Source organism: Apium graveolens, chromosome 10, assembly GCF_009905375.1.
Source record: "Apium graveolens cultivar Ventura chromosome 10, ASM990537v1, whole genome shotgun sequence".
In the NCBI taxonomy this organism is placed as follows: Eukaryota; Viridiplantae; Streptophyta; class Magnoliopsida; order Apiales; family Apiaceae; genus Apium; species Apium graveolens.
This window is the reverse complement of record NC_133656.1, coordinates 106,359,287-106,431,375: the sequence shown is the minus strand read 5'-3', so window position 1 is coordinate 106,431,375 and position 72,089 is coordinate 106,359,287. Positions and strand designations below refer to the sequence as shown.

The following is a 72,089-nucleotide window of genomic DNA, read 5'->3' as shown; positions in this document are numbered from 1 at the left end:
AGCATCAGAAAATGAAGTTGAAGACAGCATGAATCATGGGGGAGCATCCAGTTCTAGAGAAGACCTTCCATCTGCAAGGAAGTGGACTAAATCACATACACCTGATTTGATAATTGGAAATCTTGATGCAGGTGTCAGAACTAGAACAGGTACTTCAAACGAATGTCTTTACAATTCTTTTCTTTCTCAGACTGAGCCAAAGAAAGTGGAAGAAGCTCTTCAAGATGCTGATTGGGTGCAAGCAATGCAGGAAGAGTTAAATGAATTTGAAAGAAACAAAGTCTGGACCCTAGTGGCAAGACCAAAGAATAGATCTGTTGTTGGTACAAAGTGGGTGTTCAGAAACAAAACTGACAGTGATGGCATAATTACAAGGAATCCATATCTACAAAGAGATACAAGAAACAGAGGGCAAAAAGGCCAGTTTTAGATGATGAATAAACAGCAGCTAAGGAAGGGGATCAGGAAACTCTGCTCTCACAAGAAAAGGAATTTGCTCCAGTCACTACTTCTCCATCAACTCCAACTCAGGAAGCTGTTACTGAAAAGGCCAATACACAATCTGTGTCTCCTGTTCAAAAATCTGTATCTCCTGTTACTACAGGCACAAGTGCTGATATTGATTTCCAGACCTTGGTTGTGCTTGAAGTAATTCTCTTAGAAGCTCCAACAACAACTAATCCATCAACAACACCTGCTGCTCAAACTCCAGAATTATCTACTACACCTTCTCTGCATCTAGATGCTAATGATCAGAATATAGGTGAGCATCAGGATATGGATGTTGATCAGAACTTAGAACCAGATCAGAAATTAGAGGATGCTGAAGCCTCCATTGCTACTCACACTGTTGTTTTATCAGAAGATACTAATTCTGTAAGTTCTGATGCTGCAAATGCTGGAGATACTGGTGATGCTGCTCCAAATGCAGATGCTGATGAAGCAGGTCCTTCAGGACGTGCCCCTTTCCAAACTGTTCTTAAATCTGAACTTGTTAAGAAGTTTGTTACCGGAGAAGCACCAGTGCCTTGGAGTGAAACTCCTGCAGGATATGAGTGGACTAAGGAATGGAACTCAGTTTCTTGTGTTCCAACTGCAAAGCATCTTGCTGAGCACTTGACTAAAGCTGATGAGATGTTAATTACTGATGATTTCAAAACACACCTTAGAGTCACTGCATTGAGTACTAAACATCTACAAGGTCTTCATTCAACTACTCATGCAGAGCTACACAAGATTCGGGAAGAATTTATCAAACAAGATCAAGTTCACAAGATTGATAAGAAACAGTTTTTCAAACCTACCTTTGACAGGATTGCTTATATTGAGAAGACTCAAGAGAAACAACAAGCTCAGATTGATGATATTCTGAAAAATCAAGCTTCTCAGCAATCTCAACTTACTGAAATCCAAGCCTCAGTGGAATTGCTTGTCTCTCTTCTACTACCTGCTGATACCAAAAAGGGGGAGAAAGTAATTAAGTCCAAATGCAAGACTGACAAGACACTGGAAGGGAAGGATGATGAGAAGGGTGATCAAGGAAACTCAGGAATGGGTAGAGGTCATAGTCAAGGTAGAGATTTCTCATCAAGAAAAGCTGAAATCACAAGTCACAGGACAAGTTCTGATACTGGGAAAAGAATTAGTTCTGCTACTGGTAAAAGGATAAGTTCTGATGAACTTTTAGATCTTGATGAAAAAATGTCAAGACAGTTATTTTTTCAGGAAAATCCAGGAATGGACTTGGAGAGTTTAATAGAAGAAGAAGCCAGACTTAAATCAGAGAAAGTCACATCTAAATCTGAAGCTTCTGGTAAAAAGATACTTCCAAAACTCAAAAGCATTATGATAAAAGAAAGGACAAATACTGAAGCAACATTGGCTAAATCACAACCGCAGATAGATCCAAGATCCAAGGGTAAAGAAAAGGTTGGTGAACCTATCAAGGTTTATGTGCCTCCTGTGAATGAAGAAATCACTGATGAAAAGGATGATCTTGCTCTGACTTCAAGAAAAGTTTTTAAGACAACCTCTGACATGGCTCAAGTTGTTCAGAGTCAAGAGACAGTAAGTTCTGATATTTCAAAGAAGCAAGTAACCTCTGACACAGCTCAAGTTAACTTGAAATCAGAAGATATATCAAAGAAACTCCTACCAGGATTCACTAAAGCAAAATAGACTCAACCTTTAAAGACTGCTGCAAGTGGTTTTGAAGCAAGAGTAGTTACTGGAAAGGAAGCAAGAGATAAAACTGGATTGGGAAGTGCTGATGAAAGAAGAATACAGAACACTACCAATGATCCAACTTCCTTGAGTGAACGGGTATTGGAGCAACTCCTGAGAGATTGAATCAACTGGAATCTGTACAAATGGTTTACCATACCTACTTGAAAGAACACATCTTGTTGTACTTCATGACAGATGGTAGGGTTTATCATATAAGGCAAAATGCCATTCCTTTGAAGTATTTTGAAGAATTGGAGCATGTACTATTCTTACTTCAAGTGGATGACAGATTGACAGAAAGTGCTGCAAACTAATTGAAGGATCAGATTCAGAGACATAAAAGGCTTTATTCTGTTAAGTCTGACAGCACATATATTCCAAAGTACAGAGATCACAATGATGATATAGTTGAAATGAAGCCCAATACTGCTAAAATTATAACTACCTTTCTGGGTTACAGGGCTGTGGAATTCAATCTTGAGTCTGATAAAGCTTATTTGATCAGACTGGATCAGGATATAAGAAAAGCAAAGATTAATGATCTCAGGGCTGCAATCTTTCAAATTGGTGAAGATAATGAAGAGCTTAAAGATGCTAAAAGGAGGATGAGTGATGAACTTAGATATGCTGAGAGATGTTTGTTGAAGAACTATTTCAGAACAACTCCTGACATCAGAGAGATCAGAAGATAAAGCCAAGTCAAGATCTACAACTGATTAAATTCTGATATTTGTACAGACTGAAGCTGTTATCAGAAGTTAAATATTGGTAAAGCTTTAAGGAATGTAAGTTGTAGTTATCTAGTCTAATTCTCATGCATTTATACTTAATGTTTTTGACATCATCAAATATCTGTTAAACTTTTATATTATGCTAATTTACAAGTTGGGGGAGATTGTTAGATATATTTGATAATGTCATGATTAATATGATTTATGTTTAGTTTTCAGATTTTACTTAAACAGGATAAATCAGTACTTACTGGAAGTCAGGACTTAAGGATATCAGTACTTATATTATCAAAAGATAATCATCAGAAGATGGATATCAGAACTTAAGTGCTGAAGGATGTTCAGATAAGGACAGTAGCTGATTGAAGGAAAGAAGATCGAGATAAACATAAGAAGAGATATGCATGAAGAAGGAATTCTATGAAGAATAGAATACTTGGAAGAAAAGATATCCGATTGATATATTTTAGGAAGCAGAATTATATTCCATAACAATTAGCGATTATCTTGTAACTGTGTAGTATATAAACACAGACATAGGGTTTACACTATAAGTGTTATCATATTCGAGAAGATTATTCATTGTAACCCTAGCAGCTCTCGTGATATTTGTTCATCACTGAGAGGTAACAGTTCCATACTGTAACAGAGTTTATTGTTTCAATAAAGTTTGTTTTCTGTTACTTGAGATATTAAAGTTCAGTTTGATTGTACTTTATACTGTATTCACCCCCTCTATAGTGTGTGTGACCTAACATAGACCATCAGTCAGTCCCGTGGTCCTTGACGGCGATGTTGTTTTGGATGTGAAAGGTCACTCTGAAAAAATGCATAAGGTTAATAAATTATCAAATATTGTTCATTAAGTACATTGGGTATTTCAATCTTCCAATTCTGTTTTATCTTTATTTCAGAACGGTTAAAAGGACCCGATGCACAAGAAAGTTCAACGAATAAAGAGTTCATCATTTTAAAATAGTAGAATAAAGTAGTCAATTAATACATTCTTCAAAGGATTTTCATTATGATTATTGTGTTTCGTTACATTGTATGTGTAGTTATGATTTGAGATATTGATTCAAGTTTTGCTTACTTTACTATTTCTACTTGCAATTTATATTAACTATCTTCGTCTAATACAAGGCCAAAATTGAAAAAGGATTTTTTTTACAGAAAAAACAATTTTTTTTTCATTTCTCTTTTACACTTCATTTCTTAACTATTTTTTTGTTGTTTAAGCAAATATATTTACGTGATGATAATGTAAATTAATACAAAATTAAAGCAAAAAGTTATTTGTGTGTTTTACACTTCAATCTAAACTATTTTTTTAAAAAAATTTAGTAATTAGTATCTTGGTGATTGCTACGTAATTTTTTTTGCTGAATAATTGCTATGTAAATTAACATAAATTGAAAGAAAAAGATTTCGTGTCTATTCTACACTTCATTCCTTGAATAATTTTAGAATAATTAATGCAGTTAGTATCTTGGTTATTAAGAATATAATAGTCTTATTTGTATTACTACGATTTTGACAATTTTATGAAATTAACAGAAAATTGACAATTACATCTCACATAATTTTAGAAATATACCCCAAATCAAGAGAAACATGATAATTACATCTCACCTAAAGCGTAAGGATATCTGTTAAGTAATATACAAAAGATTATGGTCTCGTTTGTTTCGATGTAACCCGACTATGTAACTTAGAGTTCCTTGGATTCGAAATGAGTTTCAGTGTTTAGTTTGATGTATATTTTTAAATTGGGTAAGGGAACTGTTAGGTTCAAAAGGTACATACAGAGGGGGTGAATGTATGTTCTTCGTTTTCTAAAATTAATTGTCGCGGAAAATAAAACTCGAAAATGAAATAAACAAACACAAGGAGATTCACAAAATAATTCTTGTTATTAAGAAATTAAACCGTAAAGGGTTGCTTACAACTCCGAATATAAATGATTCGAAGCAACAAGTATAAAAAGAACCAAATACAATAGCTATCAATCTAGGGTTCTTTTTATCACTTTAAAAATCCATAGCTTCCTTATCAAATGATAAACAATACACACCAAGAGGCTATAAATGATGAGTATAACAAAATGTAAGACTTTAATGAGGTGTGAATCAGATTGGATAGCACTTCTCTCCTTAATTTCAATAAATGAAATCGAACAATTCTCCGAGAAAATATTTCTGCAGAGCTTCGCTTTAAATGTGTTGAGAAGTGTTATTTTTCCATCTGTTACTAATTTTATTATAAAGAGTGGTAGGCTATTGGAGAGAGAAGATGGATATGTGGCTGCACCAGGACCAAGCATTTAAATTGATATAACTAGTATTTCCAAGTTACTTGCGACCACTGAACTTTACAACACTTACTTGCGACTTGTGCTTTTGTTTCTTGCGACCATACAACACGGTACATGCCTTGGTTTATTTTTGCTTTAGACTTAGTTGCGACTTGTGTTATACTGTGTCTCGAGTTAGTTGCAACCTATGCAGTTCTTTTATATCAGTTACTTGCGACTCATAACATACGGTTGTACAAAGACTTAGTTGACATCCTTGTTTTTCACTTGACTTACCTGCGACCAAGTGCTGTCAATTTCCTTTGATTCTTGTACTAGTATAATTGCATGCACTTCTTTCAGAATCAAACAATAAAGGAAGAGCCACCACGAGGATCATTACAATACACACGCCTTGAACAAGCAGGAATAAACATAGAAGGACTTCTAAGCGCGCGTTGCAGTACCCAACACACTGCCACTTTGATCTTTTGTTTCAATTTCTTTGAATATGGCTGTGGGTCCAGCGTGAATGAATAAAAAAAATGAAGACCATTTCCTTTGCTTTTGTTTATTTTAATTTCTATTAATTCTTTAACTTCCACATTAATCATGCATGCATATTCGTGAACTCATGGATGCCATTCCTTGAATTATCAACTCTGTCATGTGTTCCCCTTTTTTTTCTTGTTTAATAACCGAATGAACCAACTACATGTATTTTGAATTAAATAAATAAATGATTTTTATTTCATTTATTTATTTAAATACAAAATCAAGTTAATTTATTTATTCAAAATTTATTATTGATGTAAAATTAAATAAATAAATGAACTTGTTTTTATTTATTCACTTAATAAAAAATCAGCTATTGAACAAATAAATCCTATAACTTCTCGAGCTGTACTCCTCTGTATCTTCAACCCTTCTAATCTTCGGGTTTTCGTACTTTAAAATATTTCCAGTTTTCTCGAGTACAAAAACTACTTAACAGTATTCTAAAAATAATACTATGTTTCCTTTCACGGATCACTGACATCTAGTGCAAGGGTCTGGTTCACAGACAACTAGTTCCGCTCTCAGGCCTTCGTATTATACCCGTACAAACCATTGTTAAGTCTTCTACCAACTATAACCAACTTCACTAAGAATCCTTGAAGTCTTCACACTGATCCCGATAACTTCTTCGAATGACTCCAACCTTATTTCTCCGATGCCTAAACATATTAATGAACTTTATACGAATCACTGTTGACGTCTTCTTCACAATAGCTAACAGAACCTTTTGTGTTTATGCCCAATAAACAATCTGTACTGATTCTAGTGGAATATAGATTATTTCAAAGTCCTTGTTCTATGTTGAGTTATCCAAACCAATATTGTTGAGTTATACATACAACTTCAATCTTACTCAACAATCTCCCCCTATTTGACTGTTATACCTGACAGTCAAATAATAATAGAGAAGCAATAGTTTGGAGCATAACTCAACTAACCTTAACTAAAAATCTTCAATCAGCTTTCAACTTTCAATCTTGGACTTGGAAATAATATTATCTTATATCTAGCGCATCTTCTATATGCATTCAGCTTAGCAGAAAATAGATTCTTCTCTCCCTTATGTAAAGTTACAGATAGATACGTCTTCCAGATACTGTCTTCAGATCTTCCCATAAAGCACAAAGAAAACATTTTGGAATCCAGAAACAAAACCCAATAATCTCTTCCCCTAAGATGAAGAATCCCCTCCTTAGTACAATAAAGTTAGAAATCCCTCTTTTTAGTTTCAGAAAGACTATTAGTTCATAATCTCTTTATAATCTCTTTATGATCTCTCCCCTTAGTTGAGTAATCCTTTAAAATATATTCAGAGTAGAACCTTAGGATTAACCAACCAAGTGAAAAAATTATATGGTAACCAATTCTCACTGTGAAAGTGTGTGATTTCTGTTTAGTGATCTCACATTGTATTTCACTCCACTCTACACTCAACTGTTTGTCACTCAGTCTCACAGTGTGTTACTCACTCAAAGCTCCAAACATCCAAGTGTACCTGCGAGAAAATCCTTTTCATAGAAAAGTTACCTTCCACCTTCAAGGATGGAAACTCTCAGTCAAGAGATTCAGAAATGTTCCTTCTGAGAGGGGAAATTAGGATTCTTTTAAGTGGCAGAATTCCTAATATCCCTCAACTTCCATGAAGAAGTATACCTCATAAACTCATCAAATAATATCTGAGTCCTTATTTACGAGCTACAATTTTGACAAGGTCAAAATCATTTCCAGATTTGAATTCTGGGAAGATAACTAATGATCAATGATATGCCATTAGGGATCAAATATTTCTTCTAAAGTCTGTGAGGACTTATCAGAGTCTCCAATATCTTAACCCAAAAGATCAAAGTCCATGATCATTTTACATATCATAGACTAGGATCTGAGAATTAAGATCGAACAACTTCCAGGATCATATGTTCTTATTTAAGATCAGAGATAAAGAGCAGACTAAGGAAACAGAAGTCGAGTAAGGAAAGGAGACCCGAGACGGTACTCCTATACGACAATTTATGGACCTTTCTAGACAGAACTTAGACTATTATCCCCAACCACCACCCTGAGGAAACAATGCAGTGATAAATTCTTTCAGGACCTTTAAGTCGCTAAGCTCTCAGAGTTCCAAGGAACAAGCTGACCCAGTCGAGGCAAGAGCAAGAGATTATAATAAACTGATTTAAGTTCAGTCAATTATTTTCAGGAAAGTACTTCCCATGGTTATGGAGATAGTGTAAAAGCTTTAGAGCCAGAACAAAGGCAGACGAGTATGATGAATTATGAATCTAAGTTGTAAAAGTTGTCAAGATTTGTTCTGAGGACACGAATCCAGAATGACGGGATGTTTGAAATCAATGCTTATGTTGTGTTGGTTCATGAAATAATGATAAGAGAAAGGAAAATAAAAAGAAACTGAAGTGGAAAGGAATATAAAGGCAACAGAGTTTGAGGAATGATAAGGGAGTTGGGTATGAGGAAACCCTAAAGAATCGTAGCAATAGAAATAGAAAAGTATGTAATCGTCAGGATGAGGGTGATTCACCATGAGTTAAAATTGATGGTTGAAGGCATAAGAGATACATATATTTTATTCCCTGTAAGTTGGGAGGATTCGAGGAAACCTTGAGATAGTTCGAAGGATAAATAATGAGACACAGATAGACTGAGGAGACAAGGAAGTAAGAAATTAGGAAATTTGGATGAAGGAAGTGACCTTCAAGAATGTGAAGTGTAAGACCGGTGGCTTGATACCCAGAAAGGGAGACGCCAGGTATGAAAGATATCCCAACATTGAGATGACTGTTGAGATAAACAACAAAAGTAAATAAGGAATTATTAAGAAGAAGTTCACGTTGAACACGACCAATATCTTCCAGAACATCCCTGTCGTCATTACCAAATTAGGCAAGCAAAGCGAAAAAAAAACCGTTGTTATCTTTTGGAGGCCATATGGATTGACCTCAGTTTAAATAAGGATGCTATTGTGAAATTAAGTATAGACTATCGAAGTGAGAATGATTGAATAAGCTAATCTATCAAGTATATATGACTTGATTTATCCATGGAAGAGTGTAAGTATCTTTTAAAGGTGGAATTAAGGATAAAACCCCGATAACTTGAAATGAATCCTAGGGGAATGTATAAAGGTTGGCATTTCACCCTTAATAGGGACAACATGAGTTTTGACAGTATGAATTGGAAAGGATTAAGGTAACAACAACCTTTAAGGATCAGTGGAGAAATTTTTCAGAAGTATATAGACAATGATTCTGGTATTAGTAAATGGTATCTTGATATGCCCTGTGCCTAGGGTGTACCTGATAAAGGATTTAAGGATAACCTTAGAGGTTTTACAAGAAGAAAGGTAATATTCAAAGTTCTCAAGAATAGATATTTTGATGAAGGAAATATGACGTAATTATAATAATGCCAGGTGGGGCACGTGTTGAACCATAAGAAAGTATAGATCGATCCAATGAGGGTCGAGATTGGTGAAAACAAGAAGGACCCAAGATAAGAGACGTCCTAAGTATGATCGAGAGTTAGTCGTGGCAATGTTCACATCTAAAGACTAAGGCAATGACTTATGGAAAAATGGTGATTTTTTTCTCACCAGGACTTAAGAGAAGCATTTTCACATAAGCAGTGATTGAAATGAGGTAGAAAATTTAGTTGGAGGTGGTTAAAATGACATTGATTGTAAGGAAATTTTACTATCAGGAAAGGCCAAAGAGGTGGCCAACACTTTAAGTGTAAGAGGACAATTATCGACGCTCGTGCCAGAGGAATACAGTGATAATGGTTAATTCCGTGAAGGTTGTATTATGGTGTGAAAGATTGACATTCCTTCTGATGACTGTGCGGTACTCAACCGTAATAGTAGTTTGGTAAAGATTTAATTCATGTAATTGCCGTGAGCGGGCTTTCTATCTTAGAAGGTCCTATCTTGAGATAAGCCAGGAGCATGTTACGAAAGGACTAAATGAACCTTTGAGCTTCATGTCTCCCAGTAAAGAAATATGGTTAATAATGGTATTAGCCTGCTATCGTTGCTTTGATTGAAACTCTTCTGCAATTTTATCTGCTTCATGTCATGTATGTACGTCAGGATCAGGAATGTTCTTCACGAATCATGAATGGTGATTATATGATATGAATGGACTCCGTATGGTTAGCTATTAAAACTTCATGGAAAACGAATGACTATAGTAGGTCAACGGTGGGCCATAGTAATGCAGGAATGATTCTGCGAGTAATGAGCTGATTACTTACAACCGTGAGAATTATATTGGAATGGATGTTGAGAGTGAGTACCACTAATCGGGTCGTGGTGGTGTACAAGTTATCATTGATAGGCTAATTAAGTCGATTATCTACCTATTGAATACTTATTCCTTCTTATCAATAGAGAGTCGTATTACTATACGAGGAAGGTTGCGATGCAAGCATAGAATTCTAAAAACGATGACATCTAGAATGAAATCCCAGATTTGATTTTCGATGTCGAGGGAGTTTCAAAGGTGATTGTTTATAAGCTCGAGCAAGAGCATGGGTCCATAGAATGATAGACGGAATAGTGAATATTCAGACACGTGAAATACGATGCTATAATACTTGATGTTGATATATATACGTATATGTTTTGTTCTCCTATGACAAACCTCTATAGTTCAGAGGTAGATTCCAAGCCAGATATTTTGTGGCAGTATATTATATATATATAATTATCTTTAATTCGTTCTTTTCTCTCCTTTTCATTTCATATAAGATGAGAAGAACAACCCTTCCAGAAGGGGAGGTATTGCCGAATGACTATCTATCTGTGTGATAGAAGCCTAGTAGAATACCATCTATTGTTTAATTGCTTGTCAAGTACTAAAGGCTGGCTACCTTCTATACTAACTATGCAATGTAACAAGTGTTCATGATCATAGTGATCTCTCAATAAATTCTTTTACTTCTATATGAAGGACCAAGCTTTCGAAGATGGAGGCAGCTAGAGATGAAATGGTACCAAGTATGGTGGTATTCCGATTCTAACGCGTTCGTGATACTAAGGTTGACGCGATTATTAAAAGGTTATAGAACGCTAACGAGCAAAAGTGTAATCAGTATAAACTTTGGTACGAAAGATAGTAACGATTACGAACTGGAAAAGAGTGGGTATTGAGAAGCAAAAGCTGTAGATCTAGATGAGATAATGAGAGTCTGTATAATAGACTTGAAAGAAATTTGGAATGATCACTTAACGCGGATTGAGTTTCCTTACGATAATCGATCGTATGTCAGTATCGAGGTATCGCCTTATGAGATCCTTGAGGGAAGACAATGTCGATCTCCCTTATGTTAGGATGAAGTTATAGAGCGTAAGATGCTCGGACCCGCAGTAGTTCAAAGGACCAAGGATATAATAGATCTAATCAGAGGATGGATGGTAGTAGCCCAAGATGGACATAAGAAGTATGTTGTTTTGACACGAAAGGACAAAGAATAGGAAGTAGGGGACCTAGTGTTGTTATAGGTATTCCCTTGGAAAGGATGGATGTGGTTCGAAAAGAAAGGAAAGCTAAGCCCACGAATTATTGGACCCTTGGATATATTAGGTCGTATTGGGAAGTTAACATATGAGCTAGCCTTACCCCGAACCTTAGCAAGTTCATAACATGTTCCGTGTATCAATGTTAAGAAAGTGTAATCCGGATGCCAGACAAATAGGGGCATATGAGCGCATAGACATGCAACCAGACGTAACCTATATGGAGCAACCGGGAAGGGTTATAGATCAAAAATGGACAAGTGCTTAGAAGAAGGGTTATCATGCTAGTCAGGGTTTGTGGCAGAACCACAATGTGGGAAAATTGACTTGAGAGTTAGAAAGTGCAATGCTAAGAAAGTATCCCTATTCATTTTCTATCTGATTCCGGGACGGAATCCTTTTAAGGAGGGGAGACTGTAATAACCCCAAAAATTTTGGACTTTTTGTAAACCTTATGAATAGTGATTATGCAGTTCTTTTATTGATATTCTGAGGTCTTATTAGTACTCTATATGGTATATAAGTGTATGTAAAGATCGTCAGAATCCAAATCCGAACACTTTGATTTTTCTCGAAAACCCACCAGATACCGAAAGAATTGAGTATAAGGTAACATGATAAAAAGGATTTAAATTCAAGGATTTTTAGAGAGGATTATAAAAGGAATATAAAATATTGAGAAAGGTTTAGGGGAACCTAAGTAATAAGATCCCAGGTATGATCCCTCAAACGATAAACGAGAACGAAAGTTAAGCGAACCGTATAACAGATAAGCGGTCATTATCCAAGTAATTAGGGGTTAATCAAAGAGTTTAGTGGATGATGATGTCATCACACCAACAAGAAGAAGACAAGTGTAAGAGGATAACATGAGAAAGATGACATAGGCATGGTGACATAAGCATGACAAATGGAGGGATTGGTTGGTTGATTGTGAGCCACACAATTTTTAGTTTTTACCATGGTAAAAATCTAATTAACAACAAAAGGAAGTAACCAAGCTAAACACCACACAAATCATTTAATCAAACTAGAAACATTTTTACTTCACTTTTTCTTCTCTTGCTCTCGGCCAAAACCAGAGCAGCAACTTAAAACTACCATATCTTCTTCAATACTCACTCAAATGTTGTGTTCTATAACTCGTTGGAAAGGTATTAAGATGGCCTACAACTCTTATTCACAAGTCTCATCCAAATAAGCAAGGTAAGACCCTCATTTTTACAGTTTTTTAGATCGGACTTTTAGAAACTTCAAAACCAAACTTTGTGTTCTTGATTTCTTTGAAAAGATCAAGCTTGTAGGAGGTTAGATTAAGGCTCCCTAAGGCTTCCTAGAAACTTAACACCTACCAAGGAAGGTATCAACTTCAAACCCTAGCTTTGATTTTATGATTCCATTAAGTTTTATTGAAGCATTGTTAGTATTAAGGCTTGATCTTTGATTATAAGTAGTTTTGGTGGATTTGTATTGGTTTTGAATATTGGGTCTTTCATTGGTTGGATAAATTGGTAAAACTTGGAGTTGGGGACTGAGTTTGTAGTATGATGGTTGAATATTGTTGTATTGGTGGTTGTGAGTGAATTGATGATAATTTAGAGTGTAAATTAAATTGGAAATCGCGTAAACATAAATGTCATAATGCCCGATTTTCCTTAACTGTCCTGTTCTTAACTTTAGGACCCGTAAACTCGCTGAAAGATTCTAACCTTTGCCATTTTTAGATAGTTCATGTTACGAGCTTCGTTTTGATATGTGGTTCGCTTGAATCCGATATACGGTTTAGGAGAAACGACCGTTTTAAGTCACGGCGTTTCGCGAACGAACCATTACCCCTCGCCTTATTTTGAAACCTTGGTTAAGGCCCTTAAATGACTAATTGGAGTATGAAACAATTATGTAAAGTGGACTAGGTAGTTGGTAGGATATTCGCGAAAGCGTCGCCTTAAAATTCGTAACGGTTAATTTATTAAAAATGGTGGAGCCGAGGGTACTCGAATGACTTATGTGATTTGTTAAGCGTAGAAGTGACCATAAGCGAACATTAAGGTTCAATTGGTTAAAGTCTAGTTTCTTAATCGATCGGGGTTTAATTCCGACTTATGTTGTTGTTCATAGGTTATCGGACCCACTCTAAGTTTAAGTCTATCCGGGAACACTCAGGCAAGTTTTCTACCCGTTATACTGTTGTTGTGATGTATATATGTATATGCATTATCTTGTGATAAGTGCATGATTGTTATTAGCAAATCTTGAGATATATTGGAGCATGTGATATGATATTTATATGCATGCTTGTTTCGAAATCTTGATATCTAATTGTTGATTCAATGCTTATAAGTTGCATAATACCTATGCTAGAGATAAACAGTAGTTGCGTATACCCTTAGTATAAGGGACCCAAAAGTGAACATTTTCTAAACCGGGAGTCGATGTTCCCGAGTATATTATATATATATATATTTATAATAATATATAGATATAGTTTTCAAAACTATTAATCGAATAAGGTTTATTCGATAACTTTATTTTAATTAATGAATATTATTTTGAATATTCATTCGAGGACTTATGACTCCGTTTATTTTATTTAATGAATATTATTGTGAATATTCATTTGAGGACTTAAGACTCCGTTTATTTTATTTAATGAATATTATTTTGAACATTCATTCGAGGGCTTATGACTCCGCTTCTTTTATTAAATAATATTCTTTATTTTATTAAAGAATAATGTTTCGATAATCAAACTTACTTTCGATTATTCAAATAAAGATCGTACTTTCGTATAAGTATATCTTTGGTTATTTATTATTCATTTCAAGTGTGAGTTTTAAAACTTCTACTTCATTTATTTTTATAAAGATTATCCTTATGGGAATATTATTTAATTAATAATATTCAGATATTTTCTCATATATCGGGACTGATTTATTTCATTAAATCAGCATTACTCTAAACATTCTTTAAAATGTTTTCGAGTCTTCAAAATGATTTTTAAAAGTTAGAGCGGATCCCAAAACTCATTTTTAAATTTAAGATCTTCCTTTCGAAGGGGATTTAAATACTCGCTCAAAACCTGAGGGATCCGGCTCTGTGGTGTATTTTATATTCGCAACAAGGTTGCTGTTTTGAGAAAATATTTTGATTACTTGCCCAACGTTCGGGAAGTAAGTCCATCTATTTGAGTCGGTATAAGCAACATGGGCTCAGTGGGCGTCCATGAAACTGTAAGTGGCTCAGTGGGAGTCCATCAATGCGAAAGTGGCTGAGTGGCAGTCCAGCATAAGGCCCTAATGTGGCCAGGGTGATGACCAGTGGGGGATTCATCCATCTACTAGTAGAAAAGGTGACTTAATTGGTATCTTTGCCTGATCAGCAAGATATCAGGTTTATGCCAAAATTTTGTTTTTCCAAATTCATTGGATATTGCAACTCTGTTTATAATTTTCATAACAGAGGTTTTCAAGGAGTGTATGAAATGTATATATATAGGTGTATATATATATCGGGACTTAATGAAGTATCTCGTAACTTCATTATTTATAATGATATTTCAAAGATTGAATCTATCCAAGTCTTTTCTTGTAGTCACATCTATGTGATGAACTTTTGAAACTGATTATACCTTGAACGGTGGTAGTTCAAGTAGTATTCAGAAAAGATATAAGTATATTGGAGTATCTTGTAACTTCATCTTTTCAACTTATATCTGGTTAATGTTTATCTTATGCATGACAAAGATTTTCACAAAAACATTGAGACAAGATTAGATATATGAGATCACCTTGCAATGATATTTTTATACAGTTATAAACTGGAACTCTGTGTATATTATACATGTCAGAGGATTTCAAAGATTGTGAATAGTATATATGTATATATATACTGAATATTTTGCGACTTGATCGCGTTAAGATATCAACTTGGTTCATTTCTTCTTGACCAAGACTTTCATGAGTACTATGAGAATGCTCATATATTGTTAATTATTATACACATTATTTCGGTGGGCTTGTTGCTCACCCTTGATTTCTTCTTTCATCACATAACAACAGATAGACAAGATGAATAGGACCAAGCTCCCAATTTGCGAGCAGATAGGAAACGTTCCACAGTTTCCTGTAGGCGTTGATGCCGCTGTAGCTGAGGTAGAAATTACCAATAGGCTAGGCTTTCAACTTCTGATGTACCAGACTTATGTATCTATATGAATTGTAATAATGGCAAAGAAATGTAAATTTATTCAGAAACCCTTTTGAGGTGTGATGGCTTATAATTGTGGAATAAAATGACTTGTGTTATTTTTGGTATTCATCTCTGAGACTATACCTTGTGGTGTGTGTGTGTGTATTGTGGGGTCACAGTCCGTAGTAGTTGGTTGTTTATTAAGATTAAGTGTTATTAAGGGAAATGGAACTCGTGACAACCCGGATCCCCGACCCCAGATTTGGGGGTGTTACAATATTGGCCTAGAAAGGTATTATATCCTGTATAATACATAGCTCATATTGGACCGCCGCCACGGCCTCTTACGCAACCATCCAATCTTAAAATATTTTATTGGAAAGGGTCATAATAATCGACACCCTTATAAATTTTATTCTCCGTATTCACTTGGGCAGGAATACTCGCAACAATATCATCTTTTTCTCAAAGTATAAACATTTATAAATCCGATAATTTGATAAGTAAAAACACTTAACTATTCTGAACATAGAATAACAGATGAGTACTTGCGTAAACATAATCATTTAATTCGGCGATATGTAAAATAGTTATATATTCTAAAGTGGGAATATAGAATAATACTTGTATAATCATAAGCAGATTGATATGTAAAATATTGAACTATTCTGAAATTAGAATAGCGTAGAAAACTTGCATAATAGGATTCAAAATAAATATCACTTGAATGATAAGTGAATATAGGGATACTTGCCTTTGGTGTTTTGCATTTAGTCACACTCGCAAACACAATTTTTTTTCTGTTCTGCCTCAGAACATCACCATCGTTTACTTTGCTACTTCTCTGGTCTGCTGCTCATGCTGTTGGTACAAGCCTTATATGCATTACGGTTCAACTTTACTTCGGTTCCCAAAGTATCGTCTTGATCATCTTGAATGATTTGCATTTACAGAGCTTTTTCCACCGAACGCTAGGTTATTCTTAAACCGACTTCGGAACTTGGGTCTTTTGTCTAGAACCTACAGAATCAAAATACCCTCAATTAGACGGTCGCTTATGCTTGACCTAATTTCACTATCATTCTACTTATACGATTTCATAATCCAACTCGTAATTATACGTATTATTATAATACACATAACAGCTAGGGTCCACGTACATGAAACATGGTTCGGTATCTATTTTCGAAAAATACGTATACCCATCTTTTAAGAAAAACAAGGTTAATGAATATTTTAAAAGATATTTTACCACAACACACAAATTGATCTCGTAAAATAATTATAAATAATATACAGTTATACATATTTGATCGATATTCCTGATGTTATACAAAATACATTCCCATATTTATTTGAAATTAACTTCTCGAAAATTCGGCAGCGTCTCCCTTATTTATCGGACTACCCATCGAAACATTATCGACGCAACAACATCCAACAACCACAATTCACATTCTCAATCACCGATACAAATTTCAATTAGTAATTATTATTATTATTAATTTTTTTTTAATATTCATCACCGTCCACCATCGACTCGCCGAGACTCATCGTCGACGGCGGTAAAATTCGTCGGTGCCCGATTAATTTCGGGTTTCAATACAAATTTCACCGATTAATTATTAATAATTGCTCGCACGAATAAATTTATTTCACGAAATTTAATCAAATAATTTAGTGGAATATTATCCGATTAATACCCTGCAGAAAATAATTAATTTCGAATCAGGACAACAGAACTAAGCACACAGAACCAAAATAATACCCAACTGCACAAACAGTCACACACGGAGGTATGCCCCACGCGCCACCACCCTCACCGGAAATGGAGAGGGGCGGCAATGGGAGAAATAAGGCAAACAGTGACCCAGACACATTACTAATTGCACACACACATATACACATGGTGTATATATACATAAACAGGAGCCAACCAGAATATTTACCGAGAAACAAGCTGGAAAAATCAAACACAAACGGCGGCAACCGGAGAAAAACGGGAGGAGGAGAAGAAATCGAGAGAGAGAGAAGAAATATGGGAGAGAAGCAAGAGAGAGAGAGAGAGAGAGAGAGAGAGAGGTGAACGAGAGAGTAAAAACGGTAGAGATTGAGACAGGGGCGATGGATGAAAAAGGGGGTGGGGGGTTTTTGGGTTATTTTATTATTTTTCTTTTCTTTTGCTGTAAAGAAACTAGCACAACCACGTATTGAATTTAGGGACACGCAACGATTACATACTCGGAAATCAAACACGTGTCCTGCAAATCTACATTTGACCCGCAAATTTACAATTTAACGAACCGAGTTGCGAGTAAAATAAACTCAGAAAATTTCCAAAATAGTCTTAAATTTCTCGGAATAATTAAAAACTAACAAAATAAAATTTTCATAATTTTTAAAATCTTTTTGTATCACACGACATATCCGAATTTAACGATTTAATGAATAAACGTGCGGCTGAATAAAAGCCGAAAAATTTCCGAAATAATTTTAAAATTCTCGAAATATTCAAAACTTACAAAATTATAAGTTTCATAAATTTTGAAATATTCTTGGATTTAATACTGACTTTACATTAAAATACAGTCAGAAAATCATTCAGGGATAATTAATCAATAAAATATTGATTTCTAAATTTTATAAATTCCCTTAAATAATTATTGAAATTATAAAAGCATAAAAATAAATTTAAAGATAATTTAAATATTTATCAAAATAAATTTTCAATAGAAACACTTTTAAAGACCAAAACAAAATGATACAACTCAGTAATTAATTATTCAAATAATTCTCAATCACAACTGAGTCACAAATAATTAATATTACATACAACACATAACTGACATAATATCCACTCAATCCATAATATTACTAAACGAACTCAAGTTACCGATATCAATTAAATGATCGGCTTTCAAATAAATTTTTAAAAATAATATAAATAATATATTTAAGTAAATATTTTCAGAAATTAACAGGGATTGATATAACACCTAAAAATTAGTACATTACCATTTAATAACACAAACTCATCAAACAGGAATAAAATATCCACCATTTTACTCCTTTAAAATCAGAAAATCACATAAATATATTCAAATAATAATAATAATAATTCTGAAAAATACGGGATATTACACTACAAATGATGAGTGTAACAAAATGTAAGACTTTAATGAGGTGTGAATCAGATTGGACAACACTTATCTCCTTAATTTCAATAAATGAAATCGAACAATTCTCCGAGAAAATATTTCTGTAGAGCTTCAGTTTAAATGTGCTGAGAAGTGTTATTTTTCCTTCTGCTACTTATTTGATTATATAGATTGGTAGGCTATTGGAGAGAGAAGATGACTATGTGGCTGCAACAAGACCAAGCATTTAAATTGATACAACTTGTATTTCCAAGTTACTTGCGTCATTGAACTTTACAATACTTACTTGCGACCTGTGCTTTTGTTTCTTGCGACCATACAACAGGGTACATGCCTTGGTTTATTTTTGCTTCAGATATAGTTACGAGTTGCGTTATACCGTGTCTCGAGTTAGTTGCGACCTATGCAGTTCTTGTATATTCAGTGTTCGCTGTAATTTAAACGCGAAAATACACGCAAGTGCACGTGATCACAAGTAGTATAAGATTTAAGTCAAGTTCGTTCCCACAGGGACTGGTTTAGGTTAATTTCAGATTATTCACTTATGCAACAATGTATGGTTATCGCTCAATGCTAAGAAAAGTAACAATTTAAGTTTTGATTTAACTAAGAGATTATACTAAATAATATTAACTAAAAGAATTAAGATTATTTAAGATCTTAATTCAAGTCAAATAAGGAATCTGGCTCGGACTCCTGGCGTGGCCGCCCCAACCCTGCGTGGGCACGCGTGATATCTGCCTCTCTAGCGTGGCCGCCCCGCCTTTCGTGCGGGCGCGCCGTGCTCTTGGATTTTTCTCCAATTTCTTGTTTCTTCTATATCTTGAGCTCCGTATGTCAGAATTTGGCGATCCAATAGTCCACGCAAAGCTATCGAGATGCTCTTCGACATGAGAATGGTATTGACTTTAAATTCTGACCTTTTTTCAGCATATTTTCTTGAAAAGCTCATTTATTCATCTTACTAATGCATGTAATACAAAAACATAAAAACACATCAAAAATACCAATAACTTGAGTCCAAAATACCAACTTAAGCCTGTAATGAAGCGTTCCAAGTAGATATAAATTCCACTTATCACACCCCCAAACTTGAATCGATGTTTGTCCTCAAGCAAAAACAGACTCAAAAACTACAAAATAACTAATGCATGAATGCAACTACGTGAATACAACTAAATTACAATGTAATCGATCCCCTCAGAATAACCATAACCAACCAACAAGCAAATGCCTCTAAGAATGCAATGACTCTAAACAGAGTTCGAATAAATCCCACAAACCAACTCACAAACCAGAAATGTGCGTGTGTACATGCTTAACAGATATACTCTCGAAACTAGATCAATAACCATAACTTATCTATCATCAAAACAATCACAAGTTTATAAACAGAATAGACATTAAACACATAATGACTCACAACACCTCATTCCTACTAAAGTTATACAAGGATTCATGCCATTATTAAACAAATAACAAAGATGCTTATTTGACCGTGCAATGAATGAGGTCCCAAAAGACTTATACAATAATACCCATGTAGTGAGCGTTAGGTTACCGGATCCCAGACTATAAAAGCCTTAGGTCACTAGGCACAAAGTCCCCTAGAACTTAATAACTCGAGTATTAAAGAGATCACTCTTGATCAATTATGTATAAACACATATTTCTTTTTCTTTTTTTTCTTTTCTTTTTTCCCTTTTTCAACAAATTCTGAATGAGTGCGTTTCGCTCCATCTCATTCAACCCTAGACTACTCGTAAATTATGAGCCGGCTACTAGCCATTTAACGCCTAGCCTTATTCACAATTAGCAATGAAATCCTGCTTTTCTCCAGTTTAAAAATCTTTGCTCCTACGTCATTACGAGAATAGCAAAAATTCTAAATATAACCAAGTGATTAAATCTCAACAAATAAATAAGTATGATTATGATCTAGATCAAAGCAACCAATACGACTTGTGAATTTTTTTTCATGGGGATGCAAATCAATTTATTAGGACTTAAACAACCCTTTATTCTCCATCATTACACTCAAATCAACATCAATCAATCAATCAGAAACAGCTCATCCTACGGGATCATGTTATATACATGCACATGCAACTAAATAAACTCACATAAAAACACAATCAAATATGTCCTATATGAACAACCAATTCAAAAATATGAATGAATTACAACTATACATGCAACATGAATCTATATGGGCACTACATACAACTACTCATCATTACATTATCACCCCCAAACTTAAAATTTTCAATTTCCCCATTGAAGGCAATATAATAAGAATTCAAGGCATACCTAGCCGTCACGAGGATCACCCTCCTTGGGTGATGAAACAGGCGGTGGGTAAACAAAATCAGCTCCAAATACAGGCCAATCAACCTCGACACTAATGGCCCGGAAAATAGTGCCCAAAGCCAGTGTCAAATCTGCAGAAAAATGACTGTGAATGTCTTGCATGGCCTCCGTACGCCGAATCAACCTTCTATACAGCTCATCACCAACACCAGTCCTATTAACTGACAGCTGCGCATGAGAAGAACCCTCTATAGGCACGGGAGGATTCGTTCGGCCACCCTCTACTTCTTCAAAAATATATCCCAAGCCCTTTTCATGGAGTACACCTAAAAATTCATAACTCAAGTGATCTGGCAGTGGGTTGAGCTTAAGTGTGGGAGCTTCTTCAATAGACGGCTTGGGACGCTCCTGAGAAATTTTCAGCTCTGCTAACCCAAGAGAATCGATTGGCATATCCAACTTCCTCTTCCACAGAGGTGATAAGAGGATTTTATATCTACTTGGAACGCTTCATTACAAGCTTAAATTGGTGTTTTGGACTCAATTTGTTGGTATTTTTGTTACATTTTTGTGTTATTTCATTTCAGGCATCAATTAAATGAAGAAAAGAACTTTTCAAGGAAATATGCTGAAAAGAGATTAGAATTTAAATACTAGGACATTCTCAAGTTGTAGATAATCTCGTTAGCTTCACGTGGGCAGTTGAATCGCCTAATTTTGAGGAGCAAAACTCAAGATACAGCCAAAAGAAGAATTGTCAGAAAATTTCCAGAAGGCCAGCGTGGCCGCGCCAAAACCAGTGCGCCCGCGCTCCAGAAATCACTATTCCAGTGCGGAAGCACCCGAAAGTAACGCGCCCGCGCCCTATTTCTGCACCAGAATCCTAATTTTAGTCGAAATTGAAGATTTTGAGAGTCATAGTCATCCTGGAACCTATATATATCAATAAAAAGACGTTTTTAACAACAAGGAGCAAATGGAGAGCAATAAGAAGACCTAGAGAGCACGAGATGACTACGGAGAATAAGACTTTTGTTTTCTTTGGTATAGTTGATACTTGGATGCTTGTTTTCGATTTGTCTTTGAACCCTAGTACTCTTATATTATTTATTATCATGTTTTCATTGGAACCCATGGTGACGATGAGTTTGGTTATGAACTAATCATTATCGAGGGGTTCTAATGGATTTACTTATGGATTTTTATACTTAATTAGTTCCAATATCTTGGTGTGTGGTGATTGATTGATATCCTAGTATTGGTTGTGCTTATTCTCTTATGTGCGTAGCTAATATATAAGATAGTTGTTAATCTCTATTGAAGCGACAATGAATATAGAGATTTAGAACTTTCCATGCTAGCATAGGTTCATGTATTTGTTATGCAAGAGTCGTAGGTAATTTTAACCATCTTACTTGTACTATGTAATCAAGATAGATAACTTGTTCATTAAACCTTTATGTTGTCAAATTCTATAGACATATAGGGTCTCAACATAATTGGTGTCTATTCAGTTTCTATCTCTTTTGTGGATATCTGGTAGTAGGGTATTCGTGCAACGAAAGTTGGCGTTTGCTAGTTTCGTATTATCTGATTAGTTGTCATCACCATCACATACTAAGGTTAAGAACAATGACTTTGAATGAAGTAGTAATGAAGTTAGAATCCCATGTTTATCTCATATAGCTAATTCAATCACTTTTATTCTTAGTTAATTGCATGGTAGTTTAATCTTAGTTATAAATATCTAAACTTGTTATTCTCTTAGCATTGAGCGATAGCCAAACCATTGTTGCATATGTGCATAAATTTAAGTTAACCTGAACTAGTTTCCATGGGAACGAATCTGATTTATATCTTATACTACTTGCGAACGCGTATACTTGCATGTAATTTTAGCACTTGTATTCGCCCTAACAGGTTTTTGGCGTTGCTGTTGTACTCGGTGTTAATTTTTAGTTTATGCGCTTGACATCAGTGGTCGATAAAGTTCACTGATTCAGACTCTCTTACTTACAAGGTTTACTTTAGTCGTGTATTTCAGGTACTCCGGTTATCACTGCAATGGGAGAACCGGTAGCAAATCCAAAAGCGTTGATGGATTTTTCTCAACCCAAGATCAATGACATTCAATCTAGCATTGTCAGGCCAGCAATCGCAGCTGATACCTTTGAGATCAAGCCTGGCCTAATTCAATGGGTATAGAATTTAGTCCAGTTTGGGGGTTCTCCAACGGAAGATCCCAATATGCACATCAGGGATTTCATAGAGATCTGCAACACCTTCAGGTTCAATGGTGTGTCTGAGGATGCAGTGAAACTGAGACTGTTCCCATTCTCTCTAAGGGACAAGGCTAAGAGCTGGTTACAATCTCTACCAGCTGGTTCTATCACTTCCTGGGAAGATCTTTCTTAGAAGTTTCTTACTAAATTATTCCCTATGGCGAAGACAACTGCACTCAGGAATGCTCTTACTCAATATGTGCAGCAATCGGGAGAAACTTATGTGAAGCTTGGGAGTGCTACAAGGAGATGCTTAGGAAGTATCCTCATCATGGCATGCCTGATTGGATGATCAATTATTTTTATAATGGTTTTGTAGCACAGTCTAAACCCATGCTCGATGTAGCATCAGGTGGAGCATTATGGGCAAAGAGCTATGAGGAATCTTATGGTCTAATTTAACTGATGGCTGCTAATGAATATCAGTATCCAATCCAAAGATTGCCACAGGGCAAGGTAACAAGAGTTCTCGAAGTGAATACAGCTACGGCTATCAGTGCTCAACTAAATATGTTGTCTATAAAAATTGATTCTCTGGCTAACTATGGTGTTAATAAGATAATAAGTGTTTGTGAGTTGTGTGCAGGTTCACATGCGATGGAGCAATGCGCTATATCTAGTGAATCTGCACAGTTTGTTAGCAACTTTCAGAGATCGCAGCAACCAGTTCTAGACACTTATCATTCAGAAAATTGGAATCATCCTAACTTTAGCTGCAACGATAATCAAAATAAGATGCCAGAGCCGTTCCAGCAGTTTGGAAACAAGCAATTCAATCATCCTGGTTTTCAGCAACAATTTGGACCAAGACAACAACTCCAACTTCCACAACAAACTCATGGAGGTGCAGGTCAATCTTGGAATGAAAAATCTGAATTGAAGGAGTTGAGGCTTATGTGCAAAAAACCAGGCTCTTATATTCCAAAGCCAGGCTATTTTTTTCAAAACTCTGGAGAACCAAATAGGGAAAATTGCTTACGCCTTATTGAATCGACCATCAGGAATGCTTTCTAGTGATACAGAAGCCGATCCAGGAAAGAGGGAAGTTAACGAACAGGTGAACGCCATCACCTTGAGATCCGAAAAGGTCGCAAGCCCCCAAATTCAGGAAGACGAAGAGTATGAAAACTCTGTCCAGAATGCAGGTGCGTCTACACCCTTGCCAATTTCAGAAAATGAGATTGTAGCTGAAAAAGTGGCGTAGAAGGATGCCGAGGTGAAATCAAGGAAAAAAACTGTGGAACACACTCCTCCTGAGGGTAATACAGGGGAGAAACAGGTTTATCCTCCACCTCCTTTTCCTAAGAGGTTGCAGAAGCAAAAGTTGGATAGGCAATTTCTAAGTTTCTGGAGGTGTTCAAGAAACTTCACTTCAACATACCTTTCACTGAAGCTCTTGAACAGATGCCTAGCTATGCGAAGTTTATGAAAGGTATTCTCTCTCGAAAAGTGAAGCTCGATGACTTAGAGACCATTTCTCTTACGGAGGAATGCACTGTTGTTCTGCAACAAAAGTTGCCTCCGAAGCTTAAAGATCCTGGAAGTTTCACTATTCCTTGCACTATTGGCAATCTGTCGTTCGACAAATGTTTGTGTGACTTGGGAGCTAGCATCAATCTGATGCCCTTGTCCATCTTCAAGAAGCTTAGTCTACCTGATCCGAAACTGATATACATGTTATTGCAACTAGCTGACCGTTCCATCACTTATCTACGAGGTATAGTGGAGGATGTCTTGGTCAAGATGGACAAACTCATCTTCTCTGCTGATTTTGTAATTCTAGATTTTGAGGAAGATAAGAAGATTCCCATCATCTTGGGAAGACCATTCTTGGCTACAGGCCGAACTATGATCGATGTGCAAAAAGGAGAGCTTACGATGAAGGTTCAAGATCAGAAGGTCACTTTTAATGTGTTCAAGGTAATAAAGTTACCCACAGATAAAGAGGAGTGCTTTAAAGTAGAGCGGGTTGACTTTGTCATGAATTTGAAGCTTGAGCAATTGCCAAGTCAGATACCTTAGAGATCCTTCATAGGGGAATCAGTTATTAAAGATGAGGAAGGAGCAGAGCAACTGCAGGTTTTGAAAGCACCTCTGTGGAAGAGGAAGTTGGATATGCCATTCGAATCTCTTAGGTTAGCAGAGCTGAAAATTTCTCAGGCGCGTCTCGAGCCATCTATTGGAGAAGCTCTCACATTTGAGCTCAAACCACTTCCAGATCACTTCAGTTATGCATTTTTAGGTGCACCTCCTGACAAGGGGTTGGAATATATCTATGATAATCTAAAGGGTGACCGACCGGTTCCTCCCGTGCTTACTGATGGTCCCTCTCATGCACCAGAGACAATTGATAGGTTTGGTCTTGATGATGTGCAGTATAGAAGGTTAATTCGGCATATTGAGGCCATGCATGACATTTACTGACATTTTGCTGAAGATTTGACACACGATCTCAGTACTATTTTTCAGGACACTGGTGTCGAGGTTGATTGGCCACCTGATCCTCCACCCGAAGAGGGTGATCCTCCCGCTAACTAGGTATGCCTAAATTCCTTATTATTACCTTAAATAAGGATATTGAAAATTTTAAGTTTGTGGGTGATAATGTAAGGATTAGTTTTTGTGTGTCCATATAGATTCATAAAGATTCATATTGCATGTTTAGTGTATTTCATTCATATTTTTGCATGATTGTTCATATAGGACATTTTTATTTGTGTTTTTCTGTGAGTTGATATAGTTGCATGTACATGCATATAACATGATCCCTTAGGTTGAGCTATTTCTTATTGATAAGTTGATGTTGATTTGAGTGTGGTGATGACGAATAGAGGGTTGTTTAAGTCTAATGAATTGATTTGCATGCCAGAAAAAAATTCACAAAGTCTTATAGGATTGCTTTTGATCTAGATCATGATCATACTTGTTTATTTGTTGAGATTTAATTACTTGGTTATATCTAGAATTTTTGATATACTCGTAATGACGTAAAAACACTGATTTTTAAAATGGAAAAAAATATTGGATTTCATTGCTAGTTGTTGTGGCTAGGTGTCAACTGCCTAGTAGCCGACTCATAATTTATGAGTAGTCTAGGGTTGAATGACATGGAGTGAAACACACTCATTTAGAAATAAGAAAAAAAGAAAAAAATAGAAAAAAAAGTATGTGTTTATGCATAATTGATCAAGAGTGAGCTCTTTAATACTCGAGTTATTAAGTTATAGGGGACTTTATGCTTAGTGACCTAAGGCTTTGAGAGTCTAGGATCCAAACCTAAAGCTCGCTACATGGGAATTATTGTATAAGTCTTTTGGGACCTCATTCATTGCATGGTCGAATAAGCATCTTTGTTATGTGTTCAATAATAACATGAATCCTTGTATAACTCTAGTATGAAGGAGGTGTTGAGAGTCATTATGCATTTAATGTCTACTTTGTTTATAAACTTATGATTGTTTTGATGATAGATAAGTTATGATTATTGATCTAGTTTCGAGAGTATATCTGTTAAGCAATCCACACACGCATGTTCTGGTTTGTGAGTTGATTTATGAGATTTATTCGAACTCTATTTTGAGTTATTATATTCTTAGAGGCGTTGGCTTATTCATTTGGTTATCGTTATTCTGAGGGGATATATTACATTATCATTTAGTTGCATTCACGTAGTTGCATTCATGCATTAGGTTTGTTTTATAGTTTTTGAGTCTGTTTATGCTTGAGGACAAGCAGCGATTCAAGTTTGGGGGTATGATAAGTGGATTTTATATCTACTTGGAAGCTTTATTACAAGATTAAGTTGGTGTTTTGGAATCAAGTTGTTTGTATTTTTGATATGTTTTTGTGTTATTTCTTTTCAGGCATTAGTTAAATGAAGGAAGGAACTTTTCAAGGAAATATTCTAAAAATAACTCAGAATTGGAAGCCCATGATATTCTCAAGTTGTAGAGAATCTCGTTAGCTTCGCGTGGGCAGTTGAATCACCTAATTCTGATGAGCAGAACTCAAGATACGACCAAAAGAAAAATTGTCAAAAAAAATCCAGAAGGCCAGCGCGGCCGCGCCAGAACCAGCGCGCCCGCGCTTCAGAAATCACTATTCCAGTGCGGCCGCGGCCGAAAGTAGTGCGCCCCCACCCTGTTTCTACACCATAATCCGGAGTTTAGTCGAAATTGAGGATTTTGAGAGTCCTGGTCATCCTGGAGCCTATATAAATAAAAAAAGACGTTTTTAATAATAAGGAGCAAAGGGAGAGCAATAAGAAGACCTAGAGAGCACGAGACGATTACGGAGAAGAAGACTTTTGTTATCTTTAGTATAGTTGATACTTGGATGCTTTTTTTGATTTGTCTTTGAACCCTAGTACTCTTATATTGTTTATTATCATGTTTTCATTGGAATCCCTGGTGACGATGAGTTCGGTTATGAACTAATCGTTATCGTGGGGTCCTAACGGATTTACTCATGGATTTCTATACTTAATTTATTCCAATATCTTGGTGTGTGGTGATTGATTGATATCCTAGTATTGGTTGTACTTATTCATCTTATGTGCGTAGCTAACATATAAGATAGTTTGTTAATCTCTATTGAAGCGACAATGAATATAGAGATTTAGAACTAGCCATGCTTGCATAGGTTCATGTATTTGTTATGCATGAGTCATAGGTAATTTTAACCATCTTACTTGCCCTATGTAATCACAATAGATAACTTGTTCATTAAAACTTTATATTGTCAAATTCTATAGACATATAGGGCCTCAACATAATTGGTGTCTATTCAGCTTCTATCTCTTTTATGGATGTCTGGTAGTAGGGTATTCGTGCAACGAAAGTTGGCGTTTACTAGTTTCGTGTTATCTGATTAGTTGTCATCACCATCACATGCTAAGGTTAAGATCAATGACTTTGAATGAAGTAGTAATGAAGTTAGAATCCCATGTTTGTCTCATATAGTTAATTCAATCACTTTTATTCTTAGTTAATTGCATGTTAGTTTAATCTTAGTTATAAACATCTAAACTTGTTATTGTCTTAGCATTGAGCGATAACCATGCCATTGTTGCATAAGTGCATAAATTGAAGTTAACCTAAACCAGTCTCTATGGGAATGAATTTGATTTATATCTTATACTACTTGCGAACGTGTATACTTGCGTGTAATTTTAGCGCGTTTTTTCGCCTTAACAGGAGGTGCATTCCAAACCTGCAGTTGTTTTGCTCCTTCTTCATCTTTAATAACTGATTCCCTTATTAAGGTCTCTCTAAGGTATCTGACTGTGGCAATTGCTCAAGCTCCGAATTTACGACAGAGTCGACCCGTTCTACTTTAAAGCACTCCTCTTTATCCATGGGTAACTTTATTACCTTGAACACATTAAATATGACCTTCTGATCTTGAACCTTCATCGTAAGCTCTCCTTTTTGCACATCGATCATAGTTCAGCCTCTAGCCAGGAATGTTCTTCCCAGGATAATGGGAATCTTCTTATGTTCCTCAAAATCCAGAATTATAAAATCAGCAGGGAAGATGAGTTTGTCCAACTTGACCAAGACATCTTCCACTATACCTCGTCGATAAGCGATAGAATGATCATCTAGTTACAATGACATGTATGTCGGTTTCGGATAAGGTAGACCAAGATTCCTAAAGATAGAAAAAGGCATCAGATTGATGCTAGATCCCAAATCACACGAGCATTTATCGAATGACAAGTTTCCAATAGTACAAGGAATAGTGAAACTTCCAGGATCTTTCAGCTTCGGAGGAAACTTCTATGGCAGCACAACACTGCACTCCTCAGTTAGAGCAATAGTTTCCAACTCCTCAAGCTTCACCTTCCACGAGAGAATACCTTTCATGAACTTCGCATAGCTCGGCATTTGTTCTAGAGCTTCAGCTAATGGTATGTTGATGTGCAACTTCTTGAAAACTTCCAGAAACTTGGCAAATTTCTTATCTAACTTATGCTTCTGAAGTCTTTTAGGATATGGTGGAGGTGGATAGACTTGTTTATCCCCTGTATTACCTTCAGGAGGATTGTTAGCAACAGTTTTCTTCTTCGGTTCCACCTCGACATCCTTCTGCATAACTTTTTCAGCTATAATCTCTTTTTTTGGAATTGGCAAGGGTGCAGATGCACCTGCATTCTGGACATAATTTTCAGACTCTTCGTCTTGCTGAATTTTGGGGCTTGTGACCTTTCCAGACCTCAAGGTGATGGCGTCCACCTGTTCTTTAACTTCCCTTTTTCCTGTATTTGCTACCATATCACTAGGAAGCGTTCCTGGTGGTCGATTCAATAAGGCGTTAGCAATTTTCCCTATTTGGTTCTCCAGAGTCTTGATAGAAACAGCCTGGCTTTGGCATATAAGAGCTTGGTTTATGAACATAAGCCTCAACTCCTCCAATTCAGATTTTTCATTCGAAGATTGACCTGCACCTCCATGAGTTTGTTGTTGAAGTTGGAGTTATTTTCTTGGTGCAAATTGTTACTGAAAACCAGGAGGATTAAATTGTTTATTTCCAAACTGCTGGAACGGCTGTTGCATCGTATTCGGATTGTTGCTCCAGCTGAAGTTAGGATGATTCCAGTTGTCAGGATGATAAGTGTCTGGAACTGGTTGCTGCGATCTCTGAAAGTTGCTCACAAACTGAGCTGATTCACTAGATATAGCGCTTTGCTCCATCGCATGCAAATCCGCACACAGCTCACAAACACTGGTTATCTGATTAACACCATAGTTAGCCAGAGAATCGATCTTCATAGACAATGCCTTTAGTTGAGCAGTGATAGTCGTAGGTGTATCCACATTAAGAGGTCCTGCCACCTTACCCTGTGGCAATCACTAGGTTGGATACTGATATTCATTAACAGCCATAAGTTCAAGTAGATCATAAGCTTCCTCATAGCTCTTTGCCCATAATGCTCCACCTGATGCTAAATCGAGCATGGGTCTTGACTGTGCTCCCAAACCGTTATAGAAGCAATTGATGATCATCCAATCATGCATTCCATGATGAGGACACTTCCTAAGCATCTCCTTGTAGCGCTCCCAAGCTTCATATAAAGATTCTCCCAATTGCTACGCAAACTGAGTAAGAGCATTCCTGATTGCATCTATTTTTGCCATAGGGAAGAATTTAGTGAGAAACTTTTGAGCAAGATCTTCCCAAGTAGCAATCGAACCAGCTGGTAGAGAGTGTAACCGGTTCTTAGCCTTGTCCCTCAGAGAGAATGGGAACAGTCTCAGTTTCATCACATCCTCAGACACACCATTGAACCTGAAGGTGTCGCAGATCTCTATGAAATCCCCGATGTGCATATTTGGATCTTTCATTGGGGAACCCCCAAACTGGACTGAATTTCGTACCATTTGAATCGTGCTAGACTTGATTTCAAAGGTATTAGCAGCAATGTATGGTCTGACAATGTTAGACTGAATGTCATTAATCTTTGGTTGAGAATAATCCATCAAAGCTTTCGTATCTACGGCAGGTTCTCCCATTGCAATAAAAACTAGGGTACCTGAAACACACGACTAAAGTAACCTTGTAAGAATATAATCCATGTCAGTGAACTTTAACGACCACTGATGACAAGCACATAAACTAAATTTAACACCGAGTCCCCGGAAGCGGCGCCAAAAACTTGTTCGCTGTAATTCAAATGTGAAAATGCACACAAGCGCACGTGATCACAAGTAGTAAAAGATTTAAGTCAAGTTCGTTCCCACAGGGACTGGTTTAGGTTAATTTCAGATTATGCACTTATGCAACAATGTATGGTTATCGCTCAATGCTAAGACAAGTAACAATTTGAGTTTTGATTTAACTAAGAGATTATACTAAATAACATTAACTAAGAGAATTAAGATTGAATTACTTATATGCGAATAAACATGGGGTTCTACCTTCATTAAATATTTTATTCAAAGTTATGTCTTTATTCTTAGCATGTGATTGTGATGACAACTAATCAGATAACACAAAACTAGTATACGTTACCTTTCATTATACGTACACCCTATAATCAAACATCCATAATTAAGATAGAAGTTGAATAAACACCAATTATGCTTAGTACCTATATGTCTATAAAGATTGAAAAGATAACGGTTTAAGAGCAAGTTATCTATCGTGATTACATAGGGTGACTAAGATGGTTAAAATTACCCACAAATTATGCATGTCAATTCATACATAAACCTATGCTAGCATGGCAAGTTCTAAACCTCTATATTCAGTGTCGCTTCAATAGAGATTAACAAACAATCTTAGATGTTAGCTACGCATCAAAGACGAATAAGCACAACCAAACTAGGAAATCATAAATCACCACACAAAAAGGATTATAAACCAATTAACTATTGAAATCTATAGATAAATCCGTTAGAACCCCATGACGATGATTAGTTCATAATCGAACTCATCGTCACCATGGGTTCCACTGAAAACATGATATAAAACAAGATAAGAGTATTAGGGTTTATAGACAAATCGAAAACAAGCATCAAAGTATCAACTATATTGAAGAATACAAAAGTCTTCTTCTACTTAGCCGTCTTGTACTCTCTAGGTCTTTGTATTGCTCTCCCTGGTCTCCTTCTTCTTAAAAACGTCTTATTTATGGTTTATATAGGCTTCTGGACGACCTGGGCTTGCAAAATCTCATAATTCAAGTCAAATCAGGAATCTGGCTCGGGCCCCTAGAGCGGACTACCAAACCCTGCACAGGCACGCGCAATTTCTGCCTCTCTGGCGCGGCCACCCCGCCTTCCGCGCGGGCGCGCCGTGCTTCTGTATTTTTCTGTAATTTCTTGTTTCTTCTATATCTTGAGCTCCGTCTGTTAAAATTTGGCGATCCAATAGTCCACGCGAAGCTATCGAGATGATCTTCCACATAAGAATGGTCTTGACTTCATATTCTGACCTCCTTTCAGCATATTTCCTTGAAAAGCTCATTTATTCATCTAACTAATGCCTGTAATACAAAAACATAAAAACACATCAAAAATACCAATAACTTGAGTCCAAAACACCAACTTAAGCCTATAATGAAGCGTTACAAGTAGATATAAAATCCACTTATCATTCAATTACTTGAGACTCATAGCATACTGGTGTATAAAGACTTAGTTGACAACCTTGTATTTCACTTGACTTACCTGCGACCAAGTGCTGCCAATTTCCTTTGATTCTTTTACTTGTATAATTGCATGCACTTCTTTCAGAATCGAACAATAAAGGAAGAGCTTTCAGGAGGATCATTACAATACACGCGCCTTGAACAAGTAGAAATAAACAGAGAAGGACTTCCATGTGCACGTTGCAGCACCCAACACACTGCCACTTTGATCTTTTATTTCAATTTCTTTGAATGTGGCTGTGGGTCCCATGTGAATTAATAAAAAAAATGAAGACCATTTCCTTTGCTTTTGTTTATTTTTATTTTTATTAATTCTTTAACTTCCACACTGATCATGCATGCATATTCGTTAACTCATGGCTGCCATTCCTTGAATTATCAACTCTATCCTGTGTTCCCCTCTTTTTCTTGTTTAATAACCGAATGAACCAACTACATGCATTTTGAATTAAATAAATAAATGATTTTTATTTCATTTATTTACTTAAATACAAAATCAAGTTAATTTATTTATTCAAAATTTATTGTTGATATAAAATTAAATAAATAAATGAATTTATTTTCATTTATTCATTTAATAAAAAAATCAGCTATTGAACAAATAAATCATGTAACTTCTCGAGCTGTACTCCTCTATATTTCCACCCCTTCTAATCTCCGGGTTTTCGTACTTTAAAATATTTCCCGTCTTTTTGAGTACAAAAACCACTTAGCAGTATTCTAAAAATAATACTTTGTTTCCTTTCACGGATCACTGACATTTAGTGCAAGGGTCTGGTTCGCAGACGACTAGTTCCGCTCTCAGGCCTTCGTATTATACTCGTACAAACAACTATTAAGTCTTCTACCAATTATAACCAACTTCACTAAGAATCCTTGAGGTCTTCACACTGATCTCGATAACTGCTTCGAATTTCTTCAACCTTATTTCTCTGATGCCTAAACATATTAATGAACATCATATGGATCATTGTTGACGTTTCTTCACTACAGCTAACAAAACCTTTTGTGTATATGCCCAATAAACAATCAGTACCGATTCTAGTGGAATATAGATTATTTCAAAGTCCTTGTCATATGTTGAGTTATCCAAACCATTATTGTTGAGTTATACATATAGCTTCAATCTTGCTCAACAGGAACTTCAAGTTCCATGGTTTTTGTAGTTACCACAGTATAGGGGAAGTTAGTTACCAAGCTCAACCATGATAACCACAAGTTACGTAGCTATTAAATATAAAAACATTAATTACTTACCAAAATTAACTACAGAACCTCTAATTACATATCAATAAACCAAAACACGTATATTTTTATTACCTTGGAACTTGTAGCTGTAACTTGGTTACTAGGAAGTTCAAGTTCCTATGTACTTATAAAAGTTAACGAAACAAACGAGGCCTATATGTGCTTTCTATGCCTCATTCCTAATCTTCATTCATAAACTAATATTTTAAAATTATACCAATTAGTATCTTCGTGATTGTTGTGTAAGTTGATATAAAATGAAAGCAAAAATATTACATGTATGTTTAACACTAAATTCCTTAATTAATTTAGAAACTAAGTGCAATTAGTATCTTGGTGATTAAGAATGTAATAATCTTTTCAAAATTACTATGACTATAACAATTTTAAGATTAATTTTATGTCTAACCTATATTTATAAAGATTTATAAAATTAAACTAAAAGTGACAATTGCACATCGCCAATTTTTTTTAGAGATAACCCGTAAAGTAATATAAAAAATGTATACATAAAATTATATGTGGTTTCTACGCTTCCTTTCTAAACTAATTTATACAAATTTTAGCAAAATTTGTATCTCTGTGATTGTTGTGTAAACTGATATAAAATAAAAGCAAAAATGATCACATGTCTGTTCTACATTGCATTCCTTAATTAATTTTAAGAACTTAATGCAATTAGTATCTTGACAATTATGAATATAATAATATATTAAAAAGTACTATAACTATAACAATTGTATGCTTAATTTTACAACTCGCCTATTTTTATAAAGGTTTATGCAATTTAAGAGAAAACTGACAACTACTTCTCACCTGTTTTTATAATAGTAACCTTTTATTTAATATACAAAATTAAAGTAAGAGATTATATATATTTTCTTCGCTTCATTTTGAAACTAATTTGTTTAAATCTACGCAATTAGTATCTTAGTGATTACTGTGTAAATTGATATACAATTAAAACAATTTTTTTTCATATATGCTCAATACTTCATTCCTTAACTAAATTTAGAAAATTAGTACAATTAGTATCTTGATGATTAATGAGTAATAATCTTTTTTATATTGCTATGATTATAACAATTGTATACAAGTATTTATGCACTCAAGAGACAATTGACAACTAATTCTCACCTACTTATAGAAAAAATAACCAATTAATAAATATGAGAAATTCAAGCCGAAGATTAAATGTGTGTTCCATACTTCATTCCTAAACTAACTTTTTAATATTTTAACAATTAGTATCTTCGTGATTGTTGTGTAAATTGATATAAAATATAAGTAAAAGATTTCATGTCTGTTTTACATGAAATTTCTTGACAAATTTTATCAAATTACTGTAATTAGTATCTTTGTGATTAAGAATGTGAATTTTTTTTATTTTACTATCAATATAATAACTTTATGTTTAATTTAAGAAATCACCAAATAATTGACAACTACATTTCACCCATTTTTATAAAGATAACCAACTACAAAAATATCATTTGATATCTTTGTATTAAATTGTTTAATTGTGAAATAAATTTATTAATTTTTAACATTTTTATATTTAAATAGTCGTGCTGTAAGACCTGTTCATATTGTAACTCAGAGCTTCTAAAGATACGTTGTACAGATAATTGTCGAAAAATATGGGTTATTAATCGGCTTTGAGTTAATATTAGTTCTTGCATAGTTCTGTTTAGTGTCACATATATTGGACTAACTGTTAATATTATTCACAAACTGATTTTCTTACAGAGTCGAATATCTTTCATTCACTCTCTTCACTCGATATGTACAACACCAATTTCAGAGTACGAGACTATGTTACAATTTTGTAGACTTCCAACACTAAAGAAGGAATTTTCATTGGTTACAATCTAATTCTTTTGGATGATCAGGTAAATATGCATCTTTTAATATTATTTTTATAAATCTTCATAGTAAAAAATAGACATTTATAACAATCTCTTTTCCCGATTTGTCAGCATAATCGTATGCAGACTTTTGTTAGGGCATACTTATGAATTGCTTTGGGACTTAATATTGTTGACATATAACAATACAAAATATCTAATTTCCTTAATACGCATGCGAAGGGAAATTTCGGACCTGTTCGTTCTACCTTAAAAATCTTTTTCTCAAATCCAACTATGGTCCATTTAATTCATGAAAATCACAAAATGACCAATTTATCAACACACATGTTCGAATTTGTGCAAGTGCCTACTTTAGCCAGAAATCCGTTAGAATATATTTTTAATCCGTCATTCGCCATTGGTATGATTATATTTCTCGACACTTATCTTATACAGAAATCATATCAAACACATTATTTTTTATATTTCAACATGTCATTTTTCATGTGTTATTGGAGTAGGTTGAACATCTTCAACCAATAATTAACACGAACCCGATATTTGGACTCAAACCTTTGATAAGATTCAAACTTTATCATGGCAGGTTCTAATCAATAAGTTAGAAATAGGATAAATTTACTAATTACAGAATAACTTAAATTTTAAATTTAATGTTCCATTTTAATTGTTACAATGTACCCTGTTAAAGTGAATATAGTGGGTGAATTAACTGAGAGTATGACACCTTTATATGAAGATGTTTTAGACACGCCAGTCCTTGTTATTTTGTCATGTGCAAAAGTTATGATGGACAAATGTAAGCCCTTAGAATTAATTCATGATAATTTAATTAAAAATGTAATTAAAAACTTTAGAGTGTGTCTAACTTATGTTACATGTATTTTTTTTAATCTCAGACATTATTTCAATCATTAATACTCGAGCATCTAGAATTTATATTAACAAGGGTTGAACCGAGGTTTTGAATTTCATGCACTGGTCTGAATGTAAAAAATTTGTATTTTATTATTTATAATAAGTTTTTCTTAAAAATGAAATCTTAGTGTATTATTTATTTTTGCAGGCTTGATATTATTGGATATGATGGTCCTTATAATGATGAATGAATGAAATCAGGTATTTATGACTTTTACAAATTTTTAGAATTCTAAAATTAATTAATATTTATTTTTTCATAAATTAATGTAGTTTAGGTCAAGAATGTGCGCAATTAAATATGATCACAGTGTTTATTAAATTTATATAACTCAACAATTGAATATAGTTCTCATAAATATTTTTTGTCTAAACTGGCAGGGGAGGTGTGATATGTTGATATTTTCATCTTTGGATTATTGCGGAAAGATTGCATCAAAGTATCCAAAGCGTCTTCTTCATAATTTTTCTGTTTAGTACCTAAATAAAAGATCAAGTCTAGACATTTGTCAAAGTTTTTGTTCGGTTTAAGATGTATTTCATTATGTGAATATTGTTGCACATTATCTGTTATCATTCTAACTGCCTTTTTTAAGGGTACATAGGCATCTTTGATATATTTATGATTCTGAAACTGTAATACTATATATAACAAGAAGCACCAATTTTAGAAACAACCACAATACTTCTATGACTTAGCTCAATTTTAAAAAAAGAGTATATATGACCAAGATATTTATCAATGGATTTAAAATTAATTATCAATCAAATTGATGTATGGAACAATGCCTTGATCATTCCATATTAGAGAAATTCAATCATATCACATAAAAAAATTAGCAGATTCAACATTTAAAGTATCTAACTTACATATATTATTCCGAGGTTTACCACAACATCAAATGAAAGCAACTCGAAGTGGCTTTTCATATTTAAGAGGAGACGGATGTCATTGCAGGTATGTTTGCAATGATGATTGATAAAAGACATGGCTAGTCTTTGAAAAAGGTTGGTGTGTATCTTCCCCACCTTACTTTCTTTTACATATAAGATAGTTTGTAAATCTCTATTGAAGTGACAGTGAATATAGAGATTTAGACCTTGCCATGCTTGCATAGGTTCATGTATTTGTTATGCATGAGTCGTAGGTAATTTTAACCATCTTACTTGCCCTATATAATCACGATAGATAACTTGTTCATTAAACCTTTATATTGTCAAATTCTATAAACATATAGGGTCTCAACATAATTGGTGTCTATTCAGCTTTTATCTCTTTTGTGGATGTCTGGTAATAGGGTATTCATGCAATGAAAGTTGGCGTTTACTAGTTTCGTGTTATCTGATTAGTTGTCATCACCATCACATGCTAAGGTTAAGAATAATGACATTGAAAGAAGTAGTAATGAAGTTAGAATCCCATGTTTGTCTCATATAGCTAATTCAATCACTTTTATTCTTAGTTAATTGCATGTTAGTTTAATCTTAGTTATAAACATCTAAACTTGTTATTCTCTTAGCATTGAGCGATAGCCAAACCATTGTTACATAAGTGCATAAATTGAAGTTAACCTAAACCAGTCTCTGTGGGAACGAATCTGATTTATATCTTATACTACTTGCGAACGCGTATACTTGCGTATAATATTAGTGCTTGTTTTTGCCCTAACAAGTTTTTGGCATCGCTGCCGGGGACTCGATGTTAATTTTTATTTTATGTGCTTGACATCAGTGGTCGATAAAGTCCACTGACTCAGAATCTCTTACTTACAAGGTTTACTTTAATCGTGTATTTCAGATACTCCAATTATCACTGCAATGGGAGAACATGTAGCAAATCTAAAAGCGTTGATGAATTTTTCTCAACCCAAGATCAATGACATTAAATCTAGCATTGTCAGGCCAGCAATCGCAGCTAATACCTTTGAGATCAAGCCTGACCTAATTCAATGGGTACATAATTCAGTCTAATTTGGAGGTTCTCCAACGGAAGATCCCAATATGCACATCGGGGATTTCATAGAGATCTGCGACACCTTCAGGTTCAATGGTGTGCCTGAGGATGTAGTGAAACTGATACTGTTCCCATTCTCTATGAGGGACAAGGCTAAGAGCTGGTTACATTCTCTACCAGCTGGTTCTATCACTGCTTGGGAGGATCTTGCTCAGAAGTTTCTTACTAAATTCTTCCCTATGGCGAAGACAGCTGCACTCAGGAATGCTCTTACTCAATATGTGCAGCAATCGGGAGAAACTCAATGTGAAGCTTGGGAGTGCTACAAGGAGATGCTTAGGAAATGTCCTCATCATGGCATGCCTGATTGGATGATCAATTGTTTTTATAATGGTTTGGTAGCACAGTCTAGACCCATGCTCGATGCAAAATCAGGTGGAGTATTATGGGTAAAGAGTTATGAGGAATCTTATGGTCTAATTTAACTTATGACTGCTAATGAATATTAGTATCCAACCCAGAGATTGCCATAGGGCAAGGTAACAGGAGTTCTTGAAGTGGATACAGCTACGACTATCAGTGCTCAACTAAATGCGTTGTCTATGAAAATTGATTCTCTGGCTAACTATGGTGTTAATCAGATAATCAGTGTTTGTGAGTTGTGTGCAGGTTCGCATGCGATGGAGCAATGCGCTATATCTAGTTAATCAACACAGTTTGTGAGCAACTTTCAGAGATCGCAACAACCAGTTCTAGATACTTATCATCCGGACAACTGGAATCATCCTAACTTTAGCTGCAATGACAATCAGAATAAGATGCCAGAGCCGTTCCTGCAGTTTGGAAATAAGCAATTCAATCATCCTTGTTTTCAGCGACAATTTGGACCAAGACAACAACTCCAACTTCAACAACAAACTCATGGAGGTGCATGTCAATCTTGGAATGAAAAATCTGAATTGAAGGAGTTGCGGCTTATGTGCAAAAACCAGGCTCTTATATTCCAAAGCCAGGCTATTTCTATCAAGACTCTGGAGAACCAAATAGGGCAAATTGCTTACGCCTTATTGAATCGACCATCAGGAACGCTTTCTAGTGATACAGAAGCCAATCCAGGAAAGAGGGAAGTTAACGAACAGGTGAACGCCATCACCTTGAGATCTGAAAAGGTCGCAAGCCCCCAAATTCAGCAAGAGGAAGAGTATGAAAACTCTGTCCACAATGCAGGTGCGTCTGCACCCTTGCCAATTCCATAAAATGAGATTGTAGCTGAAAAAATGGTGCAGAAGGATGCCGAGGTGGAATCAAGGAAGAAAAATGTGGAACACACTCCTCTTGAGGGTAATACAGGGGAGAAACAGGTTTATCCTCCACCTCCTTTTCCTAAGAGGCTGCAGAAGCAGAAGTTGGATAAGCAATTTGTTAAGTTTCTGGAGGTGTACAAGAAACTTCACATCAACATACCTTTTACTGAAGCTCTTGAACAGATGTCTAGCTATGCGAAGTTTATGAAAGGTATTCTCTCTCGGAAAGTGAAGCTCGATGACTTAGAGACCGTTGCTCTTACGGAGGAATGTAGTGTTGTTCTGCAATAAAAGTTGCCTCTGAAGCTTAAAGATCCTGGAAGTTTCACCATTCCTTGCACCATTGGCAATCTGTCATTCGACAAGTGTTTGTGTGACTTGGGAGCTAGCATCAATCTGATGCCCTTGTCCATCTTCAAGAAGCTTGGTCTACCTGATCCGAAACTAACATATATGTCATTGCAACTAGCTGACCGTTCCATCACTTATTCACGAGGTATAGTGGAGGATGTCTTATTCACGAGGAAGATATGAATATTCCTATCATCTTGGGAAGACCATTCTTGGCTACAGGCCGAACTATGATCGATGTGCAAAAAGGAGAGCTTATGATGAAGGTTCAAGATCAGAAGGTCACTTTTAATGTGTTCAAGGCAATAAAGTTACTCATAGATAAAGAGGAGTGCTTTAAAGTAGAGCGGGTTGACTCTGTCATGAATTCGGAGCTTGAGCAATTTCCAAAGTCAGATACCTTAGAGATCCTTCATTGGGGAATCAGTTATTGAAGACGAAGAAGGAGCAGATCAACTACAGGTTTTGAATGCACCTCCGTGGAAGAGGAAGTTGGATATGCCATTCGATTCTCTTAGGTTAGCAGAGCTGAAAATTTCTAAGACGTGTCTCGAGCCATCTATTGAAGAAGCTCCCACATTTGAGCTCAACTCACAGCTAGATCACTTGAGTTATGCATTTTTAGGTGCACCTCCTGACAAGGGGTTGTAATATATCTATGATAATCTAAAGGGTGACCGATCAGTTCCTCCTGTGCTTACAAATGGTCCCTCTCATACTCCACAGATAGTTGATAGGTTTGGTCTTGATGATGCACAGTATAGAAGGTTGATTCGGCGTATTGAGGCCATGCATGACATCCACCGACATTTTGCTGAAGATTTGACACACGCTCTCCGTACTATTTTTCGAGACACTGGTGTCGAGGTTGATTGGCCACCTGATCCTCCACCCGAAGAGGGTGATCATCCCGCTAACTAGGTATGCCTGAATTCCTTATTATTACCTTCAATGAGGATATTGAAAATTTTAAGTTTGGGGGTGATAATGTAAGGATTAGTTTTTGTGTGTCCATATAGATTCATATAGATTCATATTGCATGTTTAGTGTATTTCATTCATATTTTTACATGATTGTTCATATAGGACATTTTTATTTGTGTTTTTATGTGAGTTGATATAGTTGCATGTACATGCATATAACATGACCCCTTAGGTTGAGCTATTTTTGATTGATAAGTTGATGTTGATTTGAGTGTGATGATGACGAATAGAGGGTTGTTTAAGTCTAGTGAATTGATTTGCATGCCAAAAAAAATTCACAAAGACTTATATGATTGCTTTTGTTCTAGATCATGATCATACTTGTTTATTTGTTGAGATTTAATTACTTAGTTATATCTAGAACTTTTGGTATTCTCGTAATGACGTTAAAACACTGATTTTTAAAATGAAGAAAATCATTGGATTTCATTGCTAGTTGTTGTGGCTAGTTGTCAAATGCCTAATCACCGACTTATAATTTATGAGTAGTCTAGGGTTGAATGACATGGAGTGAAACGCACTGATTCAGAAATAAGAAAAAAAGAAAAAAAAGAAAAAAAATATGTGTTTATGCATAATTGATCAAGAGTGAGCTCTTTAATACTCGAGTATTAAGTTTTAGGGGACTTTGTGCACAGTGACCTAAGCCTTTGATAGTCTGGGATCCGCTAACCTAACGCTCGCTACATGGGTATTATTGTATAAGTCTTTTAAGACCTCATTCATTGCATGATCGAATAAGCATCTTTATTATGTGTTCAATAATAGCATGAATCCTTGCATAACTCTAGTAGGAAGGAGGTGCTGAGAGTCCTTATGCATTTAACGTCTACTCTGTTTATAAACTTGTGATTGTTTAAGTTATGATTATTGATCTAGTTTCGAGAGTATATCCGTTAAGCATTCCACACACGCACGGTCTGGTTTGTGAGTTTATTTATGAGATTTATTCAAACTCTATTTTCAGTTATTGCATTCTTAGAGGTGTTGGCTAATTCATTTGGTTATGGTTATTCTGAGGGGATCGATTTCATTATCATTTAGTTGCATTCATGTAGTTGCATTAATGCATTAGGTTTGTTTTATAGTTTTTGAGTCTGTTTATGCTTGAGGACAAGCATCGATTCAAGTTTGGGGGTATGATAAGTGGATTTTATATCTACTTGGAACGCTTCATTACAAGCTTAAGTTGGTGTTTTGGAATTAATTTGTTGGTATTTTTGATATGTTTTTGTGTTATTGCTTTTCAGGTATTTGTTAAATGAAGAAAGGAACTTTTCAAGGAAATATGCTGAAAAGAGATCAGAATTGGAAGCCCATGACATTCTTAAGTTGTAGAGAATCTCATTAGCTTCTCGTGGGTAATTGAATCACCTAATTCTGATGAGCATAACTCAAGATACGGCCAAAAGAAGAATTGTCAGAAAATTTCCATAAGACCAGCGCGGCCGCGCCAGAACCAGTGCGCCCGCGCTCCAGAAATCATTATTCCAGTGCGGCCGTGCCCGAAAGTAGCGCGCCCGCGCCCTGTTTCTATACCATAATCCTGATTTTAGATGAAATTGAAGATTTCAAGAGTCCTGGTCATCCTGGAGCCTATATATATCAATAAAAAGACGTTTATAACAACAAGGAGCAAATGGAGAGCAATAAGAAGACCTAGAGAGAACGAGATGGCTACGGAGAAGAAGACTTTTATTTTCTTTAGTATAGTTGATACTTGGATGCTTCTTTTCAATTTTTCTTTGAACCCCAGTACTCTTATAATATTTATTATCATGTTTTGATTAGAACCCATGGTGACGATGAGTTCGGTTATGAACTAATTGTTATCGTGGGGTTCTAACGGATTTACTTATGGATTTCTATACTTAATTTGTTCCAATATCTTGGTGTGTGGTAATTGATTGATATCCTAGTATTAATTGTGCTTATTCGTCTTATGTGCGTAGCTAACATATAATATAGTTTGTTAATCTTTATTGAAGCGATAATGAATATAGAGATTTAGAACTTGCCATGCTTGCATAGGTTCATGTATTTGTTATGCATGAGTCGTAGGTAATTTTAACCATCTTACTTACCCTATGTAATCACAATAGATAACTTGTTCATTAAACCTTTATGTTGTCAAATTCTATATACATATAGGATCTCAACATAATTGGTGTCTATTTAGCTTCCATCTCTTTTGTGGATGTCTAGTAGTAGGGTATTCGTGCAACAAAAGTTAGCGTTTACTAGTTTCGTGTTATCTGATTAGTAATCATCACCATCGCATGCTAAGGTTAAGAACAATGACTTTGAATGAAGTAGTAATGAAGTTAGAATCTCATGTTTGTCTCATATAGTTAATTCAATCACTTTTATTCTTAGTTAATTGCATGTTAGTTTAATCTTAGTTATAAACATCTAAACTTGTTATTGTCTTAGCATTGAGCGATAGCCATACCATTGTTGCATAAGTGCATAAATTGAAGTTAACCTAAACCAGTCTCTGTGAGAACGAATTTGATTTATATCTTATACTACTTGTGAACGCGTATACTTGTGTATAATTTTAACGCGTGTTTTGGCCCTAACAGGAGGTGCATTCAAAACCTGCAGTTGCTTTGCTCCTTTTTCATCTTCAATAACTGATTCCCCTATTAAGGTCTCTCTAAGGTATCTGACTGTGGCAATTGCTCAATCTCCGAATTTACGACAGAGTCGACCCGTTCTACTTTAAAGCACTCCTCTTTATCCGTGGGTAACTTTATTGCCTTGAACACATTAAAAGTGACCTTCTGATCTTGAACCTTCATCGTAAGCTCTCCTTTTTGCACATCGATCATAGTTCGGCCTGTAGCCAAGAATGGTTTTCCAAAGATAATGGGAATCTTCTTATGTTCCTCAAAATCCAGAATTACAAAATCAGCAGGGAAGATGAGTTTGTCCACCTTGACCAAGATATCCTCCGCTATGCCTCATGGATAAGCAATAGAACGATCATCTAGTTTCAATGACATGTATGTCGGTTTCGGATCAGGTAGACCAAGATTCTTGAAGATAATCAAGGGTATCAGATTGATGCTAGCTCCCAAATCACGCAAGCATTTGTCGAACGGCAAGTGTCCAATAGTGCAAGGAATAGTGAAACTTCCAGGATCTTTAAGCTTCAGAGGCAACCTCTGTTGCAGCACAACACTGCACTCCTCAGTTAGAGCAACAGTTTCCAACTCCTCAAGCTTCACCTTCCGCGAGAGAATACCTTTCATGAACTTCGCATAGCTCGGCATTTGTTCTAGAGCTTCAGCAAACGGTATGTTGATGTGTAACTTCTTGAAAACTTCCAGAATCTTGGAAAATTTCTTATCTAACTTCTGCTTTTGAAGTTTTTTTGGATATGGCGGAGGTGGATAGACTTGTTTATCCTCTGTATTACCCTTAGAAGGATTGTTTGCAATAGCTTTCTTCTTCGGTTCCACCTCGACATCCTTCTGCACAACTTTTTCAGCTACAATCTCATTTTCTGGAATTGGCAAGGGTGCAGAAACACCTGCATTCTGGATATAATTTTTAGACTCTTCGTCTTGCTGAATTTGGGGGCTTGCGACCTTTCCAGACCTCAAGGTGATGGCGTTCACCTGTTCTTTAACTTCCCTCTTGACTGGATTTGCTACTATATCACTAGGAAGCGTTCCTGGTGGTCGATTCAATAAGGCGTTAGCAATTTTCCCTATTTGGTTCTCCAGAGTCTTGATAGAAACAGCCTGAATTTTGCATATAAGAGCCTAGTTTATGAACATAAGCCTCAACTCCTCCAATTCAATTTTTTCAATCGAAGATTAACTACACCTCCATGAGTTTGTTGTTGAAGTTGGAGTTGTTGTCTTGGTGCAAATTGTTGCTGAAAACCAGGAGGATTGAATTGCTTGTTTCCAAACTGCTGGAACGGCTATTGCACCGCATTCGGATTGTTGTTCCAGCTGAAGTTAAGATGATTCCAGTTGTCAGGATGATAAGTGTCTGGAACTGGTTGTTGCGATCTCTGAAAGTTGCTCACAAACTAAGCAGTTTCACTTGATATAGAGCATTGCTCCGTCGCATGCGAACCTGCACATAACTCACAAACACTGGTTATCTGATTAACACCATAGTTAGCCAGAAAATCGATCTTCATAGATAATGCCTATTGTTGAGCAGTGATAGCCGTAGCTGTATCCACTTCAAGAGCTCCTGCCACCTTACCTTGTGGCAATCACTAGGTTGGATACTGATATTCATTAGCAGCCATAAGTTCAATTAGATCATAAGCTTCATCATAGCTCTTTGCCCATAATGCCCCACCTGATGCTGCATCGAGCATGGGTCTTGAATGTGCTCCCAAACCATTATAGAAGCAATTGATGATCATCCAATCAGGCATTCCATGATGAGGACACTTCCTAAGCATCTCCTTGTAGCGCTCCCAAGCTTCACATAGAGATTCTCCCGATTGCTGTGCAAACTGAGTAAGAGCATTCCTGATTGTAGCTATTTTTTCCATAGGGAATAATTTAGTGAGAAAATTTTGAGCAAGATCTTCCCAAGTAGCAATCAAACCAGCTGGTAGAGAGTGTAACCAGTTCTTAGCCTTGTCCCTCAGAGAGAATGGGAACTGTCTCAGTTTCACCGCATCCTCAGATACACCATTTAACATGAAGGTCTCGCAGATCTCTATGAAATTCCTGATGTGCATATTTGGATCTTCCGATGGAGAACCCCCAAACTGGACTGGATTCCGTACCATTTGAATCTTTCTAGACTTGATTTCAAAGGTATTAGCAGCAATTGATGGTCTGACAATGCTAGACTAAATGTCATTTGTTATTCTCTAACAATACAATAAGAATTACAGAAGGGGGTTGAATGTAATTCTGGCTACTTTTCGAGATTTATGAGAAATGGTTCTAACTCAAATTATATGTAACTGTTTGATTTGCAAAGTGCGGAATACAGAGTTAAGTAAATCAAACATAAAGTAATAAAAACTCAGGTCTTTAAAACTTTCTGGTGGATTTGAATGTATCCACCATATATATATATATATATATATATATATATATATATATATCAAGAGAACCCTGTGAAGCTTGAATAGCTCACAGCTGCTTTACAAGTGAACAAACAAACTACAGAGAAATTCTACAGAATACATCTTACAAATGTTTCTCTGCTAAAAATGTGTTCACTTAGTTGGTTTTTTCTAATAGCTACACTTGGTTTATATATCACCAAGTTTACATGGTAATAAGACAAGATAATAATACAAAACCTATCAAGTTTAATTCCATACTACTTCACTATTCTATTCCAGCATCATTGAATATCTTCATAATAACATGAAAATGGTAATGCTTCATTGTTCTCATTTTCCTGCTAAACAGGCTACCATGTTCCTTTTGCAAACACTTGACACATGTGACTGTGTTGTCACTGTCAACAGATATTTGAATTGATCATCTGTCGGGTACATGCTTGTTATCCGTCGGGTAGCCTTGTTGATCATCCGTTGGGTAGCTTTGTTGATCATCCGTCGGGTAGCCATTTATCACTTGACTACATTTCATTTGTGCAGAATTACAAGACATCTTATATTTACATTTAATCAACCTATTCTACACATTTACTAGTAGTCTACATGATTCATAAGCTACTGCAGAATCTTATACAAAGTTGTTTGCAGAAATGTGCTACATGACTTATTATTACATAAGCTACTCACCCGATGGATATCAATTAGTCATCTGTCGGGACTATATTGAATCATCCATCGGGACTATAATTGATCATTCGTCGGGTGCTAAAAAATTCACTAAGTTGAATCTACTAAGGTGTTTTGTTTAGCTTATCATCAAGTACACAACATATTCCTAACAATCTCCCCCAATTTTATATCTACTAGAATTGTAGGCAAAATTTAAGAGAAACTTGATGATAACAAAACATCCTAAAGATACAGATTGAAAGAAAAAAAATAGTAGATAAAACTGTTAAGTGCTACAAATTGCTGAAAGTTGAACAATGCAAAGTACACAAAGAAATTACTCATAATTGTTATCAAGATGCTCCTCTAGTCTGAGCAGATAGATCTATTTCCTTGATTGTCTGGATTTCTTCCCAAGCCTTCTCTTATTTTCTTCAATTTGATTCTGAAGTTATCTGTGGAATTCAAGTTCATCGGCTTCTGAGAGATTTAGCATTTCCTGCATTTCCAAAAGAGTCTCATTCCTAGAGAAACTCAATTGGTCCTCCAATCTGAAGAATCTTCTAACACCTTTATCATCCATAAATTCCATCAGCCAATAGGGCCTTAGATGCACTCTTTTTCCTGTAAAGGGGATAGTTAGAGTTTTTGGAAGTGCATCTTTGGCTCTAATACTCCTTAGTTCCTCAATCCTATTTAGAACTATTCTTCTTGCAGTCACATTGTATCCAAAGTACTTTTTGAAGGATGAGTAGACTTTAATCAGAACGGATTGGCTTTCTTGGAGAATCTTGTGAAGAAGCCATGTTATCTCTTTCCATCCCTTGTATTTAAATACCAGTCTTTCAGGAAGGTGTCTGTAAGCATCAATTCCTCTTACTTCTTCCAGTTCATCCAATTAGAGATTCAAATCTGAAAATTCCTTGATATCACAAATGTACATGAGATCTCTCTTGTTGACTGTGGGTTGGGATTTGGTTAGAGCTTTGGATCTGAGAGATACATGCTTCACTTTCTTGCTAGCTCTAGTCTTTGTCTTCTTTGTCTTGAAGATGGGTAAATTTAGCTCAGAAATTGGTAAACTATCCCAGTCTACTGGCTCATCCTTAGGAACAATTGGTTCACCATGAATATTTCTTATTGGAAAAACCACTTTGAATTCTTCAAATGCCACTGAGGGTTTTGATGTCTGAGTTGTAGTTGTAGGCTTTTTGGGAAATTGTTCTTCCAATTCCTCATCATTAAAGTTCACTTTCCTCTTGGAATGGAGTTTGTATCTAAATCTTCTTTTCTGCTGTGGTTCTTCTTGCATTTTCAGATCCTTAGGTTCAGTAATTATAGTTGGTTGTACAGGAAGTTCTGTTGTGATTTTTACAGCTTGAAGCTTGGCCAAGATAGCAGCTTATTCTTTCTTTTGCTTTTACTTCTTAGCATCCAAAGCAGCTTGCTTCTTTTCTAGTCTGATTCTTTCTTTCTCTTCCTTCTTAGCTTCCACAAACAATGGGTGTCCAACCACCACACAAATCTCCTTACCATTTCTGTAAATTTTAGCAATTCTCCTTTTCAATGCTGAATCAGTTGGATCTTTGTAGAATGCAATAGACCTAGCCAGCAGCTTCTTCTCTTCTGACCTAGGTGTTTCAAACACTGCATCCATAGGATTCTTGTCTGAAAACTTAGATTAGTTCCTTTTGGCCTTCATGATGAGATATTTCTTTGGAGATTTGATGCAGGAAGTTTGACCTCTTTCCAGATAGTTTATACTTATGTCATTCACAGAAATTTTCATGACTTTAGAGTGATGATTGAAGACTTTGTCTGGCTTCTGAATTGGCCCAAACTTTTGTTGGATATCTGCATCTATCTTTCTCCATTTTTCTTTATTTCCTTCTCTAAAGCTGTAATATCAATCATCTTGGGATTTGATTTTGACTCAAGGTTTTGAGATTCTAGTTGGATTAGATCAATGTTATCTAACTTTAGTGGCTTTGTGAAAGCAATTATTTTCACAATCACTTTGCTGACTTGTATGTTTAGGACTTTTTGCTCCCCCTCACTTCTTGACCCCCCTTGACTGAATGAGATAATTGAGCTTGCTTTCTCTCCCTTAGAAGAGGTTTCTTTCTCCCTCTTTTTGTTATCAACAAGTTGAGTAGAAGAAGGGGTTTGTGCTGCCACTAGTCTTTGAAGCAAATCCGTTTGTTGTGCCTGATGTAGATGTATAGCTGTTAGAGAGGCTTCCATTGTTGTCATTCTTTTCTCCAAGGAATCCACCTTGGTGGCAATATCAGTGTTCTTCCTTAATTGTCTTTTGATATCAAGCATTGTAGCTTTTGGAAGTTTTGCATATAATCTATCAGCTATATCCTTCTTCACTTGAGTGATCTCTGTTTGAATAGAAGTGATATCCTGATTGTGTTGGAAGCCTTGGATTTGCTGTAGTGGGAGAGAAGCAAGATGTGCTTGCAGAAGCTTCTTGGTGCTAGCATTTTTGGATGATTAAAGAGCAGACTGTGTTTGACTGATAAGTTGGATGAGTGTGGTCTTGAAATGATGTTCATCACATTTCTTGGAGAAGGCCCGTGATGGCATGCCTGATTTGGAACTAGGGCCTACTTCTCCCCTATGTCCAATGGTTCTTCTTCACTTTCTTCATCTTCACCACCAAATAAATATTCTGAACCACCAGTCTCATAGTCAATATCACCAGTTGTAGAGGGAAAAGTTGTGATTGCATCCTTTGCTCTTTGCATAAACTGTGTGGTGTGCACCAAGTTTAGCATTCTTTCTGCATTGTAATTGCCCTGTCCAGCTAGAAGTTGATATGCTGGAACAGGGTGAGTAAATGTCTCAGCATCCAAGGAGGTAGAATCTTTAACAGCTTGACTTTGCTGAGATAGTCCCTTCCTGTCTGCATCCTGGACATTCATTAACTCACTTGCAAAGACATCCACCCTTATTTCTCCTGTACCTGCATTTCTCTCATTATCTCTCTTTTCTTGCATCAAGGTCTCACCTTGGCTTCCCACCCTCACACCCTCACCTTCACCATCTAAGGTGGGACTCCTCTCACTCACTTTTGCCAGTCCTGAAGAAATATACTGCATTAGATCACTCTTTTCCTCTCCTTTTTCCTGGGAGCAACCCATACTCTCACTCAAATCACTCTCTTCCCTCAGTCCTAAAAGTGATTGCACTACTACTAAGTCCTCTACACTTGTAAGAATTGATGAAATTTGAAGCTGTACAGAGACACCCGGCGGATGAGGAATATCCATCGGGTTAGCAATTTGACTATCTGGCGGATGACTACTGTTAAGCTTATTCGTCGGGATACAATCACCACTCGACGGATGATAAATATCCATCGGGATAGAAGAAATAATTGAGTTTAGAGTGGAGACTATTGTAGACTCTGTGCAGATTGATGAAATTTTTTGCATAGATGTCTCAACAGTCTCAGAAAGAAAAGATAAGTGAGGCAACAAATCATCTAAAAGATGATGTTCACTTGTTTGGATTTTTGGCTTCTCCAAGAGAGTTAAAGATGGAGAATTTGGAAGTGATGTGTTTATCATGTCAACATCCAATGAGTGTGTGGGAGAGTTTGGTGTATCAGGTGCTTTAATTAGAAGAGATTTTGACTGTGACTCCACATTTATTGGAGCCACATCAATCTAACTTTGAGATAGTGCAGTGACTGGGTCTTTAGCACCAGTTTGCACAGTGTGTGATCCCTGTGCATCCCCAAGGGGTTTTGGTTACTTCTTTCTGGTATAAGTTTGGGGTGAGCTTGTGTCCCTTACCCTCTTAGCCTGTGCTCTTGGCTGAGAGCTTTGTTCAATAGTCACATCATTTTGGGAGGATGCAACTAGTAATGAGCTTATATCCTTATTAAGCACTGCAGTTTGTTGAGAAACTGTAGTGTGGCTAGGCTGGGAAACACTCACCTCTCCAACCTTATCCTTAGGGCTTCTTTGACTTTCACCCTGTCCCTCACCTTTCTTGCCCACCTTAACACTCCCCTCTTTAGGTTTGGTGGATTTTACAACTGATTTCTTTTGAAAGAAATCAGAGGGGGCTTTCTTAGCTTTAGATTTAGGAAATTTTGTTGGTTTGGTAGCTTGGGTAGGCAACTATTGGGTCATTGACGTAGTTGCCATAGCTACACTAGAAAGCAAAGAAATTTGTGAGGTTGGAAGAATGGAGACAGAAGAAATTAGCTTACTTACCTGAGGTCCCTCCATTACTGGAAAGTAGTATAAGGGAACCTCCTTGTGATGGTTTGCTCTGTTTAAATCTGCAATGATCCTTCTTTCATGAACCCAATAATTTAACTTGTTGGTTGGGTTCTCAGTCACAATTTCTTCAATAAGATGGTTAGCAAGCATCATAAAGAATCTAGCATAATAGACACTTTTACCTCTCTTATTGATCTCTTCTAACTTAAACCCTAACTCAAACAAAACCAAATCACTGAAATTAAAGTACTTATCAGTAACTAGTATGTAAAGCATGTTAAGCATATAAATGTTTATAGAGTCAAATTTACTAATTTTACCAGAAAACTCCTTAGTTACTACATCACACATATAACTCCATTCCTTCCTAAGACCCAACCTTCTAATTTCACTTAGCTTAGAGGTAGTGCGTGCATAGCCTATGGAATTAAGCATATTAACAATATCAATGTCTGTGTGTGGAGCAGTTACAGTATTATGCAAAACTGCTTACCTTTCAGAGTGAATGTGATGGTCTTGTCTGTCGAGTTGTACACTGCAGTTGTCCATATCTCTTCAACAACCTCACAGTAAATGGTGGGTGATTCTAGCATGGCATAGTTGAGTTTGTAGTTCTTCACAAAATCCATCATTTTGTCATAGTCACCAGACTGTTGAATCTCCTTGTTCACCAAAGCTGAGAAGTTATTTTTCGAATAGATATAACCGGTTTGAGACATGATTTTCACTACAGGTGCCATTGTTAGAGATTTGGAATTTGCAGAGAGAGAGTTTTCTTTTGAGAAGAAAGAAATTAGAGCAATTGAATCTTGAGAATGATAAAAGAAATGAATAAAAGTGAATTTGCTTTTATACTATCTCAGAAAATAAACTGACAAAAATAATAAAGTAAAATAAAGTAACCAATAAAAATTGCCCAAAATAGCTGTTTAAAAATAATTAAACTATAAAAATTCCATCACTTATCCTTCGTGTCATGCTTACAAGCCGTAAGTATACTCGATGGATCATGTTCAGGGAATTAACGACTAGGATTGAGATAATTCGACGGACGAGGATAAATCAGTTATCCGTCGAGTTATAACATATTCCAGAAAAATAATTGATTTTATTGACAAATTGTATTCCGACGGATGATCATATCAAACTCGATGGATAATGATCATCCGTCGGGATGTAAATTCTGAATTAGCTGAAATTTCATCCAAAATAGAAAAATCAATTAAATTTCTGGTTGTATTACAACTTGCAAAAATATCTGAAATAATTCAAGAGTAATTAAGCGTACCTAATATACTTACCAACGTTGAAAAGGTGGATTCATCAAGTGGTTTGTTAAATATATCTGCAAGCTGCTTTTCACTTGGAACAAAATACAGTTCCACAGTACCATTCATCATATGTTCCCTTATGAAGTGGTACTTGATGTCTATGTGCTTTGTTCTTGAATGCTATATTGGATTTTCAGTGATGGCAATTGCACTTGTGTTATCACAGAAAATAGGAATCATATCCACTTATAGACCATAGCCCAACAATTGGTTTTTCATCCACAAAATATGTGCACAGCAACTACCAGCAACAATATATTCAGCTTCAGCTGTAGAAGTAGAAACTGAATTTTGCTTTTTATTGAACCAGGACACAAGCTTGTTTCCTAGAAATTGACAGGTTCCTGTTGTACTTTTTTTGTCTATATTACAACCTGCATAGTCTACATCTGAGTAACCAGTTAGATCAAAACCAGAATCTCTAGGGTACCAAATGCCAAGTTTTGGTGTTCCCTTGAGATATCGGAAAATTCTCTTAATAGCTACTAAATGAGATTCTCTAGGATCAGCTTGAAATCTAGCACAAAGAAAAGTAGCAAACATTATATCTGGCCTACTAGTTGTTAAGTACAGAAGTGAGCCAACCACGCCCCTATAACTTAAAATATCCACAGACTTTTCAGTAGTGTTTAATTCAAGCTTAGTTGCAGTGGCCATGGGAGTTTTTGCAGATGTGTAATCCATTAGATCAAACTTCTTTAAAAGATCATGAATGTATTTAGTTTGACAAATGAATATACTATCACTAACTTGCTTAACTTGTAAGCCAAGAAAGTAAGTTAGTTCTCCCATCATGCTCATTTCATACGTACTTTGCATCAATTTGGCAAACTTCTTGCAAAGTTTTTCATCTGTAGAGCCAAATATAATATCATCTACATAAATTTGAACAAGTATACTAGAACCATTAACATTTCTAAAGAATAAAGTTTTATCAACAGTACCTCTTGTGAAGTGATTTTTCAAAAGAAACTTTGATAAAGTATCATACCAGGCTCTAGGTGCTTGCTTCAGTCCATAAAGTGCTTTCAAAAGATAGTAGACATGATTTGGGAAATTTGGATCTTCAAAACCAGGAGGCTGACTGACATAGACTTCCTCCCCCAAATCTCCATTTAGAAAAGCACTCTTGACATCCATTGATAGACCTTGAAATTGGCATGGGCTGCATAGGCTAAGAAAATTCTGATGGCTTCAAGTCTTGCAACAGGAGTAAAAGTTTCATCAAAATCTATTCCTTCTTGTTGACAATAACCCTTAACAACCAATCTAGCTTTGTTCCTGACCACTATGCCATTTTCATCCATATTATCTCTGAATACCCATTTGGTGTCAATTGGATTCTTTGCTTTAGGTTTGGGTACCAGCTTCCATACTTTATTCCTTTCAAATTGGTTTAGCTCCTCCTGCATAGCTAAAATCCAATCAGGATCCAACAAAGCTTCTTCTACCTTCTTTGGTTCTTCCTTAGATAGGAAGCTGCTACATAGACATTCTTCTTGAGTTGCTCTCCTTGTTTAAACTCTAGAAGACACATCACCAATAATGAGCTCAAAGGGGTGATCTTTTGTCCATTTTATTTGTTGAGGTAGATTAGCTCTAAATGAAAAGGCCTCATTGTTGTCTTGGTGTGTAACTGAGTTTTGATTATTAGAAACTCCCCCTGAGTTTATGGATCTTTGATTTGAGAAAGGGGAACTTTCAGTAAGTGATCTATTCTGACTTTCAGCTTTTCTTGATGACCCGACGGATGGTGCATTTTGAGTTCCGATGGATGAAGCTAATTGTCTCCCGACGGATAAAGCAGATTGTCTCCCCGCAGATGAAGCATTTTGCAACTCAACAGATGTTGAATTTTGTGCTTCATTAGTAGTAGATTTTTATGCATTATCCTTTGCCATTGTTTCCTGATCACTTTCATCATCACTGTCATCACTAACCATCTCCACATTATCAAATTTGAGGCTCCCATGGTAATCTCCATCTTACAGTCCTTCAATCTTCTTATCATCAAACACAACATGTATTGATTCCATAACAATGTTGGTTCTTAGATTGTAGACTCTATATACTTTACCAACAGCATATCCAACAAAAATTCCTTCATCTGCTTTAGCATCAAACTTTCCATTTTGATCAGTTTGATTTCTCAAGATATAGCATTTGCAGCCAAAGACATGAAAAAAATTTAGAGTTGCTTTCTTGTTCTTGAACAATTGGTAGGGTGTCATACACTTTGCTTGATTAACCAAAGAAATATTCTGAGTATAGCATGCAGTATTTACAGCTTCAGCCTAGAAGTATGTTGGTAACTTTGATTCTTCAAGCATTGTCCTTGCAGCTTCAATAAGTGATATGTTCTTTCTTTCCACTACTCCATTTTATTATGGAGTTCTTGCTGCTGAAAACTCATGCATAATCCCATTATCTTCACAAAATGCTCTCATAACAGAATTCTTGAACTCAGTTTCATTGTCACTCCTGATTCTTCTAACTTTGAAATCAGGATGATTGTTGACTTGCCTTATGTGATTGATAATGATTTCACTAGCCTCATCTTTAGACTTTAGGAAATATGTCCAAGAGAACTTTGAGAAATCATCTACAATTACTATGCAAAATCTTTTCCTTGAGATGGACAACACATTGACTGGTCCAAACAAATCCATGTGTAGCAATTGCAGAGGTTCTTCAATTGTTGAATCAAGCTTCTTCCTGAATGATGCTTTAATCTGCTTTCCTTTCTAGAAGGCATCACACAGTCCATCCTTAGAAAACTCCACTTGAGGAATACCTCTAACCAGTTCTTTCTTGACAAGCTCATTCATAGTCTTGAAGTTTAGATGGGATAGCTTCTTGTGCCACAACCAACTTTCATCTTGACTTGCTTTACTGAGAAGGCAAGTAACAGATTCTGCATTTGATGAGTTGAAGTCAGCTAGGTACACATTTCCTTTTCTCACTCCAGTGAGAACCACTTTGTTGCTCCTTTTGTTTATCACAACACAGGCTTCTGAATTGAATGTTACTGAATTACCCTTATCACAAAGCTGGCTGATACTCAGCAAATTATGCTTGATCCATCCACTAGGGCAACCTCTTCAATGATGATATTATCTTTTGAAATCAAGCCATATCCCACAGTATAACCCTTGTTGTCATCTCCAAAAGTAATACTTGGGTCAGCTCTCTCCTTGAACTCTGTGAGCAGGGTAGAATCTCCAGTCATGTGCCTTGAACAACCACTATCCAAATACCAAAGATTCTTTCTGTTTCCCTGCACACATCAAAACCAAATCAAGTTGATTTTGGTACCCAAGTTTCCTTGGGTCCCTCCTTGTTAGCTTTCTTCTTTTATTTCTTAGGTTTAATCTCATTTGACTTGGGGATATCAAATTCATCCTTAGTCATCTGAGTTGGACCTTTGAAGCCAGTCATTAAAACAGAATTATCATGCACATTTTGATTAACAGGAAAAGGTATGATGTTTGTAAACATGTTATTCCAGTAAGGCATGCTAAATGACATTTGAGGCATACTAAATGTAGCATAATAAGGATTAGGTACAAATGGCATATTAGCAAATTGTGCATTCATATTTTGTGCAAACATAACATTCATAGGCATAGAAGGCATGGCATTCATGTTGGGAAAAGAAGATGGTACATATATAGGAGTAGGCATGACAAGTTTGTAATTAACAGACAAATGATTAACACTACCACACTTAACACGGATTTTTCTGGGAGCATACTTATCAGGTTTGTAGTTGTTATGTTTGTTAATTCCTACTTTCCCATTTCTATTGTTTTTCTTTTTAGTTTTTGTTTTAACCTCAATCTTTTCTAATCTGTCATTCAATTGCTTGATGGACAGATGACCAACATTCACTTTCTTCTCCTTCTTCACTTGATTTGATTCTCCTAGAACAAAGTTTTTGGAAACTGATCCATATTTTTCATTTAACTTGGCAAGTTTGGCTTTATTCACAGGTTTGCTCACAACCGACGGATGAGGATTTATGTCACTCGATGGATAATCCTTTTGATTATTTGATGGATGACTCTCATCATCCGTCGAGTCCACATCTGTTAGCAATCCTTCAACCAAATTGGATTCCAGCTTCTCCTTACTCTTTTTCCAGGTTGTATCACAAAAGGACTCAATTCCATGAACTTTGGTGATTTGAGCATGGACATCTCTGGATGATTTCCATGCCTTAATCACCTCCTATTCTCATTTAAGCTGCTTCTTTAAAATCTCTTATTTCTTCAAGGACTCAGTTAATTCATCCTTAGCAATCTTACACTCAATTCTCAATTTTTCAAATTCAATAAACTGAGACTCTAGCACATTGTTCCTCTCACTTAAAAACATATTGTTTTCTTTAATTTTAGCATTTTCCTTAGTGAGGGACTTAAGTGTAACACGCAAGTGATATAATTCTGTAGACATGTCATTAATTGCATCATTACACTCAGCTTTAGATAAATGTGCTAGGTTAGTGGTGATTACCTGATTACTTGAAGAACTTGTCTCTGTTTCATCAGACTTGGCCATTGGGGCTATATTAACATAGCTGACATCTTCATCCTCATCCAAACCATCTACTACCCAGTCATTTTCTTGTGTAACAAAAGCCCTTTCCTTTTGTTTGAGCAACTCAAAATACTTCTGTTTATAATCCACATACTCAAACTTCTTCTTGCTGGAATCTGACTTTCTACACTCATCGGAAAAATGCCCTGCCAAGCCACATTTGAAACATTTGAATTTTGATTTATCCACCATATTTCTACTTGGCTTAGCTGCTCCAAAGTTCTTCTTGAACTTGAGCTTGGTAAATCTTCTGGAAAGGAATACAATATGTTCATCAATATCATCCATATCATTTTAGCTCAAAGAATCTTCATTTTCAGCTACCAGCCCCTTGCCCTTGTTTTCACAGACCTTTGAAGTAGACTCAATAGCTTCTACCTTCACCTTTTTCTCCTTTTCCAACTCAGCAATCAGTGCTATGGACCCTCCTTTCTTCCTTCCTTTCACCATCCTCTCATCTTGCTCTATTTCAAGCTCATAAGTTTTCAGGATGCCATACAGTCTCTCCAAAGTAAACTCCTTTTAATCTTGAGAGTTTCTCAAGGTTTCCATTCCTTTGGAAGAGATCTAAGGAATTTGAGATTGGAGTCTTTTGTCTGATAGACTCTTCCATGTAACTTTAGAGCATTTAGTAGTTTTTGGAACCTACTAAAAATATCAGTGAGAGACTCACTATCTTCACAATGAAAGTGCTCATATTGTTGAATTAGCAGCTGCATCTTATTCTCCCTTACTTGCTCAGTACTATCACAGATAATCTGAATTGTGTCCCAAACCTCCTTGGTTATTTTAAAGTTAATGATATTATCAAACATATCACCATCAACTCCATTGAATAATATATTCATGGCCTTCTTGTCTTTCCTAACTTGCTCAATATCAGGATCTGACCATTCATGCCTAGGCTTAGGAAAAGATGGTTCATTCCCTGTTGCAGCTCTCATTGGTACATGGGGACCTCTCTCTATGCAATCCACATAGGCCTCATATTGAGAAAGAAGATGTAGGTGCATCTTTACCTTCCAGTGGTGATAATTGTCTTTGTCCATAAATGGAATCTTCACTCCAACATCCTTCTTGTTCATCTTGATGTTTGTTGTGATCTTTAAACTCTTTTTACTTCAAGAGCTTGCTCTGATACCAATTGTTATTCCCTATCAATACAATAAGGATTACAGAAGGGGGGTTGAATATAATTCTGGAAACTTTTCGAGATTTATGAGAAATGGTTCTAACTCAAATTATATCTAACTGTTTGATTTGCAAAGTGAGGAATACAGAGTTAAGTAAATTAAACATAAAGTAATAAAAACTCAGGTCTTTAAAACTTTCTGGTGGATTTGAATGTATCCACCATATATATATATATATATATATATATATATATCAAGAGAACCCTGAAGCTTGAATAGCTCACAGCTGCTTTACAAGTGAACAAACAAACTACATAAATTTTTTACAGAATACAGCTTACAAATGTTTCTCTGCTAAAAATGTGTTTGCTTGGTTTGTTCTACTAGCTACACTTGGTTTATAAATCACTAAGTTTACATGGTAATAAGACAAAATAATAATACAAAACCTATCAAGTCTAATTCCATGCTACTTTACTACTCTATTCCAGCATCTTTGAAAATCTTCATAATAGCATGTAAATGGTAATGCTTCTTTGTTCTCATTTTCCTGCTAAACAGGCTGCCACGTTCCTTTTGCAAACACTCGACACATGTGACTGTGTTGTCACTGTCAACAGATATTTGAATTGATCATCCGTCAGGTACATGCTTGTTATTCGTCGGGTAGCCTTGTTGATCATCCGTTGGGTAGCTTTGTTGATCATCTGTCGGGTAGCCATTTATCATTTGACTCCATTTCATTTGTGCAGAATTACAAGACATCTTATATTTACATTTAATCAACCTATTCTGTACATCTACTAGTAGTCTTCATGATTCATAAGCTACTACAGAATCTTATACAAAGTTGTTTGCAGAAATGTGCTACATGACTTATTATTACATAAGCTACTCACCTGATGGATATCAATTAGTCATCCATCGGGACTGTATTGAATCATTCGTCAGGACTATAATTGATCATCCGTCGGGTGCTACAAAATTCACTAAGTTGAATCTACTAAGGTGTTTTGTTTAGCATATCATCAAGTACACAACATATTCCTAACATCATTAATCTTTGGTTGAGAATAATCCATCAAAGCTTTCGTATCTGCGGTTGGTTCTCCCATTGCTATAAAAACTAGAGTACCTGAAACACATGACTAAAGTAACCTTGTAAGAAAATAATCCAAGTCAGTGAACTTTAACAACCACTGATGACAAGCACATAAACTAAATTTAACACCGAGTCCCCGGAAGCGGCGCCAAAAACTTGTTCGCTGTAATTCAAATGCGAAAATGCATGCAATCGCACCTGATCACAAGTAGTATAAGATTTAAGTCAAGTTCGTTCCCACAGGGACTGGTTTAGGTTATTTTCAGATTATGCACTTATGCAACAATGTATGGGTATCGCTCAATGCTAAGACAAGTAACAATTTTAGTTTTGATTTAACTAAAAGATTATACTAAATAACATTAACTAAGAGAATTAAGATTGAATTACTTATACGCGAATAAATATGGGGTTCTAACTTCTTTAAATACTTCATTCAAAGTTATGTCTTTATCCTTAACATGTGATGGTGATGCAACTAATCAGATAACACGAAACTAGTATATGTTAACTTTCGTTGTACGTACACCCTACTATAAAACATCCACAATTAAGATAGAAGTTGAATAGACACCAATTATGCTTAGTTTCTATATGTCTATAAAGATATAAAACATAACGGTTTAAGAGCAAGTTATTTATCATGATTACATAGGGTGACTAAGATGGTTAAAATTACCCACAAATTATGCATGTCAATTCATACTAGCATGGCAAGTTCTAAACCCCTATATTCACTATCGCTTCAATAGAGATTAACAAACAATCTTAGATGTTAGCTACGCATCAAAGACGAATAGGCACAACCAAACTAGGAAATTAAATCACCACACACAAAGGATTATAAACCAATTAACTATTAAAATCCATAGATAATTCCGTTAGAACCCCATGACGACGATTAGTTCATAATCGAACTCATCGTCACCATGGGTTCCAATGAAAATATGATATAAAACAAGATAAGAGTATTAGGGTTTAAAGACAAATCAAAAACAAGCATCAAAGTATCAATTATATTGAAGAATATTAAAATCTTATTCTCCTTATCCGTCTTGTACTCTCTAGGTCTTTGTATTGCTCTCCCTGGTCTCCTTCTTCTTAAAAAAGTCTTATTTGAGGTTTATATAGGCTTCTAGACGACCTGGGCTCACAAAATCTCAGAATTCAAATCAAATCAGGAATCTGGCTCAGGCTCCTAGCACGGCCGCCCCAACCCCGCTCGGGCATGCGTGATATCTGCCTCTCTGGCCCAGCCGCCCCGCCTTCCGCGCGGGCGCGTCGTTCTCCTAGATTTTTCTGCAATTTCGTGTTTCTTCTGTATCTTGAGCTCCGTATGTCAGAATTTGGCGATCCAATAGTCCACGTGAAGCTATCAAGATGCTCTTCAACATGAGAATGGTTTGACTTCATATTCTGACCTCCTTTCAACATATTTCCTTGAAAAGCTCATTTATTCATCTAATTAATGCCTGTAATATAAAAACACATCAAAAATACCAATAACTTGAGTCCAAAATACCAAATTAAGCCTGTAATGAAGCGTTCCAAGTAGATATAAAATCCCCTTATCATTCAGTTACTTGCGACTCATAGCATACTGTTGTACAAAGATTTAGTTGACAGCCTTGTTTTTCACTTGACTTACCTGCGACCAAGTGCTGCCAATTTCCTTTGATTCTTTTACTTGTACAATTGCATGCACTTCTTTCAGAATTGAACAATAAAGGAAGAGCTGCAGGAGGATCATTGCAATACACGCGCCTTGAACAAGTAGAAATAAACAGAGAAGGACTTCCACATGCGCGTTGCAGCACAAAACACACTGCCACTTTGATCTTTTGTTTCAATTTCTTTGAATGTGGCTATGGGTCCCATGTGAATGAATAAAAAAATGAAGACCATTTCCTTTGCTTTTATTTATTTTGATTTCTATTAATTCTTTAACTTCCACACTGATCATGCATGCATATTCGTGAACTCATGGTTGTCATTCCTTGAATTATCAACCCTGTCTTGTGTTCCCCTCTTTTTCTTGTTTAATAACCGAATGAACCAACTACATGCATTTTGAATTAAATAAATAAATGATTTTGATTTCATTTATTTATTTAAATATAAAATAAAGTTAATTTATTTATTCAAAATTTATTATTGATGTAAAATTAAATAAATAAAAGAATTTATTTTCATTTATTCATTTAATAAAAAATCAGCTAATAAATAAAGTTAATTTAGTCTTTCTGGAGTTGTCCCTACTCCTGGTTCAGAAAGAGATGTAGGATCTAAGGTAGAGTTGGTTACTCTTTTCTCATTAGCATTACCCAGTCATGTTTTATCTCTAGCTTCCTTCCCTTGGAGCAATCTACCCTTAAAAACATTTGTTGAAGTCTTCATAGGTTGAGCAGATTGTTGAGCTTTAGTAAATCCAGGTAGTAGAATTTTTGAAGGTTTAACATGAGCAATGTCAGAGGTTTCCTTTTCTTCTGATGTCAAGACAACTTGAGCTCTGTCAGAGGTTGATTGAATATTGCTTTTCTTCTTCAAAATCAGATTTGCATCTTCATCATATTTTGCTTCCAGATCCATGGTTGGCATATATATCGTTACAGGTTCATCAATTTTTGCCTTACCCTTGAATCTAGGATCAACTTCCACCTGTGATTTGGACTTGGCCTTAGATGCCTCCGTATCTGTCCTCTCTTTGATCACAATGCCCTTAGGCTTAGGTGGTTTCTTTACTGTAACTTGAGCTTTAGACTTTGACTTAGATTTTTCATTTTCAGCTTTCAGTCTAATCTCGTCTTCCTTCAGACTTTCAATATTCATGCCTGGATTGTCCTCTAGGAACAGCCTTTTGGAGATCTCTTCATCAAGCTTCAGAGTTTGTTCATCAGAATTTATCCTTTTAGCAGTATCAGAACTTGTTCTTAGACTTGTAGTTCTGGCTTCCCTTGATAAAGAGCCCCTGCCTTGACTTAGACCTCTACTCCTTTCAGAGTTTCCCTGGTCTTCATTATCATTATCCTTACCCTTTAGTGGTTGATCAGTTTTGCATTTGGACTTAATCACTTTCTCCCCTTTTTTGGCATCATCTGGTAGAAGCAGGGAGACAAGCAATTCCACAGAGTTTTGGATTTCATTGAGTTGGTCTTGTTAAGCATCTTGATTCTTCAAAATATCATATAGTTGAGCTTGCTGCTTTTTTTGAGTCTTTTCTATATACATAATGCGGTCAAAGGCTGGCTTAAAAACCTTGTCTTTTCCAATTTGACATTCATGTCTTGCTAAATCAGTGTTTCTTGAATTTTGTTCACCTTGGCTTGAGTTATTGAGTGTTGACCTTGAAGGTTCCTGGTACGTAATGCAGTAACTCTGAGCTGTGCTTTGAAGTCATCATTCATTAGCATCTCATCAGCTTTAGCCAGGTGCTCAGCAAGAATATTTGCAGTAGGAACAAAATCAACTTTGTTCCACTCCTTGATCCATTCCCTTCCTCTGTTAGTTTCACTCCAAGGTACCGGTGCATCCCCTCTCACAAATTTTTTAATCAAATTAGCTTTATTAACTGTTTGTAGAGGTGCATGTCCTGAAGGACCAGTTACATCAGCATTTACATTTATAGCAGCTTCACTAGTATTATCAGCATTTACTTCAACAGAACTTGCAGAATCTTCAGTATCAGCATCTTGTGATATAATAACTGTATGTGAAGTAATAGAAGAGTCATCTGCATGAACATCAACATCTAGTAGTGGAGTTGCTGGTGGAGTTTGCTGAGGAATGGTTGGAGCTTCCAAGTACAGAACCTCAGGCACATTCAAGTTGTGAATATCTATATCAGCACTTATACCTGGATTATCAGCATGTACTTTATCAATGATAGGAGAGACAGGAGGTGTAGGCATGTATTCTTGAGTATTCTATGGCTCTTGAATAGGAGATTTATGAGCTTCAGTAAAGTCTGGTTCAGTAGTGGGAAGAGATTCAATCACAATTGGGTCTTTTGAGATCAGAGATTCCTGACCTCCTTCCTCAGCTGCTGCTTCCATTCCTTTTTCAGAGATTGATGATTCTACAGCCCTCCTTGATCTTTGCTTTTTAAGTCTCTTAGCTGATAGAGAGACTCTGGGAGATTGATCATCAGAGTTTAGCTTTCTAAGCCTTTTTAGGGGCCTAGAACTCCCAGTTTCTTGAGCTGTCTGAGAAATGACCTTCTCAGCTACTTCAGCAACAGGTTCTGATGGTTGAACCTGTACCTCATCATCAGACTCATCTCTTAAAATCATCTTCCTTCTTTTCTGCTGTGACTGAGGGACTATCTTAGTCCTCTTTGCTCTAAAAGGAGAAGGCTTCACTTGATTATGTGCTGATGGTGGGTTGGCATGTTCTGATGTGAGTGTTTGTTGAATAACAGTAGTAGGTGCTGATGGCTATTGTGTGTTGGTGGGTTGGATATCAGGATATATCCATGAATAGGTATCATAATCAGCATTTACCAGATCTTGCTTTACTGATAAAGGAATCCTAAGGGGTCACAAAACTCCCTTCTTGTTGTCAGCAGTTAAGAGATCAGTAAAAGCTCTCTTAGCTAACTTAAAAGGTTCTATTTGTTCACTTGCTGGTTGTGGTTCTTCTGATGTACAGTAGCTGTAAATTAACTGACAGAACCTAGCAAAGTAAACTACATTCATGTCCTCCTTCATTCTATCTCCTATAAAACATAACACAGTCTTTGCATAATCAAAATGAGACTGGTTTAGGAGTGCATACCCAATTTGTTGTATTAGAATAGGAATGGCGTCAAAATTTGAGCACTTGTTGGCAAACGTCTTCATGATGCAATTGAAGAAGAAGCTCCATTTCTTTCGAATATATGGGTGTTTGAGTTGACCCAACTTAGCCAAACTCTGTTCATACCCAAGATTAGCCATCATTTGCTGTAGCAATGGCTCCTCAACAACATAACTGAATTGACAGTTTTTAGGTAGGTGTAGAGCTTTTCGAACTGTTTCCGGAGTAACAACATACTTAACCTCCTTTGCTGTAAACACGATGCTTGGAGTCCCGTGCTTACCACCATCATCATAAAGTCCTGTACATCAAAACGTCAGAACTTGAGTTCCAGATAAATAGGATGGTTGCGACAAAGCGAACCCAATTTCACTATGAGATAAGAAATCCTGAATAAAATGAAGTTCCGAAGGAGTTTCACTCTTAGTGAGAATGGCAGCATAGTTGTTGGGGACGAACTTTGCTCCATTAAAGATTATATCCTTGGGTACCATTGAAAATGAGTGAGAATTTAGAGTGCCTGAAAGGTGTTTGATAAAATGTCTGTATAGAAAAGCGTCAGAGAATGTGAGAAAATAAGAAAAAGAGAGAGAGTACAGAATACAAAAGTAGATAAAAGATTTAAAATCTTTTCTCTCTTTTACTTATACACGCTCCACTTGACATCAGTTATCGAGAAGTGGAACAGACTATACACCTGTCAGCCATGCAGTAATTAAGACAAAAGTTAATGGGCACGGGAAATAAGTAATGATTACTATGCACATGCAGTTTTTCAAAAACAATGTTCCCACTAAATAAATGATTATTACTGTCTTTATCTCATTTAAACCAATATTCTGATAAAATATAACCGTTCAAGTATTGACCCAAAAATAAATCAAGGAAATAAATACTGCCACATAAGCATCAGAACTTGATTATTATCAGAATTTAAAAGTCATCAGAATATGGCTCCTTTACTCAAAAAATGAATGTTTATTTCTGTAATTCTTCACACAAATACTAATATATTTTCAACATAACTTAATCATCAGAATTTCCATAAGAACTTGTCCTTAGAATTTATGCAACTGACACCTAAACTGTTCATTTAAAACAACATTGATCACCATAGTAATTTTCATCATTCATATGGAGTGTAAGTGTGTGCATTAAGCTAAATATCAGACAAAGAGTAAAGTCTGATTCACTTCAGTACATCTTAGAAATAAGGCATAACTAAGAACTTTGCTCAAAATCTGTAATTAGTCTGAAGTCTACTATAAAATGAGTTCATGTATGAGTCCACCTCAACTATTTTGTGCTCATTTTATGCATCTTTTGAAATTCCTTTTTACAGTCGCTTCTCAGTGTAAGTGAGTCACGACTGCTTATCAGAATTTATGCTATTATCAGAGTATTTCTCCAGTAATCAGAGAATGTGAAAAGTCACCAAGAAAATTTTATTTTGCTTTTCTAATGCATATTACTTAATACCAGCAATGCACTTGGGTCTTCCCTTCCACATACATTTTTCTCTAGATCTCAAAGGAGTACCTGATAGTTATTTCTTTTCTGTATTTTTTTTCTTTTGATAATTGAGGCTTATCAGCACTTAGTACATCCATAAGATTTACCAACATCAGAACTTAACAGATAAGAAGCACTATTCTAGTTTTTGACTTAGTAATAAGATACATAAAGTAAACTTAACCAAACTCAATATCAGAATTTGCTTGTATTAAAATATTTCCATATAAACAATTACTTCAAACATGGGATCTTTAGTATATTAGAGACTACTAGGTCTGCATCTAGCACAATTATCCTCATATAATTGAATAGTCACAGAAACATTCATACCACTATCAGAGTTATGAAATTCACATCAGACAACAATCAGCACAAGCACAGATTACACAAAGATAGTAATATATGTTAATACTAATCATAAAGTCTGATGTATCAGAACATAAACTAAACAGATTTAGAGAAAGAACCTGAAACCATTCTAAGTTCATTTACCAATCTTGTAAAAGTAGCTTCTCACAGTGGTTTTGTGAAGATATCTGGTAGTTGTTGATCTGTTGGAACAAAGTGCAATCCCACTGTACCTTCCTTCACATGTTCCCTTATGAAGTGGTATCTAATGCTGATGTGCTGTGTCATTGAGTGCTGAACTGGATTACCTATCATAGCAATAGCACTTTAATTATCACAGTAAATAGGGATTTAGAATATTCTAACCCATAATCCAGTAACTGATTCTTCATCCAAAGAATTTGTGCACAACAGCTCCCTGCAGCAATGTACTCTGCTTCTGCAGTTGATGTGATAATTGACTTTTGTTTCTTGCTAAACCAAGAAACTAATATGCCTCCAACAAATTGATAGCTTCCACTTGTGCCTTTCCTGTCAATTTTGCACCCTGCAAAATCTGCATCTGAGTAACCTATTAGCTTAAAGTCTGATTCCCTGGGATACCACAATCCCAGATCAGTTGTACCCTTAAGGTACTTGAAAATTCTTTTCACAGCTATTAAGTGAGGTTCTCTTGGATCTGCTTGAAATCTTGCACAAAGACAGGTAGCATACATAATATCAGGTCTACTTGCAGTTAGATAGAGTAGTGAGCCAATCATACCTCTGTAATCAGTAATATCTACTGATGTACCAGTATCCTTATCCAGTTTTGTTGCAGTGGCCATATGAGTGGATGCACTTGAATAATCTTGCATTCCAAATTTCTTCAACAAATTTTTGGTGTAGTTAGATTGACAAATAAAAGTTCCTTCTTCATTCTACTTGACTTGAAGGCCCAGAAAATAGCTAAGTTCTCCCATCATACTCATTTGATATCTTGACTGCATTAGCTTGGCAAACCTTTTACAAAGTTTGTCATTTGTAGAACCAAAAATGATATCATCAACATATATCTGCACCAAAAGTAAGTCCTTTCCATGGTTGAGATAGAATAAGGTTTTTGCAATAGTCCCTATGTTAAGTCCACTTTCCAGAAAAAACTGAGCTAATGTCTCATACCATGCTCTTGGAGCTTGCTTAAGGCCATAAAGTGCTTTATCAAGTCTGTAGACATGATTAGGAAATTTTGAATCTACAAAACCTGGAGGTTGTTAAACATATAATTCTTCTTCCAATTCTCCATTAAGAAAAGCACATTTTACATCCATTTGAAAGACTTTAAACTTTTTGTGAGCAGCATAAGCCAGAAATATCCTTATGGATTCCAATCTAGCAACTGGTGCAAATGTTTCATCATAATCAATTCCCTCTTGTTGAGAATATCCTTTTACAACAAGCCTTGCTTTATTTCTTGTAATTATGCCATCACTATCAGTTTTGTTTCAGAACACCCATTTTGTACCAACAATTGATCTGTTGTTTGGTCTTGGCACTAGGGTCCAGACTTTATTTCTTTCAAATTCATTTAACTCTTCCTGCTTTGCTTGCACCCAATCAGCATCTTGAAGAGCTTCTTCCACTTTCTTTGGTTCAGCCTGAGAAAGAAAAGAATGATAGAGACATTCATTTGATGTTGTTGTTCTAGTTCTAATACCTGCTTCAAGATCTCCAATAATCAAGTCAGGTTTATGTGCTTTAGTCCACTTCCTTGCAGATGGAAGGTGATCTCTAGAACTAGATGCTCCCCCATGATCCATGCTATCTCCATCAACATTTTCTGATGCTCCCCTAAAATTATGCTCTCTGAGTTAGATTCTTCAGAATTTGAGTTTCCAGAATTATCAGAACTTGGCCCATCAGAACTTGATGAATCAGAACCTGAAGAGCCTGTTCTAGGTTCTGATGCTTCTTGAGATGTGGTTGGATCTTCAATATGCTCCCCCTGCACAGGTGCATTTTCCTTTGGCGTAGTCACCACAGTTTCAATAACATCAGAGTTTAACCCATCAGAGTTTGTAGCATCAGGATTTAGACTATCAGAATTTACAGAATCAGAATTTAAAACTCCATTCTCAAATCTCCGCTGATCATGATCATTGAAATCTTCAAGTCCAGTAATCTTCTTATCATCAAAAGAGACATTGATAGATTCCATGACAACCCTTGTTCTTAAATTGTAGACTCTGAAGGCTTTTGTGGAAAGTGGATATCCAACAAAAATTCCTTCATCAGCTTTTAGATCAAATTTGGATAGCTGTTCAGGATGAGTCTTAAGAACAAAAAACTTGCATCCAAATACATGAAAGTACTTCAGATTTGACTTCTTTTTCTTCACCATCTCATATGGTGTCTTTCCATGCTTGTTAATAAGTGTTGCATTCTGAGTAAAATAAGCAGTCTGCACAGCTTTAACCCAAAAGTAGGTTGATAACTTTGCTTCATCAAGCATAGTTCTTGCAGCTTCAATAAGAGTTCTATTCTTTCTTTCAACAACTCCATTTTGCTGTGGAGTTCCAGGAGCAAAGAATTCCTGCTTTATTCCATGGTCTTTGCAGAACTCTTCCATAATCATATTCTTGAACTCAGTGCCATTATCACTTCTAATGATTTTCACAGAGTCTTTGACCAATTTATCCAGTTGTTTGACATGATCAATCAAGATAGATGCAGATTCACTTTTTGTGTGCAAGAAATACAGCCATGTGTATCTGGTAAACTCATCTACTATGACCATAGCATATTTCTTCATTGCAATATACATGACATTCACTGAACTAACTAGATCAATATGTAGTAGGTGATAAGGCTCAAGAATTGAAGATTCAGTCTTGGTCTTCAATGAAGATTTTCTTTGTTTTGCCTTTTGACATGAATCACAAAGGTCATCAGGAATAAATACTGAATTTGGAAGTCCTCTCACAAGATCTTTCTTGACTAGTTCATTTATATTGTTAAAATTTAAATGAGAGAGTTTCTTGTGCCAATCCCAGCTTTCTTCAATTGATGCTCAACTTAACAGACAGATTGCAGAACCATTAGAACTTGTTAAAAGCTTGGCTTCATAAATGTTACCATGCCTGTATCCCTTTAGAACAACTTTGCCTGTAGATTTGCTTACAACTTCACAGTGTTTTTCAAAGAAATCCACATGATAACCTCTGTCACAGATTTGACTAACACTCAGCAGATTGTGTTTAAGTCCTGAGACTAGAGCTACTTTTTCAATGATGACATTCCCAAGATTGATATTGCCATATCCCAGAGTTTTTCCCATGTTGCCATCTCCATAAGAAACTCCTGGGCCAGCTTTCTCCACAAAGTCTGATAGCAGGGCTTTATTTCCACTCATATGTCCTGAACATCCACTGTCCAGAACTAGGATATTTTTCCTGTTGCCCTGCAATCACAAAGACCACTAATAATTATTTTTAAGGACCCAGACTTGCTTGGATCCTTTGGCCTTATTAAGTTTGTTAGCATTTGCAGCGGATTTAACTTCAGAGTTTATGCTAACATTTTTCATATTAGATTTTACAGTATCAGACTTTGCATCAGAACTTACACTAGAAGGAAAAATGCTAACTTTCTTTAAAAAAGGTTTTATTTGATAATAATCATAGTACAGACTATGATATTCCTTATAAGTATAAATGGAATGCCATAAACTATCATAATGAAAATAAGAATTTTGTGGTTTAAACATAAAAGACTGACTCTTAACTCCTGATTTAGGAGGTAAAGAGTTTATATTCTTATTATTCCTGCAAAAAGAAGCAAGATGGTTAGAGTTTCCATAGTTATAGCATTTCTTTCTAGGAGCATTAGGAATAGGCTTATAATTATTGCTTTTATTCACACCTTCCTTTCCATTCCTATTTTTCCTAGGTGGCTTGACCTTGTTTACATTCTTAATCTCTTTCAGCTTATACTTAAGCTGCTTCCTTGTCATTAAGCCTATGTTAACTTCAGCTGGTTTATCCTGTTTTAATTTATCAGAAGTTGACTCTGCCTTAACTTTTGTCTCAATATCTTTCATCTTTTCAGAATCAGACTTTACAGTTTTAGCTACAAACTTAACAGGATTTACCTTTGGCTTATTAGTCTATTTAACAATAATTGGCTTAATTAGTTCAGTTCCTATTTTACTTTTATCATCTCCATAACCTAAGCCCTCTTTCCAGTTTCCACTACTTAGTAAATTCTGAGTTGTTCTGCCAGAGTTAGTCCAAGTCCTGATAATCTCTCTTTCTATTTCTAACTCAGTTTTTAGAGATTGATTCAATTTTAACACTTCATCTCTAAAATAAAAAGCATCATCTCTTTCTTTCTGAGTTTGATGGAATATAACTAACTCTTTTTCTAAGTAGTCATTCCTTTTCTTAAAAGCTAGATTTTCAGAAGTTAACATATCACATGTTAAGGTATGATCTCTATAGCTAATGAATATGGTTTTAAAATAAGATCTCAACTCAGTAATATCATCAGTATAAAAAGCATAAGTTGTTTGAGGTACCTTTAACTCAGCAACATCAGAGCTGCTATTAGCATTTACCATCAACGCATAGTTCACCTCATCTTCAGAATCTGAAGTGTCTGTCCAGTTTTTCTTCTTTGTGACAAGTGCCTTGCCTTTGTCACCTTTTCCTTTCTTGAAATCAGGAGATATGTGTCCTTTCTCACCACAATTGTAGCATTTAACATTTGAGTAATCTCCTCTGTCATACTTTCTTATTTTGCGTTCAGATTTTATGAATCCCTTCTTATCAGAACTTCCACTTTTCCTGGAAAACTTCTTTCCCCTTCTGAATTTCCTGTAGGCTATATTTGTGATACCCTTCACCATAAGGGCACATAATCTCATCATCTCTTCATCAGCATCCATCTCAAATAGACTTTCAGTTTCTGAATCATCATCATCATCAGAACTTGATAAATCTGAATCAGACTTTGTGATGAGAGCCTTTCCTTTGCCTTTCTTGACTTTCTCCCATGTCTCTTGCTTCTTTGACCCATCTCAAGTTCATGAGTTTTGAGCATACCATAAATTTCATCAAGAGTAGTTTCATCAAAAGCATAGTTGTCTCTTATAGTAGTTGCCTTCAAATCCCAACTTTCAGGAAGAGCTAAAAGGAATTTAAGATTAGAATCTTCAAGATCATATTCCTTATCCACCAGTGACAGATCATTCAAGAGTTTGACAAATCTGTCATATAAATCAGTTAATGACTCATCAGGTTTTGAGTCAAAGTGTTCATACTCTTGAGTGAGTATAGTCCTCATGTTCTTCTTAATTGCATCAGTTCCCTGGCATCTTTTCTCCAAGGCATCCCATATCTCCTTTGCAGTCTTGCAGTTAATTACCCTGTTTGACATGACATTATCAATGGCACTATGCAGCAAATGCCTTACCTTTGTACCCTTGGCAATAGATGAGATATCTTCAGCTATATATTCACTTTTCTCCTTTGGTATAGTATTTACTGGTTGATCTGCAACTACAACAGAGAGCTTGGTTGGCTTATGTGGTCCTTATTAATTCTATCAAGGTATTCTAGATCTGTAGCTTCCAGAAACATAGTCATCCTCACTTTCCATATGGAATACTCAGAAGGTCTCAGTATAGGAACCCTAATAGTCTCATATCGACTATGGATTTGAGTCTTTGGAGTTTCTTCAGTTTTGGTGGGCTTGGTTGGAGTGTGTTCTTCTTTAGACATGATTGTTTTGGATCTTTAATGTATATGTGTTAACAGATTAGCTCTGATACCACTTGTTAGGTCACACACACTGTAGAAGGGGGTTGAATACAGTGTATACTACAATCAAATCGAATTAAGAACACAAGTATGAAACACATAATAATCTTATTAATAAAACAGTATTGCAATGGAACCGTTCTCTATCAGTGATGAACAAATATCACGAGAGCTGCTAGGGTTACAATGAATAATATTCTTGATTACAATAACACATATTGTGTAAACCCTATGTTGTATTTATATACCATACAGTTACAAGATAATCTTCTAACTGATATCGAATATAAGTCTGCATCCTAAAATATATCAATTAGTTATCTTTTCCTCCAAGTCTTCTATTCTTCATAGAATTCTTCTCCATGCATATCTCTTCTTATGTTTGTCTTAATCTTCTTTCCTTCAATCAGTCGCCTTCCTTATCTGAAAGTCTTCTTAAGTCC

General features: G+C 35.8%; 4 non-coding genes across 4 annotated transcripts; 2 read left to right on the top strand and 2 right to left on the bottom strand.

Moving 5' to 3' along the window:
- Positions 1-23,448: 23,448 nt before the first annotated feature.
- LOC141694711 (small nucleolar RNA R71) lies at positions 23,449-23,554 on the bottom strand. The gene has a single exon (XR_012563996.1). It is a non-coding gene; the product is annotated as a small nucleolar RNA R71 (small nucleolar RNA).
- Positions 23,555-30,293: 6,739 nt separating this feature from the next.
- Positions 30,294-30,400, top strand: LOC141694698 (small nucleolar RNA R71). The gene has a single exon (XR_012563983.1). It is a non-coding gene; the product is annotated as a small nucleolar RNA R71 (small nucleolar RNA).
- An 8,272-nt stretch (positions 30,401-38,672) lies between these two features.
- LOC141694579 (small nucleolar RNA R71) lies at positions 38,673-38,779 on the bottom strand. The gene has a single exon (XR_012563869.1). It is a non-coding gene; the product is annotated as a small nucleolar RNA R71 (small nucleolar RNA).
- A 6,684-nt stretch (positions 38,780-45,463) lies between these two features.
- Positions 45,464-45,570, top strand: LOC141694306 (small nucleolar RNA R71). Its single transcript, XR_012563625.1, has one exon. It is a non-coding gene; the product is annotated as a small nucleolar RNA R71 (small nucleolar RNA).
- The last annotated feature ends 26,519 nt before the right edge of the window (positions 45,571-72,089 follow it).